The sequence below is a fragment of the Brassica rapa genome, chromosome A02 (genome assembly GCF_000309985.2).
Source record: "Brassica rapa cultivar Chiifu-401-42 chromosome A02, CAAS_Brap_v3.01, whole genome shotgun sequence".
In the NCBI taxonomy this organism is placed as follows: Eukaryota; Viridiplantae; Streptophyta; class Magnoliopsida; order Brassicales; family Brassicaceae; genus Brassica; species Brassica rapa.
The window spans coordinates 21,105,979-21,156,478 of record NC_024796.2 but is presented as its reverse complement, the minus strand read 5'-3'; the positions used below and the strand labels follow the sequence as shown (position 1 = coordinate 21,156,478).

The following is a 50,500-nucleotide window of genomic DNA, read 5'->3' as shown; positions in this document are numbered from 1 at the left end:
CAGAGAGAGGGAGAAACGGTGAAACCCAAGAGCCGCCGTAGGAGATGGAGAACGATGACGGAGGCCAACGCGATAACCGCCGCAAAAGCTTACGACAGAACAAAAATGTCGGCGTCGATGTAGGGGGAAGCGTATCTCCCCGTTGGAGTGCCCGGAATAGAACGACGTCGCCGGAGGAGGAAGCGACAGGGAGGGCCAAGCGTTTGTCTAAACAACCCGCGAATGGTAAGTTCGTGAGAGTGTTATGTTGTGGCTATATTGAAACTTCATTGGGTTTTGTATACTCAAGTATTAACCTTGTATTTTTGTTTGTCTTTAGAGAAAGACGGGTGCGACGAAATTGCAAAGCGTTTGCCGGAGAGGCTTTTCGCGACCGATCGGTTTCCGAGCGAGAGGGTAAATATGTACTCTACGGTTGATTTTCTGTTGTGGGTTCGCGACGTTCTGAGGGGAACTCCGGAGATGGAATTGTTGTTGGGATCTTGTTTTGGAGGCCTATTTCGGATCCCCGCCCGGAGGCTTTTCGCCGGAAAAGTTGTGCACAATATGATGACGAGACAAGTTGTTACGAAGAAAAAGTACGAGATGTGGCCCGTTTTTGGTGGGAAACCTTTGCGTTTCTCTCTTGTGGAGTTCGGTGAGGTTACGGGGTTGCCCTGTGGCGAGTTCGAAGATGGCTACAGGTTTGATTTACCAACACCAGGCGACGGATGAAAATTATGAGTTTTGGGGAAGGTTAATTGGAAGGAACCGCAACGCCACTGTGGAGGATCTCATGGCGATGGTGGAAAGCGACCCGCAGATGTCTAGGGAGAAGAAACTGAAGCTCTGTTTGATAGTTATTGTTGATGGTGTGTTGGTGGCGACCTTGCAGAAACCAAAGCCAACTCTGAAATATGTCAAGTTGATGCAAAACCTTGATGAGTTTTTTGACTTTCCATGGGGGAGGGAGGCATTTATGTGGACGCTTAGTACTCTGAAGCCGCCCCCTAAGGTGTTCGGTAAGCTCGAGGACCCCCTGGGTGTTTTTTGCCAAAAACTAAGGCAGCAGACAGTGAAAACTGTAGGCTTCCCTTTGGCATTGCAATTGGTAGCATTCCGTTGCGTTCCTCGTTTGGCGGCGTTTGTCGGAGGCGACGATGCTGTAACTATTATGCAGTACCCAGAGCTAGAAATGCCTCAACATGCTGGTCTTAGTGTGGTGCATATTAGGAAAGCCGAGCACGACCCTTTGGTAAGCATAATCTGTAAGTAGGATACTGTGCGTTTTATATGTTCGCTGAGTGTACATCTATTTGTTTGTGTACGTGGCTGACTGTGGTCGTATGTCCACATGTATACAAAAATGGCTAGTATATTATGTTCCTATAAACTTGATAGGCGTGTACGAGTTTTGTTATTTGTGTACTAGAAATGACTGTGGTACTGATGATTTTGTTTATGTACATGCAAACACACTTAACGATCATTCACATTTTGGGTTGAGAGTGTACATGTGTAAAAGCTAACTGCTTAATGTATTTGATTGCAGTTGATAGTAGAGCCAATGATGGAGATTAGCGGGGATCATGACGATAGGTGGGGATTATGGGATGACGAGACTTACGACAAGAAGGTGGATTACATGGTTCAGTTGTTGAAGGACGGTCATATTTTTGAGAAGGAAAACTGGTTAGGTGGTGATGCCCTCGACCCCTTGTTTGTTTACGAGGAGAAACCAAAATCCCCGAAGAGGAAGAGAAACGTGGCAGCTCAGCAGGAGTCTATCCGTAAACAACGTAGGATCAGTGGGTTTTTTAGGAGGGGCGGGTCTAATAGTGTAGACCCCAAGAAGTTTGCTGCATTGGAGGGGCGGGTCAACGAGTGTTTTGTGGAGGTAGCGAAGCTTAGGAGTGTGTGCGAGAAACAGGGTAGGACTATCAAGATTCTGAAACAGAGGCTGAAGGCTAGTATTCAGAAGAAATATCGGCGAAGTGCCATAAAGGTTAGGGGTGCTGATGATAAAAGGCAAGCTGTTAATAAAGATCCTGATGCGACTACCAGTCTAGCTCCTGAGTATAATGCTGACGTTTGTGGGGATTTAGACTTTCTGGAAGGTGGGAATCTAGATGACTTCCCGGGGCCCGACGAGCAGAGGGGGGTCGTGGAGGTATTTTTAGCTATCACTAATGTTGGTTTATTCTTCACGGTCGCTTGTTTATACAAATTAAAGGGTAGCTTGTTACAGGCGGAACATGCTGAGAATGCCCCCGTAGAAGTGACAACAGACGGAATAAGCCAAGTGGTCAGTACTTTTAAATTTGCAGGTTGTTGGGATGTTCTCTGTTCGAGGTTTACATTTTTTGAAAACCATTTACAGGAGCAGGGGTGTTTGGATGATCTGGTTGGCGCTGTGATGCGGGAAGCTGGGGTGTTATCTGAACTTGGCGAAGCAAAGGTAGTACATTTCAAGCTCTGAGTATACATAATCATTGCCTTCTTAGTAGTGTTTACCCCGCCGTGTGATAACCCGCAGGGGCAGGGTGGAGTCATTTTGCTGGAATCAATTCCTGGCCCACCAAGCGTGGGGATGTCAGATGTAAGCATAGCACCAACACAGGCTGGGGTAAGCGGTGAAGACAGTGCTAAGCGTTCTGGTTTGGTAGAAGAGTTCATGGTGGTGAGCGGTGAAATTAAAGACAAGGTAATTTTTTGTCTCGGTTCCAAATTTTTTAAGCTTAGGAACGAAGTGTTCACAGTTGGCTTTGCACTGTTTGGTGCAGGTGGAGAAACCTATGGTGGTGGATAAAGTGGTGGCGGAGTTTCCAGTCCCCGTGCCCGTCATCATGGTGAGTTAACATTTGTGTATTCGTTTAGTGTACATATAAATTTGTGTATCAATACTACGTATGTACACGGTAGTCACGTTGCGTATGTACACGGTTGTCTCGATGCATATGTACACGACGACATCTCCTGTTTTTTGTCGTGCTGGCTACCGTGTACACACACGGTTATCACGATGCATATGTACACAACCAAAGCTACATTACTGGTCATACTGGCTACGTATGTACACGGTAGGGACGATGCATATGTACACGCTAATCCCGATGCATATGTACAAACCGTATACGGAGGTACCCTGAGATAAGCGGAACACCGTGTACATATGCATCGTGACTACGGTGTACATACGTAGCCAGTACGACCAATAATGTAGCTGTGCACAACACGGGTCAACCGATGTGTGAGAGTTATCGTGTGCGTGTTGTGAAAAAACGTGGACAGGTTCTAGGTCCACATCAAGAGGACCTAATGTGTACATGTGTAGTGGTTGATAAATGGACGAGTGGTATGTACGAGTGTACGACGAGTGTGCTCGTATGTAGGTTGTATATAGGTGCAAACTTTGGTATGACAACGAATAGGTGGACGAAGAGCTTCATAGTACATGAAGATGTGGTAGTATGTACGAGTTTGGGAGATTCAGATGGGGTTGTATGTACGAGTTTGGGAGATTTGTTGGTGAGCGGAGGATATACATGATTTTGCAGAAGTGGTCAGTGTACGAAACGTAGTGTGTAACAGATGATGTACATGATTTTAGTACATGCAGTTGGGGGCAGCAACCTTATGAAGTCATGTTTGCTAAGAGAATTTAAAAGTGTTGATTGCAAATAACATAAGTCAAGCAGTGAAGCGTCTTCAACAAAAGCAACTCAAGCAATCCGAAAAGCAATATCCAAAAATACAACCCAATTATAGGGGAAAAAGCGCTTGACATGGTGAAGGCGCTATCCAAAAGATCAAGTATGTGGATATAGGATTCACTAGAGATTAGATGGGCAGTTTGCATCTAACCCGGTTGTGCCCCGTCACACCGCAGCGGCCGCATTTGTTAAGTTTTGTTTTTTTGGGAACCTATTCAAAAAGAACAATGACGGTTTAAGCAAGTTGACGTTGTTCAAAATCAGTTTGTAAAAAAAATTTTGCTGACCTGGATTTCACCAGTAGAGGGGATGCGTCCGTCCCTCGGACGGCCTGAAGGACGGCAGGTATTAGGAGGCTGTAGATTGAGAGAAGCAATAGCAGGAGGGATAGGGATCTCTCCAAAAGGGGCCTCCGGGTAGATGACACCAGCGTAAGTGTCTTTCCATGTATGGGTTCTGTAGCAATCTCCGACGAGTTGGACATGGGGGAGACCGACTGAGTCAGCAACAAGCAATGCATGTCCGCAAGGTATTTTGAGTTTCTGGAAAACTTGGCAAGAGCAGACTTTGGTGTCTAGAGCCACCGTGTTCAGACCGGAAGCTGTTAGTAGTACGCCTTTGTATTTTCCAGAGAGATGTGTGCCATCAATTATGAGAACGGGGCGAATCTTACGGAAACCCTGTATTGAAGCGCCAAAGGAGAGGAATGCGTAGAGGAAACGGGAGTCACCAAAATCGTCAAGTTCAGTTTCAATGGCTGTGATGGTCCCGGGGTTGGTCTGTTTCAACCTTTCAAAGTATGCAGCAAGGTTAAGATAGGAGTCCTCTGCATTACCAACAGTGATGTCGATAGGTTTTTCTTTGGCACGGTGACATTTCATGTACGAGGCAGAGACACGCAAGTCCTCCAGCACAAGTTGTTGTAGCTGATCAGCTTTTGGGCCGTCATTTGGTTCACCGTAACGGGAACGGTAGACATGAGCAATGACATTAGAGGTGGCCTTCGTCTTGTATTGATCACGCAGGTCCAAAGGGCATGTATGATCCAGCTTCGCCTTCTTTATAGTGTAATAACCACATGTAGAGAGTTCTTTGGCATATATGCGCCAATCACAGTGGGTGTCGTGGCAACTGAGCACAAATGAGTTCCTTGTGGTCCGGGTTTGCCTAAAGTGAAAGCGCTTCTTGATAGCATAGATAGCTAAGGAAATTTGACAGTCTTGCTTGGTGGCGTATAGCTTTCCCACTGTGGACTCTGTATCGTTCTCGTCTAGGTTAAGATCCGGTACATCATCAGCCTCGTAAGAAACGTCGTCATAGAGAGGGGGGATATCAAATTCCTCATCACTAATCTCAGATAGCGGCCTAGTCTCCCGGTGGGGTGGGGTCTGAGGGATGGGCGGGTGCGGGTGACCGTGTTCTGGTTGTGGTGTACGCGGAGACGTTTCACCTCTCCTTGTTTGCGTGTACGGTGTTCTAGGATGTACACCCACATGCGGCGTGTACGGAGTGCCAGTTGGCGTACGCGTGTACGGAGTATCGGAATGTCCACGGGAGTAAGGAGTGTGGGGTTGATCTTTTTGCGCACGCGTGTACGTCGGGTTAGATTGTCCAGGCGGGCGCTCCTTCTGGTGTACACCTAGAAAATCAAGGTCTCTCTTCCAATATGTATCATCTTCGCCGGATAAACGGACGGTATGGTCAAATACGCTGCCGGTAGTTGATTGATAGGTTTCAGGGGCGGTTTTTGGAACATGTAACCCTGCCATGACCTCAGCTGCATCGGAACCGCCCAGGTTTTCCCCTATCAAAGGTTCCCAAAATTCATGGTCAAAACCACTAAGCGGGACTGTCTCGAGAGGGTCTGAAGTTTCAGGCTCGGTATCATCTTCGTCGTCTAGTTGCCAATCTTCGGGGATGTTGTCGGGGTCCTCATTGAACATTTGTTCTAGCATTTCATCTCCGCATGAAAGTGTTTCGTCTTGGATTGAGACACGGGTTCTTTTAGAGGGACCTGGGGGTGGAGATGTACCATCAGAATAGGGGGGAATGTTTTCGTTAGTTGGGTGGAGGGGGGTTTCTTCAAGGAGTTCGTCTTCATCAAAAAGAGAAAAGCTGGGGATTTTGGAGGAGGTGGATGAAAGAGGGCGAAAAGGGTTGAAGTTTGGCTTTATGGGTTGGTTGGATGTTACTAAAGGGTGAGGATTTTCAGCAACTTGACTTTGTTGCGGTTGCTCACCTTTTGCATCAAAAGTGACGAACAAGTTCATGGTTGGGTTTATAGCTAGGTGGTGGACTAAATATGATATGGCCCCGTCGTTGGTCATGATAATCGGTGGAGTGGTGAGCCCTGTCGCAAGCTCCTTACTGTTAGGAGGCCAATAACTCAGAGTAGACGGCAGAGCTGGGACGGTGAACGTGTAGAACTCCTTGGCGACATTATCTCGAAGCTCAGACAACGATACTCCAGGGTGAATGGGCACGATCCTGGACATCTTCTTCTTGTCGATTACAAACTCCCAGAGCTCACCAGCGGAGGTCCATTCACCGGGGATAACCATGCAGTGGTCAGCCATGGAGAACGGAGGATGAAAACGGTTTCTGCTTTGTGAAAGGACGGGAATGAAAAACAAAGAGGGGAGAGATTAGATTGACTTTTTCATGACCATGTAATCTAAACCGTAGATGTGTAAAGTGAAAAAGCAAATCAGAGGGCTGAAAAAAAAACAGATATCAGTCTTGTCAAGAAAAAGCAGAATAAATCTGGACCATCTAGGAGGTGTGGGGATCAACGGCTGGGGGAATCTCCCGCTAATAACAAAATCTAGTTAAGTTGTGGGTTGGTTAGCACATAACTAGGTAGTTGGTCCAAAAGGAAGCTGTTAGTGGAAACTGTGTTGGTATAAGAAACTGTCTTTATGTGATATTAAAAAGTCAAAACTGCCTTTTGGTGTAATTGTTTCCCAAAATAATGCATAATTATTTTTATTCTCATTGATTTCTGAATAACTACATTATATTTTTATTTTCTTGATCAATAATATATTTGAAACATAAAGTAATACAATAAATCAAGAACAATATAGGAAAATAGGAAAGTATGAGCCTGATGACGAAAATCATGAAAATAAGAAAAAGTACGTCATACTCCAAATAGAAAGATTGACTTCATGGATGAATTATCCTCAACACTACTTAAGACTTAATATAACTTAGAAACTTTCAATTATTTTATATTTGAAAATGACGATATAAACATACAATTTTTTTTTATATCACTATTGCCAAATATCAAATAATTTAATATTTTGAAGTTATAATAAGTTGTAAATCGTGTTGAAAATTATTAATTTAAGATGTATAAATTAATTTTATAATAGATTAATGTATTAAAAATATAAATTAGTTTTAAATGCTTACAAATCAATCTAAAACAATGTATAAATGGATAATAAATAACTTAAAAACCCTTTAATGACTTTTAGTGATAAAAACCCTCAATTATTTTTGAATCGTAAAAAAAACCCTCAACTAAGTTTTCAACATTATAAACCCTCAACTTATAAACCGTTAACATATGTCACCCTCCGTCACGGTTTTTTAGACGGAGGGTAACATATGTTAACGGAACTAAAGTTGAGGGTTTATTTCACAGATTTTTAGTTGAGGGTTTTTCTTACGATTCATTTTTAGTTGAGGGGTTTAATTACTAAAAACCCCATTATATATGTATAAAAAAACCCCAGAAAATATAATAAAAACTATCTAAAATCTTCTGTCACTGATCCTAGATCCATCCGATATCTTTGCCCCATTCAGTCTTCTCTTCCTATCCACAGCTAATGACATATATCGCTTCTTTGATCAGTGAACTCGTGTTCGTCGCCTCTGGTAACCCTCGCTTTTCCATCAACGTCCATGCAATGAACACAGGGGACATCCCAAATCTCTTCTCGAAGTTTTTCTGCGACATGAGAGACGATTTATCGTGCTCGTACCCTTCGAGCCTTCTTCGATGTCTTCCAGATAGAAAATTGCTTCCGTTGTCGATCGTTTTCCCCAGCACTTCAAATCAAATCACACAGAAGCTAGTCTCAAATTTTTTCTCTTAGTTTTATATGTATGCATAAATGACGAATAATATATATGTGTATGTATACCACTTCCGGTGGAAGAAAAGGCTCGGCCATTTTGACGTCGTTGCTGCTTACTATTGTAGTCTCCATTTTCCTACAATAGCCAGAAAATATTCAGAATCTTGATTCGAGATGGGGGAAGACAGCCAATGACCAAGTAGAGGAGATCCTATATTTTATTTTATGTTTGGAAAGAGTCATAAACAAGTAGCATTGTCTTTTCTTTTGAATCAAATTTAACATTTTTCAAAAAAAAAAAAGAAGATAGTTAATGAAGACTAAACATCGAACAGTCATAAGTTACCGATCCATAGGCAAAATTCTGGTGAATGGAGGAAGCATCCTTTCGATTCTTGATATCCAATTCACCATCTGAATCAACCGGACCATTGTTTTCTTCGTCTTCATCTTCTTGGAGAGCCTTTTAAAAAAAAATAAATAACAAACGTAAGTGGCAAGTTAGGTAAGGATTTGTTAGACCAAAACAGAGGTCTAGTTAAGTTTACCTTTGTTGGGTTTGTAGGGAGTGTTGCATTGAGGGCAACAATTTTCACCGTTGCGACGCTCGCACTCATAACAAGGTTTGCAAACGAGGAATGCACACACGTGGCACGCCACGAATGTCTGGCCATTGTCCCCGTCTTTGACCTCATAGCTACAGATTCTACAGATCTTTGACGAGAAGGAGGAATGACGATGCTGCATCAGCAAAAAAGTTATTTTGAGGTTTCTACGCAAACCCATATGAAAGAATAAAACGCAGGAAACAAGTGTCCATATTTGTTACTCTTATTACCTTATCGTCGAAGCTGGTCATGGTGTTTGGTTCCATGGTGACGCAAGCTAAGCTCGAAAGCAGAGCAGGAGAGATAGAGGAATGTATGAGACTATGTGTTTTGATACTTGCCGGTAAGATAAGGCAATTCTTAGAAATTGCTGTGGAGGAAACTAAGGTTGTACCAAACTGTAAGGTGAGGTTTGTGTCATACGAAAGCTTCAAGAGACAGCAAAATATTTGGTGGAAGGAGACACTTCAGTTTAGTTAGAGTTTATTTTATATATATATTTTTGTTTTGTTTGAGATTCCAACTTCTTCTTCCTCTTAATTCTTTAGAGTTTGTATAACTTAGCTTAGCTTTCAAGTTATTATGTTTCTAGCTCAAGTCTTGCTAACTACTTTTTTTTTGTCTTGCTGAATACTTGGTATCTGAAATTCACGGAATCATTCTTGAATGGACAAGACTTGGGTTCACCCCCTGTAGTGAATTCTCTAATTCACCTCAACTTTCTAAACCAATTAAAATATGAGTCATTCTTGGGTTCACCCCCTAGGGTGAACCGAGGTTCACCAACCAATAGGATTTCATTATTTCAAATTTGATATCTTTTAAAAAAGGAAACAAAATATTCTCAAATTATATTATGTTTTAAAATAAAAAAGTAAAAAAAGATAATAATTACAGAAAAAAGAATTAAAAAAAAATATTTTTAATGTTCTCAACAAAAAACAAAACACTAAACACTAAATCCTAATCCCTAAATCCTAATCCCTAAACCCTAAATCCTAAACCCTAAACCCTTGGGTAAACCCTAAACCCTTGGGTAAACCCTAAACCTTTGGATAAATCCTAAACTCTAAATAAAAAACACTAAAACACTAAACCCTAAACGCTTGAATGTTTTAGTGTATAGTGATTTTGATTTAGAGTTTAAGATTTATCCTAGAGTTTAGGATTTATCCTAGAGTTTAGGATTTATCCTAGAGTTTAGGGTTTATCCAAGGGTTTAGGGTTTATGATTAAGGGTTTAGGGATTAGAATTTAGGGTTTAATGTTATGCTGATGATGTAGGGTTTATTTTTAATGTTTATGATTAAGGGTTTAGGGATTTTTTTTTGTAATTATTACTATTTTTTTTTATCTTTTAATTTTAAAAACATAATATAATTTGACAATATTTTGTTTCTTTTTTTAAAAGATATCGAATATAAAATAAAACAATTCTATTGGTTGGTGAACCTAGAGGTTCACCCTAGGGGGTGGACCTAAGAATAAGTCTTAAAATATGAGTCATTCTTGGGTTCACTCCTTAGGGTGAACCTCTAGGTTCACCAACCAATAGGATTTCATTATTTCAAATTCGATATCTTTTAAAAAAGGAAACAAAATATTCTCAAATTATATTATGTTTTAAAAATAAAAAAAAGATAATAGTTACAGAAAAAAGAATTAAAAAAAAAATATTTTTAATGTTCTCAACAAAATACTAAACCCTAAATCCTAATCCCTAAACCCTAAATCCTAAACCCTAAACCCTTGGATAAACCCTAAACCCTTGGGTAAATCCTAAACCCTTGGGTAAATCCTAAACCCTTGGGTAAACCCTAAACCCTTGGGTAAACCCTAAACCCTTGGATAAATCCTAAACTCTAAATAAAAAATACAAAAACCCTAAACGCTTGAATGTTTTAGTGTATAGTGAATATAAAATAAAAGAATCCCCTAGGGAGTGGACCTAAGAATAAGTCTTAAAATATCATGCAGGATTAAGTAAAAACAAAAGAGAAATACTTGGGTTCACCCCCGAGGGTGAACCTCTAGGTTCACCAACCAATAGTGTTTGAGTATTTGATATTTGATATCTTTTAAAAAAGGAAACAAAATTGAATTTCCAAATTAGATTATATTTTTAAAATAAAATACATAAAAAAAGTTACAAAAAATAAATTAATTAATATTGTTAAGTTTTCAGCAAAAAAGGAAACAAAATTGAATTTCCAAATTAGATTATATTTAAAATTAAACCCTATATCCTAAATCCTAAACCCTATACCCTAAATCCTAAACCCTAAACGTTAAACCTTAAACTTTGGATAAACTCTAAACGTTGAAAAATCTTAAACCGTAAATCATACATTAAAAACTAAATTTTAATAACACTAAACCCTAAATCCTAATCACTAAACTCTAAACCCTTGGGTAAACTCTGAACCCTTGGATAAATCATAAACTCTAGGGTTTAATTTTAAATATTTTTGATTTAGAGTTTATGATTTATTCAAGGGTTCAGGGTTTATCCAAGGGTTCAGAGTTTATCCAAGGGTTTAGAGTTTAGTGATTAGGGTTTAGGGTTTAGTGTTATTAAGATTTAGTTTTTAATATAAGATTTAGGGTTTAAAATTTTCTAATGGTTTACGGTTTATCCAAGATTTAAGGTTTATAATTTAGGGTTTGGAGTTTAGGATTTAGGGTATTGGATTTAGTATTTTGCTAAAGGTTTAACAATATTTATTTATTTTTATTTTGTAACTATTTTTATGTATTTTTATTGTTTTATTTGAAAAATATAATCTTATTTGGAAATTCAATTTTGTTTCCTTTTTTAAAAGATATCAAATATCAAATACTCAAACATTATTGGTTGGTGAATCTAGAGGTTCACCCTAGGGGGTGAACCCAAGAATTTCTCAAAACAAAATTAGAAAAAAAAAAAGAAAAACAATTGAAAAAATAAAAGACGTCGGCTTCTTCTTCTTCATCCACGCATAAAAGATATGAAGCTTCATTTGTCAAGCTTTGAGTCTCTTATTATGTGCTTTCAAATACAATTCTATACCTTAAATCCAAATTCTATACCCTAAACTCAAACCCTAAACCATAAACCCAAACCCAAACCCGAACCAAACTGTAAACCCTAAACTCAAACTCAATTGTAAACTCTAAACCCAAACCTAATACATTTAAATAAAGTTTAGAGTTTACGATTTAGGTTTAAGATTTAGGGTTTAGAAATTGATGCAGATTATTGTTTATCTATCTCATAAGAGAACATGATTTGATTGGATTTCGAGAAGATAAAGTCGAAATTAGATTTGAAAGCACAGAATTGGAAACTTAAACTTGACAAATAAAGCTTCATATCTTCTCTGTGAGGATGAAGAAGAAAGAGGTAGAGGCAATAGAGATCACGTTCTCTTCTTTGACAACGACGTCTTTTATATTTTTTCACATATTTTCTTTGTTTTTTTTCTTTAATTTTATTTTCTTTTTAACTAATACTACATGGTATTTTAATTGGTGTAGAGAGTTGAAGTGAATTTAAGAGTTTACCATAGGGGGTGAACCCAAGTTTTATTCAATCTCTCTATTAGATGATAATAGAGAGAGGGAGGATTTATTCAACAAAAGCCCAAAGTCAATTTCACAAAGGTCCAAAATGGTAATACAAAAAATAAACAGTGAATTCAACAGAAACAAAGATGATCATGGTTCATATATCACTCCTCATAAGCATTTGAGTTGGTTACATAAACCAGGTGCACAAAAAAAAAAGAGTTGGTTATAATAACCAGAAATGGGAAAACAAAAAGATGATACCATCAAACGACTCAAGAATCAGATCTGAAACTCTGATCCTATTTTATTTGGTTAGATCAGTAATATATGATTTGATCAAGCGATATAGTAGATGGAGTTAGGGAGCTTGAAGGTTCTCTTGGGAACTGGACAGCCTGCGAAGCTGTTCCATTGTGCACCCATAACTCCCCAAACTTTGTATCCAAGACTTGTAAGCCATGTCCTTACATCTGCCTTGTATTGGGTCACACTCTTCTTCTCTTCCTCTTCTCCCCTGCAATTTTTAGGTTTGACAATTTTATTATATCCAGATCAAACTATAATACTTTAGAGAGCTCAAAATGTTGGTTGCTCATATATTTATATGGATTAGGACATATAACCTAGCTAGTGGTTTGTACTAGTGTTGTTCTAAGACAACTGTTGAGACTTGAGACTCGAAGGAACAGAGGAACAATATATACCTGAGGAGGAGGTTAGACCAGCCGTGGTAACCGGCTTCAATAAGGTTCTCGACGGTGGCGGACCTGAGGTACTCTTTGCGAGAAGAAACCAAAAAGATCTTGAAACCTCTCTCTCTGATTTCATGGAACAGCTTCACCATGTTTGGAACCGCTGGTGCCTTTCCCCAACTTTGCCATTCCTCAAACTTGGTCGTGTTTAGTTGCTCACCACTGATTCAAATCAATGTAAATTATAATCCCAAAATGTAATTATTTATATGAAGCTAATATATTGTAACTAACTCATATTACTTTTCACTGGAAACCAACCAAATTTAAGACAAAATTAATGTAACCGAGCTGAGAAAAAATATATATATATATATATGGGTTAAATATAAATTACTGATATTTAACTAATACTCCCTCCGTTCCTTAAAATTACATATTCTAGAAAACAAATTTGTTTCAAAAAGATCCATCTTTTATATTTTCAATGCATGTTTTATTAACTAATTGCAAATTTCAAAAAAAAACTTAATTGCACTAGTTAAATTTTTATTGGCTTAAAATTATGGAAAAAAATAAACATAAAAAAAACTATACAAATTTAATGTGTTTTATTAAGATATGTGAAAAATCTAGAATATATAACTTCAAGAAACAGAGGAAGTATTATATAAATGTAAAAATATTAAAAATAAAAATCATTATCTCCACCAAAAAAAACTAAAATTGTGATAATTCGAACCAAACCTAATCAACATGGTTAACTCAATTTCTTACCCGAAGCAGCCGTTGCTCTTGTGGTAAGGAATGGTGGAGAGAAGAGTGTCATCAATGTCAAAGATCCAAGCATCCATGCCATCACATTTCTTCTTCTCGCAACAAGTTTTTCCGAGGTAGAGGATAGCTTCATCAACGGCTCTCTCCACGTCATCCTCGTACTGAGATGATGTCATGTACTTTTGGACAAACCACACGCACTCCTGTGGCACCACCGTGAAGTCTCTGATGTTGTGAAGCTCCACGTTGATTCTCCAGCTCTCGCAGTATCCGGTTAGGTTTGGATCTTTCAGTGTGGCGACCCCCTTTTGGCTGGTGGTGGTTTTGGTAGACTTGAGTCCTTTGAACTGGTTTAGGATGTTCCAGTCACGAGCTGAGACCATTCCGATGAAAAGGAATGCGAGTGTTAGCGAGAGCACCAAGGATCTAGCCATACTGTCGATGATGGAATCGAAAGATGAAGAAGATTACTTGTGTTTGGAGATCTCTCTGTAATATGGTAATGTGTATAAATAGATGTAGAAGTATAGATGTCAACATTACAAGAAAAAAAGAAGTTGATAATTGTTTTTAGATTTAGCACTGATTTGTCTTAAATGATGTTACCGTGACATTTTCAAATCGAACTTCTTACTTAATTTTCTTATGTAAAGATGATTTTAACTTTTCGTTACACTATGTCAGTTTGTGTATATTCGAGTCAGTTTCATTTTATCAATAAAAACAAAAGAAAGAGTTAGAATACATTATAGTTATACATTTTGTGTCCAAGTGTTGTTCAATATCTACAGTCTTACAGATTAAATTTATCATGTTGATGTGATCATATACATTAAATTATTTTTTGGGATGAATGTAAACGACAGAACATTTTTACATAGATAATATAATCGCTATACATATAATATTAGTGGAAGGAAAGTGGGCACCATGTCTTGATGTGAAATAGGCAACTTGAAGAAAATAAAGTGAAAAACATCTATTCCAGCTCATGCAATTTAATATAATCAACGTCGTGGTCGTCTGAATAAATGTGTTCTTACTAATATATTTTCAGGATATAATCGAAAAGGTTGCACCTATACGTAATCAACTGATCCGAACTCCGAACACAAAACGCAATATTCGCACTGCTGTTGTATCGTAATCGGGATATAAATCCGATGGTACGTATGTAAGTTGCAAACAGACGAAAAATGAGCATACCTATACAGATAATAAACCGACCAAAGTTGTAGAGCATGAGGTCCATGACCATTATAAGTAAATGTCTCACCATTATACGTACTTGGTCCCACATTTTTATCGTAGTATGTTGTTTGATTTTTTTTTTTTTTTGAGAAAGGGCTGTTTTTAAATAATTTGATACAAGCTGGAACCATTTAGATTTAAATCGTGATTAGTGCTGTCATGATCTGAGAAGAACTATATGCATCTTTTAATATATTAATTAATAGTATTCAAAACAAGTTCACATGATGAACTATTATTTTGCACTAGAAGATTTGTTAATGATCCTGGTGTCTAATTTGGAATTTTATGTTGTGAAGTTTACAGATCGAATGATTATTACGTTGAACTTTTATGAAAGACGTGTTACACTCTACATTTTCTTTTCAAAATTTTAAAATTGTCTTCACAAATTTTCTTTAAAAAAATTGTAATAGATTTCTAGTTATACAGTTTTATGTTATCCTAATTTAAAACTACACCGTACTCGGTATAAATGCGTTGAAGTCTCTTAATATGTCAAGAAGATCGATGAAAAGGGTTCGGAGAACATCTAGTGCTAAATTTACCTACAGTATACGTTGATTGTCTTATTCTTTTTTACACGAACAAACACCTATTACATTATTCAAACATGAAGGGGTCTATATAACCAGAACAGAACAACCAATAAAACCAACTATTGTTTAACCATATTTTGGTTGTATAAACGAGTCTATATTGCTAAAAGCCTAATCCTCACACGTGCAGTCGTGTCGGATATAGTTATAATTGGTATGTAACTTTTCATTTTACACTATTTGATTTCTTATCCATGTTTTTTCAAAAGTTTTTTTTTAATAACCAGGAGCTGTCCGGACCTTTGGCCAAATAATCTTCCCAGGTTTGGGACTCGGCGGCGCTAATACTAATTATGGCGCAAAGCATCCTTCCCACGGTGCACTGAACCCAAGAATACAAGAACACCGACACTTGCGCTTAACCAACTGAACTGGCACATACGTGGTATTTTTTTCCAAGTTGTAATATAGTGTAGCATATTTGATCGAGTATGGTCATGCTGATAGTCGGATTGAATATTCGTTGATAGTAGTTTTTTATCACAACAATCTTTATATATCTTAATCTTTTTCGAACAGATTAAGGCGAACATCTGCACAAGCTTTTTGTGTATGCTGAACAAGTCTCATAGGTATATCTTACACGTCCTTAATTAAGCTAATCACTGAAATCAAGTTTGTAAATAGCTGTAGAATTCATGTGTAATTGTTGACCTAACCCTTTTATTTGTTCTCATTATTACAATATCTCACACGTTCTCATTTATTTATTTTTCTATTTAATATGATCCTCCTTCATCGAGAGATTAATTAGTTTGTACAAGATAAAATTCTTGACAAGTCATTCAGTTCTTGATCAGTCTGGATTCACATACTTTATATAGGCGACAAGAATGCTTTTCTTGAACTACTGTTTTTCAACTTTCTGTTCAAAGTTATCAAAAATGTAAGAGATGGATTGCATCCATCCACGCAAAACTTATAAAATAGAAGATTTGGTACGACAAGCCGGCAAAGGACATCAGCTCCGCTAAGCGGTCCCCAGTTAGGACTGCTTTATTTGATTTCACAAAGCAAGCACGCCAGCTCAGCTCAAAAGCCTGAGTGCTTGGCTCAGTTGCTCGGCCTGATCAAGACCAAGCCCATTAGGGAAAGAAGACTTAGGGTGAAGGTAAAGTGATGTTATCTATATAAGGAGGAGGACTAACGAGAAGGGGATCCCGAAAATTTACACTCAGACTTGGTGGCTAGAAACTAGGGTTTTACTCACTGTATTCTTGCCAACTTGTACTTTCTTAGCCAGATTTCCGAGCACCGACTTTCTTTTATGTTCACTCTTTCCAATCTCTAACCATTTACTCTTTTCCGATATAATAAAACGCCTTTGAACTAACTAACCGACGAGTTATGTCCTACTGTACGAGTCCCGACCAAACTCAGATCAAACAGTGTGTGCCCACCGTGGAGCAGAATGAAGTAACGTTAACAACGATCATGACTCACGGAAAGTCGAGTTCTGGTGAGGAGCCGGAACCCACCCCAGTGGTAGCAGCACCGACCGTGTCTGACTTCATGGATACCATCACGGCACGCTTCTCTCAACAGAAAGAGGCGCAAAAGCGAAGAAACTATATTTCATAAGACAAACCTATTTGCATAATGATACAAGAACAAACTTCGTATATTTCATCCCGGACAAGAAATGAAAGAATTTTTATCTAAACATGAAAAGATCGGAAAAACGTTCCTGTGGAAGGTGTTTACGATAAATGACGAATCTGATGAAACAATGTTCCGTTAAACGAAAGATCAGAAAGTTTACACAGAAGACCTCATAGGAAAGTTTGTGAGATAATCTTCCGAAAAACAACTTTCAGGAAATTTTTGGAAAACTTGTGTAAACAAACTAAATAGTTCCAAAAGCCTATGGAAGGAATAAGAATCGAAGAAAGGCATCACCACCCCTCATGAACTCAGTGTCACCCAACAGCCTTCTCTCACTCCTCCATCTCACCACACTGCTTCTATCTCTCAACCATCTTGCCACACAGCTTCTCTCTCTATATGTCGCCACACAGCACTCTCTACGCACCTCCATGTTGCCACACACCTTCTCTCACTCCTCCATGTCTCCACACAGCTTTCCTCTCTCCTCCATGTCGCCACAAATCTTATCTCACTCCTCCATGTCGCCACACAGCTTCTCTCGCTCCTCCATGTCGCTACACATGGTCCTCACTCTCTCTCTAAGTCGCCAAGCATCTATCTCCTTGGATCCATGTCGCCAACACTATCTCTCCTTGGTCAATGTTGTCAAACAGGCTTCCTCATTGCCCAATAAGGACCTCACCATGTTATCCTTTGGATTTTGATCGAAATGTATTTCAATTCGTAGCAATCAGAGTTTAGGTTGAGATTTTACAAAGAAAACAAGCATGATGTTGTTTTCTCGTAAAAGATTAAGTTAAATGTCAAGACGATACTGATTAATTTAGCACCATCGTATCCTTGACTAAATGAATTGATTTTTATCAGTTCATAAGACCAACGACAGAAGAAACATACATCGGACGAATCGACGTTTTCCGAGAAAAACCGTAAAAATGCATAAGTCGTCCAAAATGGTCTAAAACACGTCAAAACCCCTTTATGGTTTAAAAAGAGAACATGCCAATTTGCAATGACGGTTTACTCGACTTGGATAAATAAAAATGGAAGAAGATGATAAATGTGAAGTTCCAAGATAAACATGGACTTTGAGAATATAAGGAAATATCTCCGCAAAAGGATAAACTCGAAGCAAGGGCGGAGAAGGAAACATGGCAGACTTTGGAGGCGTATATAAGAACATCCAGGGCAGAGAAGAGAGGGTACGATTCTACGCTTTTAGAGCTCTGTGCACTTATAAACTTTAGGCATTATTCTCGACATGCTTACTTTTCTATGGTTTTCACTCGATTACAAGATGAACTCGCAAAGGAAATTTGATCTCTTGTTCTAACTCTGAACTATGTTCTGCTTGATCCTTGAAAGGGGTATGTAGGCAGGCCTTTCATAAGGTTCAGTCCAAAATCTATACAACATTTTTTGCATCTTTCTTTTGTCTTTTTCTAGACGAGCTGCGGCTAACATAGGTCTTCTAGACATAGGTGGTTATGCTAGTGAACTTATTTAGGTTTTGTTGCCTATGTTATTTGATTTCCATTGTAATCCCGTTTTCAGACAAACTTCATGTATGTTTTCTTCTCTGGAAACCTCATACGCGAGTTTGAAGAAAAGATCTACTCTTTTATAAATTCATTTTCATGTCTTCTTTATTTTCCGCATTTATTTGGTCACTTATCGTTGGCTCTCATCGAGAATTCGAACCTTAAGGAAAGCTAAGCTTTCTTCCGCTAACAAATTTGACAGTGCAAAATTCAGTTCCCACATTTTGGCGCTAAAAGAAGGAGGGTCGGATTACTTCTACTCACGGATTACTTAGAGCATTTTTATGTTGTGATGATGTTACACTTAGGCTGATACATCAACAAACCATGTTTTCCTCCCACAAATCATAATTCTTGTACTCTCTTGTCGCCAAAATACAACCAAACTTGTCTTGATAAACATGACACGTCGCCTAACTCCTTTAGCTAGGAAGGCTATCGATACCAAATTGTAGTATAACATGTTGCATAACAACAGTCAAAGAAATACCTCATGAATCATGATGTCCAAATGCTTTCAGCTTCTAGACCACAAGATCCTTCTTCAATGTATGAAGATCTCATTCAAATACGAGATAACTTATGAGAAAAAAATGCTCCACCTAAGATGGGTACTTCTTATTCACTAAGATTCAATTCAGCAGAAAACTCCACGTATTACATAAAACACAAATCTTCTTAAAACACATGAATTTTCGCTACTTCCGTCTTGTCAAAAGCTTACACTTCTTAAAACAATACATTGGACACTTCTCAGTATACACTCAACCTCACAATAGCTAAACATTCATTGGATCCACTCTAAAAGATAGCAATGAAAACTGAGTGTTATACCCTTTCAACAGAACATTTTCAGACCACAACAAAAGCACAATCGTCGTTGCATTCCCTCTAAAATAGCAATGAAAAACTGAGTGTTGCACTTCTGTTCAACAAAATATTTTCAGACCACAACAAAATCACAATTATCATTGTATTCCCTTTGAAAATAGCAACCTTCAAATTCTATATAACCCACCAATTGTAGATTGTCATATTTACAAGAACTGATAGCTAACACCCTGAGATAAAACCTGCAGCAAGAAACCCCATCCAACACTCAAAAACCACTCAAATTTCCATAACTTTCTTTCTTTGACAAAACATAAAACATGTCCTACTCTGTAACCATTATGCATACTCATTTAAACTGATCCAAGAATATCTTTATTGATACTTTTAAAGCCATAAAAACACTCATCAAATCCAAGGTCTTAACGTCCCTGAATTTTATGAGTTTTCGGGCTGGAAGAAATATAGCTAAAACACCACTTGCAACTGACTTCTACAAACTGATTCAACAAAAGAATACCTTGAAAAACCATCACTGAATCTTGGTAAATCCAATGCAAAACCATTACAAAATCACTATTGTCCAACAAGCTTCCAATCCCAATATCTGATTTGTAGAACTTTAGCAAACTTGAAACTTCAATACAAAGCATCACAACACCTTGTGACTGCAGCAGAATCAAACATTAAGTCTCCCAAAACCTGAGTCTTGAAGTTAGTGATGAGTCTTTCCATCAATATTCTTATTTCAACTCTTTGAAATTTTGGAAGATGAAGATATCTGATTTTGGACTCTGTGTCTTAGTCTACCAAAAACAATGATCTCGAGCTAAAATCATTAAAAAAAAGCTGCGGATGAAGTATTATTGTTCATTCGTGGAAGGTCTACTTTAAACGAGGTATGCTATATCATTTAGACCGTAGTTCAGGCTTCTACTAAAAATTGTCCCACATCTTTTCAGTTTAGTGAAAAAATCCCATAATTCCTTTACGCACATGTGGTTTACATATCTCTATAATATTATTTGAAAATTCAGTTTCTTATGTATCGCTCTCACGTTAACTCTCACGATGATTGATTACATTGGTACCCTTAATGAATTAAAAATATTGCATTTAAAATACTATTATTATTTTTATTTTGTTTCCTTTTTAAAATTTTCTAAAAACATTTACATATATATATATATATAATATGAATTAAATTTTTTGATTACACTGGTACCCTTAATGAATTAAGAAAAAACGAATTGAGAAACGAAAAATAAATGTATATATAATATGATTTCATAAAAAATGGAAAGTTCACAAAATAGTAATATTAAATTTAAAAAATATTTTTAAATAACATAAATATACTTTTGAAGTAATAAAATACTTTCTTTATATCTATACTTTTTTAGATGAAAAATATAAATTTGATATTAGAAAAAGAAATATTATTTATTTTAAAACATAATTTTAAACAATACAAAAAGATTCAAAGTAATAGAAACATTTTTATATATCTATCTATTTTCTTAGATGATTACATAAATTAATTAAGTAACATAAACTGATATATGTTTAATTGACTAAAAATAGTTTATATTTAGTATTACTGAAATGCTTTATTTATATTTCATATATTTAGTCGACTATAATATTGTTCAATTACAGCAAAAAAAAATCTATAAATTATATTTTACTTATATAATATTATTTTCAAATACAATCACAATTTTGTTTACTGTTTATTTTTAAGAGATATTATAAAAAATTTAAAAATAAACATTGTTTGATCAAATAGTTACAAAATAGTTTAATGAGGTAGATATATTATATTTTATCATTATTACAGTTATTTGTTTTCTTAATATTAAATTTCTTTTTAAATTTTATGTTTTTATGTTTGTGGAACTTAATATAACCATAATCAAAATATCAAAGCAAATCTGAATCCTCATTTTTAAGATTAGTTAAAATAAATTTCAGTTTCTGTTCAATAAACAAAGGCATATAGTTATTTAGAATTTATAAAAATATTTAAATTATTATAAATATTGATATGTATTCATGAGCTTGCAAAAATGTATCAGCTAATTATGCTTGTAACTTCTTATTGATCATATCTTTATTTTCTAATATATATATTTTTTTAAAACATCAGCATATAATTTGATAAATATTATGAACTGCCATTTAAAAGATAAATAAAATTGATATGATTTGACTTAACTATAATAAAAATAATTATACTTTATTTTGAATTTGAAAGAGTATATGTAACTCAATATATACTCACAACGTGAGTGACTCGAGTAATCCAACTTATATCTAAAATCATAGATTTAACTACGATAAGAAAATATAGTTTTATAAGAATTGTAATTTATTTTATAAATATAAATCATAGGATAACTCAAAACATATTAAAAATGAAAATAAAATATTAACCAACTGTTACAATTTATTTTTTTTGTAAAATTTATATATATGCACGAGACTTCAGAATATTATCGTTATATTAATTCATGTAATTTGGAATCAGACACTTTAGTTTATTTTTTATTCTATTCTAAGCACAATATATCTTAAATTATACATAATCTTCATAATATATATTTACATATCTAAGACAACAACCACCTAGATATAAATAAGAAATTAATTAAAATTTTAATATATTTAGAATAAAACATATTGTTGTTGAATTCAGAGATACAATCCAATTTATCCAAATGAAAACTAAATCGACTATAACAACAACAAAATCGATTAGATATAACATATATAAAATCATATGTATAATTAAAGTAATATAATATTATTAATATAAATGATGCATACAAATTATAAATTAATTTAAAATTATAAATTAATTTAAAAATAAAAATAAATTGCAATCAATTATTATAGTATATTTAGTTTAAAAATATTTATACCCGTGTATGAGCACGGAAAAATTACCTAGTATATATATATATTTATCATGTCTGCAGATAGTTGTTGCAATCGAGAAGGAGGTTCTCTCTTTGATATAAGATTTGTCCAAATGTGGATATTTACTCCGGACTAATAATATACATGTTATTCTTTGAATCTCATATTCAATGTTCATCACTTCCTCTCATCCAAATATGGAGTATCTAAACAGGTAATGAGATTTTCACCCGAATTTTAAATGGTCTTATTTGCTATACCTTGGCTGGATACTTACCGCATTGGAAAGAGATTGGATAAGCCTGAAACCAAGATCATGAGATCACGATAAGTTGGTTTATTTCCAAAAAACTCACATTTTTACAGATAAATGTGTTTGTTTTGAGCAGTTTGAAACATGGATGGCTCATGGATATGGGTTGCATGCATGCAGATGTACATTAATGTGTGATAAGGCATTACACACCGGTGAAAGAGAGACATGGTATATGAATCGAAGGAGGCATATAAATTGGGTGAATTCAAGTACAACACACCTTAAAGAACAAAAGGGATTGGTCAAAAGTCAAAACCAAAGAACGCCTTTATTCTTGACTTTGAATCTACTCTAAATTAAGTTTTATTTTTTGTTAAAAAATGTTAACTGGTGGAGAGAGAGTTATGTAAAGATTTCAATAAGCCACTAGATTATGACCCGTGCGGACGCACGGGTGTTTTTTTATAACTTTATATTGTTCTTAATATGAATATGCTATCATACTATAGGAATGAAATTTATTTATATTGTTAGTGCGACTATGCATGTTAAGAAAGAAATCTTAACAAAATATTAAGAATAGTGTTTTTAACACTTGAAAGGAATATGTTAAAATTAGAAATTTAAATTTACAACAATACTTTATAAACCTCTTACATTAGAAGTTTAATAGGAGTAGTCTTATATTTATAATAATATAACTGGCTTAGGGCCTGACTCGTTCAAACACAACTGTTGCGGTTGTGAGAATTTACGAATGCGGATGGTTGCGGTTTCTAGCGGTTTTAAGAGATTTATATGACTGGTTATGCGGTTATAAATTGGTGCGAGATACATATGACTGGTTAATTACCAAACACATCAGGGGTTAACTAATAAATTAACAATATTTAAATTTTATGTAATTATAAAAATATCAAAAATCATAATAATATATTAAGCATAAAAATTATATTTAGAAAATTATAGTTTTTTTTCTATCAACTTATATAAACTCATATTGACTCTGTGAACTAAACTGGTAGATCTTGATCCATGTGAACGACGAAAGACGATTGCTTCCTGACATTGCGTGCTAGGCTATCCGCCTTTGAACGACGAAAGACGGTTGCTTCCTATAGTTTTAAATTTTTAAAAATTATAGAAAATATTTTTATTTTAAAATTTTATAATATTAGTTAAAATATAATAGATATAATTTAGTATTTTTATAATTCAATTTCAAATTTTTAATTAATTATTTTATTTTTTGTATTTATATTGTTTTTAAAAAAAAAATTATCATTCCGCAACCGCCCCCAACCGCAAACGCTAGTTGGAACCACCTTTTGAATTTATGAGGTTTAAAGCAGTTTGAAATAGTTTAGAACGGTTTGATTGATTGTTGCAAAATGCCAATAACCGCTAGCAACCGCAAAACTGCGTTTGCAGATGATAGCGGGAAAACCAGTCACATCCTTAGTTCCAATTAAATTGGTATGTCGAATAATGTTGTAGATGAAATGGAAATTAATAAAAAGATTAACATGTTTCCAATAATTTAGTGATAGTATATATGAAAGGAATATTCTAGTTGATCATATAAGAATATCGATTGGATTTGAAAGATTATTACGCTTGGGTTAATGTGATAGCTTGAAAACAGAGGCTGTTGTGGAGTGATTTAGATTTTTGTGTTATTTGGTGGAGCTAATTGAGTTTTGTGTCTCAAAAATATCTTTTCAATATAATATTTCTATTATAAACGGCAAAAGATCTCCACTAAAGAAAGTTGTAATCAAGTCACGTTAAATTGTAGTATTTTTAAAAAGATTGTGGAGCTAACTAATATTAAGGAGGTGGTTATACAAACCACGGATCCGGTTAGCTACGGACAATTTTAGTGTTGTAAGGCGGTTTGTTATCCAATGGCATAGATAAGTAATTATTGAGGAAAATTCAGGGTTATTTCCTATTTGTATTCCTGTTTTAATAGTTTAGATTATATTTGACCCAATCCATCTTTTTAGGTGAGATAATAAGAAATGTTAATACCCTTTATCTGCCTTCAGATCTATTAATATCCTCTAATTGTCTTCAGATCTATTAATATCATGCAGCTCCAAAATGACATTAATTTAATCATTGGAGTTTTTATTACAAGGAATCATTAAAACTGCAAACCAACATAAAGGAAAGAGTAAGGTCTTTGAGACGAGGCCAAAATTCTTAATTTGGATAGTCATTGTTGGTTTGTGTTATATAAATATTAAGTTTTGGTGATGATTTGCTTAAAAAGTTTGTTATATAATTTGGTTTGGTCTGTTTTATTTATTTTTTATTTATAATCTGCTTTCATGAACTGGTGCAGAGAATATAATTTTAAGTATGGATTGATTTTGATTCAATTTGAGTTAATTGGTTTTGGAACACAATGATTCTAATCAAAACAAAGTTTAAATCAGTTTGTAAATTTTACTATTGCTTTATACAAACCTTAAAAATAAGAAAAACAAAATAAATCATAATTAAGTTTAATTAATTTTTAATCCATCTTTCTTATCATCCTATATATGATTTCCAGAAGAAAAAAAAAACAAATTGTGAGTTCTAATTATTTGTAATTCGTTAGTCACAAGATAATACAAACCATTTTTAATTTTCTACCAATTTGATAGTTTAAAATCGATTGCAATATGTATACACAATTTATATTCATATACAAATGCAAAAAAATATACGAGAATCATTTGCAAAAAAATATACAAGAACCCAGCCGTAGCCCGGAAAAATCCCTAATATTTGGAAAGGCCTCGTTGTCAGCTTTCCAGATCATCTTTCAGATCGACAAACCTAGGTACGGTTAAGAGGTTATGGCTATTTTAGTTTTGGATATCAAATCTGAAAATCATAAACCTAGTCTTCTAATTCGGAAACCATAAGTATAATTTAGGAAACTTTTTGATTTATAAAGTTTCCATTTTGAAATTTCCAATTTTACGAAAGTTTCTATTTCATGAGTTGTTCCAATTATGAAATTTACTATTTTAGAAAATTTCCATTTTTGGAAACTTTATTTTAGGAAACATGGAATCAAAACATTTACGGGGTTATTGGAACTAGAATTTGGAAAGAGTTTAGTGATTTTAAAAGTTGAAAGATTTTTAAAAGTTTTGTAGATTTAACAAATATTCTCCACATTGCTATCAAATATTTTGTATTGATTTCGGGAGATTGTTATTGAGTATCATGGATTTGCACAATATATATTTTTCAAAAAGTTTCTCTTTCTAAGGTAATATACAAAAATCTTTCTAGAAATTTCCTAAAAAGAATCTCGATGAGACACAATATTTCTCGTTCATTATATAAGACACAAATTTTCTCGTCCAGCTACATAAATGTACTCTACTTCTTCTTACCATTCGTTTATAGGCTATTTGTATATTCTGTTGCATAAGATATATTATTATTCTCTGTGTTGCTTCATGCTTATGGACTTCTGCTTGACTTCTCTTTATGGTTACATTCAGAAAGCATTGAAGGAAGAACCAGAACACTTTCAATCTTTATATCACATGTATCCAAGCTCATTTCTCAAGCTGTGTGAACTTATTAGGGTGAAAACATGTGTGCGAGATACCCGTAATATATGCGTTGAAGAGATGGTGCTACATTTCTCCTAACTATTTGCCAGAGTTCAAAATATTGTTTCACAATAGACACGTTCAAGAGATCAGTATTTGCCACTAGTGAGAACTTTCATAAGGTTCTAAAATCACTGAATACTTTAGCGCCAGACCCGATGGCGAAGCCTGGAGTGACAACATGTGCAAAGATAAGAGAGAGCACAAGGTTTTATCCTTACTTCAAGGTACATAGTTCTGATTTTGTCTACGTATTATTAATAAAAAAAATTCAATATGTTTTTTATTTGACATCTTAATTTTTCTTATCATTACAAGATTGCATCGGAGCAATAGATGGCACTCATATATTTGCAATGGTGCCAAAATTTGATGTTCCAAGCTATCTTAATCGTAAAGGATTTGTATCACAAAATGTTTTTGCGACTTGCAATTTTGATCTAAAATTCAGGTATATTATTCATGAGTGGGAAGGTTCAGCTCATGATTCAAAATTTTAAGTGATGCTCTAACAAGAAGCACTTGCAAACTAGAAGATCCAGAAGGTATGGGTGACAAATTTAAGTTCATATTATGAAAATATTATATGTATATACAACTGATCTTGCGATGTTTAAATTATGCAGGAAATTTTTATTTAGCAGATTGTGGGCTTGCCAACCGTCGAATTTTTTTAGCTCCATTTAGAAGTACTCGTTATCATCTACAAGAATTTATGGGCGAAGGTCGTGATCCCAGCAACCATAACGAGTTATTAAATTTGTGTCATGCGTCTTTAAGAAATGTGATCGAAAGAATATTTGGTATCTTTAAATCTCGGTTTCTAATTTTTAAATCTGTGCCCCCCTTTCTCTTTTAAGACACAAGCGGAGTTAAGAAGAAGAATACAGCGGTGATGGTGAGACATATTATTTATATTTATATTATGGGTTGGTGTGTTCACGTAGACAAATACATTTTATGGCATTAGTTCTTTGTGTACTTTGGTGTGTTCCCGTTCTTTGAGTTTGGTTTCTTCACCATTATTGAGTTTGTTTGGTGTATTTTGATATTTTTGAAACAACATTCTAGTTATTGAATCAAGCGTTTGTTATGATGTGAGTTTGGTTTCTTCGCTATTATTGAGTTTGGTTTGGTGTGTTCACGTAGATAAATAGGCAGTACGTATGTTTTATTATTACAAAGATTTCAAAAATCTTATGAGTATAGATGATATTTTCAAAATACATTCTTATGATGCATCACCCTTCTGATAGAGCAGCATGGAAGCATTTTAAAGAGGTATCTTGTAATTTTTCTATTGAAAGTCAAAATAGTTATCTAGGGTAGAAACAAAAGATTTAATCCAGTTGGTATGAATGGTGAATTCCACTCGGTCTGGCAGGTAATCGTTACTCCTTATAACTTACTTCTCGGTATCTGTAAAAATAATATTTATTTTTATCGGTATTAGTTTCAGGACTGAGACATCCAATGAAGAGAACTGATATCTATTTGCAGACATATATTGAATAATTTCAGAAATAAAGTCAGTGGAGGGATATGTCAGATTAGGTCTTGTGAGCTGTGGGCTAGATGGTATGGTTGCTAAGCCAAGGCTAACTACATGGAAGTGCCTTTAAAGTTGCTATTGATCTGATGTGGCTTGTAACATTGCAGAGGTAAAGGTGGTGGTTCTAACGAATGGTGAGTCTCTATATTTTCAAACCTCTTCCACAAATTTGTTATATGTTTTGCTTGAGGACAAGCAAGAGGATAATTCTGGAGGAGTTGATAGGTCTCAATATTTACCTATTTTATGCCATAAATTAGGCCATGTTTAGAGTCTTTATTATGTACTTTGAATCTGTTTTAGGTCATTTACAGGTTCAGGTGTGTTTTGAAGCACTTTGGAGATTATGGAGCAAAATAGAGTTTAAAGAAAAAAAAAGAATCTGTAGCTGTGCAGAGAGGAGAGTCAAGATACAATGTGAACGTCGACCAATGTTTCCATGGGATCGACGGTAGTGTGAAGTGGAGAGACCAATGATATTTTCAAGAATTGCATTTTTCTCATAAGTTTCCCTATTTGCAAAGAAGCTCATGGACGTGTTAAACCGATTTATTTTTATTATGCCACCACTGTTTGAGACTACGCTTACTTTTGGAACAGAAGGATTAGAATTGGAGAGAGAGATCTGAACTCCTTCAAAAAGAAGATTTTTAACTCCCTTTATTACTCTTGTCTATTCTATTTCATGCAATTTATTCAGATATGTATGATGTTCTCTATGCATATGTCTGAGTAATCCTTTGTTAGATTTAGGGTTCCTCAAGGGGTATCAAATGAATTATTAATCTGATAGAACTTCTAGGAAAATAAATCAGTTCTTCATCTTGTTGATCTTAATGCTATGTTTAGGACAGATCGTCTTTAACCTAGATTCTAGGATAATTGGGATATGCGAGAGCATGGTCATTTACTTGAACTGAAACTAGATGAACTAAATGACTAAGCACAGCGGGAGTTTGTTTAGGCGTTTGGTGAACATATCAGCCTGGGTTTAATGCTTGTTTGAATTATTTGTATTCGCAGCGAGAGTTGGGATCTTAGAGTTTAAGCATTAGAAGATCAGTACAGTGGGAGCTGATTGATCACTACATGAGTCTGAATTCGAGAACGGTTTTATGATTTTTTCCTTGTCAATCTATGAGTTTACATTTCTATTGTACCTGCGAGTTTCCCTAAGTTTAGCTTCCATCATCCTGATAACTACAATCAATTTAATTCTCATTCCTGCTTACTGTTTTAATCATTACTATCTAGCTTAACTGAGACAACTAAAATCTATTGTGAAATCATAGAGTCCTTGTGGATTCGATCCCAAGTCCTGCAATCAATCTCTTATCTGAGAGAATTTCTCTATGGTAATTTGAGCATATCACAATGTAAAATTCTAAATCAAGGATGGATCTGCCTACTTTGTGCAGAAGGAAAGAGTTACATATTAAAGCAAATGGATTGATGCCGGTCCTGATATTTCGGTTTTCTAAGGAAGGAAAAATAATAATTTTTGCAATGGCTGAAGAATGATATAAAAAATTTGGATAGGTACGCTTGAAATGTTGGTAGATGTATTGATGAGATTAATTTGAAGCTTTTAGTCATGAAAAGTCATGATTGTGATATCATCATCCAATGATTTTTCTCATTTGCGTTTAGGAAACTACTTCCCAAAAATGTCCACATTACAATTTTAGTAATTAATTTTATAGTAGTTAATCTTAATTATTATTTTATATATGTTATTATCGACTAATTACTATTAATTTTTGTAGAAATAGCACTCTTATTTCGGATATCTCTACAAAGATACCAAAGAGCGAAGATGTTCTCATTCAAAATTAAAGAAAACATTGCGGTAAAGTTTTGCCTAAAGGGGTTTGAGAAACATCTGAAGTTTCGCTTGTTGCGTTAAAAGATGATATACATAACCAAGTTTTTGCACGAAGTAAAATGTTATTCATTGAATCGTTCGTTTTAGAAGATGATGCGGATTAAGATTTGATGTCAGTTGTTCCGCCCAATGATAAATATGTTTCAGAAGATGACTTAGAAGTATTGTACTGATTCTAATTCTCAATCTGATTCAAGTTCCAAGTTAATTTTTCGTAAGTTGTTAAGTTTTAATAAATTAATGTAATAGAAATTAAAATATAAGATCTTGAGTTGCAATAAATTTTTATTATACATATGGTTTTAAGAAGATATACCATAATCAAAACATTAAATTCATCTAAACTCTAAACCACAAAGACATATTTTTCTCTCCATATATTTTTTATATCTACAAAAAATTGTAATCTACATAAATACATTTTTCTTAACCCTATCTAAACCCTATATAAACCATAAAGAATCCACAAACCCTAAATATACCCTATCAAAACCCTAAAGAAACCCAACCATAAAAATTGTTTTGGCTTCAACCCATTTACAAAATTTCAGTTTTGGCTCCAAAATCCATTCCCCAAAATTATTCACTTTTCCTCCTAAAACCTATCTCCCAGATTGGCCCAAAACCCATTTTCCCACAGACTCTAATTTCACTAAGTGTCAAACAATTATATTTTCTCTATAATCTCTCGTCTCTCTCATTACTTCTGGGTCTCCATATGAATCTCTTCTCGTCTCGTCTCCCTCGTCGCTCTCCTTTCTTTAACAAACCTCATCTTGTCTATCTCTATGCATCTCGTTCTCTCTTCACGACGCTCCTCTTTGTTCATTTCTTCCTCGTCAACCACTTAAACGTTCATGACTCCTTCCACCAAAATCTTTGACTGTCGTTAACCTTGGACCCCAGGATTGAATCTCCCTTGTAAGTAATGTTTTACATTGGGTTTTGCATGTTTGGTTAGTGTTAGGAGATTTTTGTGTAGGATCTTTGTGAGTACTACGGAACGATAGATAAGCCTGGCATTTAGTATTGATTTGCAAGTATTAAGATTGAAGGAGACGTTTTATTATATCAAAGCGCTCGAACTACAATAGATTGGTGTATAAACTCTAGTTTTAGTCGCCTAGTTCTAATCTCTAAGTATCAAAGTGTAGATCTCTTGTTCTACTGTTTGGGCTCCCCTTATATAATCGTCTTGAGGTCGGCCCGAGTCGGTTTGAGTAGGTTTAACTCTTTCATATTTGGAAATATGGAAAGTTCTCCATATCGGACGTTTTCCATTTTCCGGAGGAAGGGGTGGTCCCTGGGACCGGTCCTGGAATATTTTCTAGCGGGGATCCAGAGCGTTCCCTAGCGGGGATCGGGGCATCTTCTAGCGGGGACCCGGACGCCGGTGTCCTGCCTGGGGTCTGGAAAAATTCAATATCTGAGTATTTTTTCCAAACAGCTACGATTTCGATTCACCTTTGGTTGCATGTTTACTTCGGTTTTTTTATTTATTTAAGGTAAGGGTTTTGATTTATTTGGGGGTTCGGTTTCTATTTGGGTTATGGTTAGATTTAAACATTGATTTGGCGTTAGGGTTTCATTCGGTTTATGATATCGATTTTCATTTTATTAAGGGTTGTGGTGTTGCTTAATTTTGGGGTTCTAGTTTCAGTTCACTTTGGGCTTTCCATTTAATTTTGTTTGATGTAACTCTCCCAACTAATATAATCTTTCCTCTATAGTCTTTATATATATGCAATAGGGGAAAATCACGTCAATGCATTCAACTCCTTTTTTTCTTCTATTAATTTTTATAAACTTTTTGAATATATTGCCAGAAAATATTCGTATGACATGGCTTACCTTACTAACAACTAACAACATTCATGGGATTACTTCATGATATGGCTTACCTTACTTACACGGGATTACAGGGAAGCTAACACCTAGGATGTTCCCACTGAAAGTAGAAGTTTATCTAGAACTGTCGAAAAATTACTAAAAAACCATCATATATCCCTTATATATATATATCGATTTAAACAAGATCTGAAAGATCGAGAGAAGGAAGATAGAGGAAAGCTATGACAAATTGACACCAAAACTATTGTGGCAATTTTGTGGAAAATACTACGAAAAGTATTGCATCATATTAATAGGTTACGAAAGATAATGTGACAATTTTGTGGGAAAATGTAAGAAAAATATTATTGACAATTTCATAGAAAATTGCTACGAAAAAATTGTGGCTATTTCTTGGCAAATTACTGTGAAAATATTTGTGGCTATTCCGTAGCAACTTGCCTTACAAATTTTCGTGGCAAAACGTCACAATTTTTTCCATGATTTCATCGTCGTAGTGGCTTTTTACTACGATTTTTCCATTGTTTTGTTTTGTTACGCATTTCGTGTTTAATTTGTCATATATTCACGAATTTTGGCTTATAGCCAACGTTTTACTAGTGTCTTTCTCACCGACAAGCTTCCTCCACCGCACGGCTTGGATGGAGCTTCCTCCACCGCACGGCTTGCATGGAGCTTCCTCCACCGCACGGCTTGCATGGAGCTTCCTCCACCGCACGGCTTGGATGGAGATACCTCCACTGATGTGGATCTATAAGCAAAAAACGCAGCAAAAACCTGAGGATACAACCCGTGAAGCCATACACCGCAGAGAGCCGCACGATCAGGGCTACTCCACCATCGCCGCTAGATCTGACACCAAAGAATGAAAAACGGCAAGAATCTCCATAGGAAACTGAGCCAAAAGACGAAAAAAAATGAAAAGGCAAGGCTCTATCACGTCATCGGCGGAGAACCCTCGCAGGAGAGGCAAGGAGAAGAAAAATATTGGTGTCCGCAAGGTTAGAGAGAAACGAGAGATGAGAGAGAAGTTAAGATAAAATTTGTCATCTGATGTGTTAAGCATTTTTGGTTAAATTTTTATTAATATTATTAAGCATTTTGATAAAGGTTTTTCGAAAGTGATAGTTATCCATACCTATATATATTTTTTGCTTCACCGTTGTCCGTTGGTCTATAAAAGGTGGGTAAAAAAAAAAAAGTTAGGCTTTGTGATGTGGAGCTGACACTAACCAAGTATTAAACAGATCTCTAGCATTAACTACAAATAATTATAAAGTACAAAAACAATACCACTAAAGACAGAGATTTTAGCATTTGTTTGCATTTTGTAGTCGTCATGTTAGATTTTCAGTGTAAATAATAGTTTGTTTTGCAGTTAAGCTTTTACAGCGAACTTTATGAACACCTTAACTTACAATAAAAGTTACAACTAATCGAATATTCAGAATTTCTCATCCTCTTCTTTCGACTCCCTCTGATGCTTTCAGTACTATCTTTATCATTTTGTTATACTACGAAGCTAAATCTCAATAAATAACCTAAAAGTGCGTTTTATCAGTGCGTAGAAAAGTGCTAACTTGCATATGAAAACATCACTTTAAAGTTTTTTTTGTAACTTAATATATATCCAAGTTCCAATTCTATATAATACATATGTCATTGTGTTGGTCCTTTATTTATTAAACTAGGTGATGACCCGCGCCTTACGCGGAGTGAATAAACTAAAATATCGAAGTTATATTTTTATATTTTAGTTGTCCAAAAAAAATATTGTTATATTTTATTAAAATTATATTGGTTCTGGAGTACATAGAAATTGTAGAAGAAATAAAAATAAATTGAAGTAAATAATATGAGGTTAAAAAAGTAAATAATATGAATTTTCTAATTTAGTAGACTGATTAGGACTCGAAATTGTAAAAGAGACCAACTATTAAACCTTAATAACCATTATGAGTTGAAATATATGGTTTGGGTTTACTCTTCGTCACTTGAGATATCCATATTTTGTGAACTAAACTCAATCACAATACCTAAGAAGATTAGAAGCTGAATCCAGTGACTCAAGTCTCGGGAAATTCAAACTGATGGATTGTAAATTGACAAAGGCCCTATCAACAAATCTCCATACTTAAAAGAAGTCCATATTAAATGATATTTGACTTTAAACTTAACCGGAAATAATTAAATAAATTTCTAAATTTAATGTTTATCACCATTTATGTTAATTTCGTAATAAAAAATTTTGTTGCAAAAGTTAAGGGATTGAAAGAAATTTAGTATGTCATTCCTTTTTTCTTTTATTTTGCAATCACTCAAGATTAGGTTTAACTTTTTTATATAGAACGTTTTGATTTTACAATATAATCGAGTTCATATTGTCCAGGAATAACATAAATATCACATATCCCATAAAATACAAAAAATAATTAATCAAAATTAATTGTTGATTTTGATTTGATAACAAAATTGGTAAGCTGAGTATATCATTGTGTTGGAAAATCAATGCGCTTCCCTTAAGTGTATGAGTAACCAACCTTTACTTGATATAAGACATTAGCTGTATAATTCAAAATTTCATCATAAACTTAAATTACCCACCAACCGTTGATGCCGCAAAATAATTGATGGAAAGAAAATCAATTACTTTTAATTCTGAATATTCTAAATTTGAAGCCACGAAAATATTTAAGTTTAATCAAAATGAAAATAAATATGTTATACCAAATAAATAATAGAATTCAAATGAAAATAAACATGTTATACCCAAACATAATTCACAGGTTTAACCAAGTATAGTAAATATTTTCTATATGTTTAACAAAAAAAAATATAACTGATGTGACCATCGCTAAAAGTATATCAATTAGTATATTTATTCATGACCAATAATATTAGTATATCAATTAGTATATTTATTATATTCTATGAAAAAAACATGTAAAATATATAATGTGTAGATATATGTATACTAAATGATATATGTATAACACGTAGATATATAAAACATATAATGTCACTACACTACATATACTATTATCCTGAACAAAAACAAATGTCATTTATCGAGTCTTACGAAACAACATGAAATTGAATATAAATAAAAAAAAAAAGTAAATATGAAAAACTTTTAATCTGACATATATATCAAAAACTACTTCAACGTCAGATTATAGTGCCAATAGTTCTGAACAATCGACTTATTTTTGAATAGTAAATCATGAATTTTATTTATTCATGATGAAACTATTGCTAAGGTTACGGAAATTATTTGTTCTTGAACATTGGTAAGAGTATATCATATAAAAAAGGTACCAAGAGGTTATACAGCCAAACAAATGACGTTACAGTCCGTTTATGTATAAAATTAATTTGGTTAACTAAAGTTAATACATTTATTCCTTTGATTATCATCCCACAAGTCTTGTAATATATTATAAGGGAAGTCTTGTAACAAATATGTCCAATGGTATTATATTGTAAATATTCTAGTAAACTATGACTATTTTAATAAATGAGTTGAGAAGGGCTATAAAGTTGCCACATCAGTAATGGCATTTCTGTTAGTAACACATGATGTAAAGGTTAGTTATTAAAAGTGTTTGTCAAATAATAAGAAAGGGATGTTTGTGTTTTATGTTCAATGGGTCGTTTAAAAAATTGTAGGCCATGGTTTGCCCATAGATGTTTCGTTTAGCCACTGAAACAGAAAATTAAAGTGCAAACTACGTCACGGGGCAGTCTATTAAAGTGGTAATAGATTAGAGAGAACATAGATTTAAAAAAAAAAAAAAAAAAAAAAATTTGTTAAAAAAAAAAAAAAAAAAAAAGATTTGAATTAATTATTTTTATAATAATCACTTTTTCATATTGCTATTAGACAAAAGATTGGGATATATGGTGGAGGATGATGCACTTTGGACTATTCTTTGACTATATATTATACACTTTTAGACCACGAATTATACATCCACACGTAGCAAGCCCCATAACCTCTATCTTTCTCTCTTCCTTTCTGTCAACTTTAGCTCTTTAAATATTTCTCTCATTCTTTGCTTCTTCGTTACATTAAACATTTTCTCACTCTCTCAAACCACACAAAGAGACAAACAGAGAGTAAACTAACTTAAAGCTATGAACAAGCAAGGTTTCAAGAGAGTTCAGTTTAGGAGATGGGGAAAGCGAATCGGAAGCTCAACGACAGCTTCAGCGACGCTACGAAACTCAGAGGAAAGAAGAACGATTGTGGCGTTTGCGTTCTCATGTTGTGGAAAACCTCCTCGCGTTCTCCTGAAGCAGTTTGTTTGGAGGTTGAAATCACGTTTAAGGTGGTCGCGGAAGAGTGGTAGTAATAATATCCAGTGTAGCTATGATCTCCGGAGCTATCATCTGAATTTCGATGACGGTTGGTCTTTTTAAACAAATTGTTATTATTATCTTTTGAGGCTTTTTTCTTTTCATATTACGTATATACTTAAAGTATCAATCTTATATAAAAAAGCATTTCAATAATATTCGTGTACGTTCTTTTTTCATATGCTTAATTTTGTTTCTTACGAAAAGCTTTGTATATATTTGTTGAACAAAATGCTTATCAAATATATAAACAAAATCGTATATCTTAAAAAAATTATCAAAGCTTCTGAGACTAAATATCAACCAACCCGATATGTCAACCTCCATTATCACCAAGACGCTTGGATACAATCAGATCACTGCATAAACCGAGGATGCAATCAGATACTCTCTGTGATTATGTTGTGTTGTTCCTTTATGAGATGTTTTTGTTCTATGTTAAAATGGTCGTTTAAAAACCTTGATTTGCCTATAGATGATTTTGTTTACCTACTAAAACATAAAACTAAAGTGCAAAAACATGTCACGGTGGTAGTCTATTAAAGTGGTAATAGATTATACTTTTTATAATACTAATTTTTTAACAACAAATTTGTCGGCAATTAACTTCTTCATATTAGTACAAAAAAATTGGATTAAGGTGGAGGATGATGCACTTTGGACTATTCTTAAAGTATACGTGCCCCAACAAAACACAACACAAGTGTGAAGTACTTACACTCTGCCTAATCATACCTTCACTAATAAATTTCTAATTTACATATATGAACTACAAAGTCATCGATTAGGCAAAAAAAACTACAAATTCGTCGATACTCCTACATTCACACACATGGTGGTATTTGAACCGTTAAAAGTCCCGATATGGATATTGGATTATAAAGTAGTTAAAATGACGCTTTGCTTTTTAAGAAATAAATCATATAAAAATGTTCAAACCTTGTTTGTTCATGTGCAATTTAAATTTTTACAAGTTTTTATGTTTAGGTACGGTGTGTAAAGATAGGCATGAATCTTCATACTTGTGTTTAGTTGGGGAAAGGATTGGCCGTTCGCCAGTTTATATATTATAAACACGTTATAAACCGCATAATCTATCAACTTTAGCTCTTTAAATATTTCTATCATTTTTTACTTCGTTACATTTACATTTTCTCACTCTCACAAATCGCACAGAGAGAGACGCAGAGAGTAAACTAATAAGTTAAAAGCTATGAGCAAACAAGGTTTGAAGAGACTTCAGTTTCAGAGATTGGGAAAGCGAATTGAAAGCTCAACGACGGCTTCAGCGAGGCTAGGAAATTCAGAGGAAAGAACGATCGTTGCGTTTGCGTGCTCATGTTGTGGAAAACCTCCCCGCGGTCTCGTGGAACAGTTTGTTTGGAGGTTGAAAAAGCGTTTTCGGTGGTCGTGGAAGAGTGGTAGTAATAATATTCAGAGTAGCTATGATCTCCGAAGCTATCATCTGAATTTTGACAAGGGTTGGTCTCGTCAACGGTGATTTTGATCAAACCGAAATTATTATTGTCTTTTGAGCCTTTTTATTTTCATTTTTTTGTATATAGTTAAAGTTCCAATCTTATATAAAATACCTTTTGATAAATTTCTTATGAAAAATATCAATGCTTCTAAGACTAAATCTCTAGTTATTAGAGAAAATAATCTCATGCTTCCTTTAAGGGTTGCCAAAATTTTGGAATTAGAAAGATATATGACCCAACCCTATTGTTTTAGTATGAATAATTGAAATTCGTATCATAATATTTTATTAAAATTTTAATTTTATTTTTTTGTTATAACTGTATAGTTTACATTTCAATATAAATTTATGAATAGAATGTACAACTTTATTTTGTGATATACATTTTTGTTTGTGAAAAATAATTTAAAATATATACTACAAAGCTTTATGGAGTAAGAGCAAACAAATATATGACTTTAAAAATTATGAAATTATCTGCAAAAATGGTAGAAGAAGTAAATGAAGAAGAAGACCATACATGTTGACTATAACATTATTTTGTTCAGAAAAACCATAAATGTTTGAAAATATGATTAATGTTAAGAATATTTATCATTAACGATGTAGAAACAAACTTTTACGCATATAAAAATGAAAGCAAACATATGTGCGGTTGCGCGCGTTAAAGTTAAGTAACATTAAATATTTAACCCAAATGTTATACTATTTTTTATTGAATGTATTTTCGAAAAGTGGTAGTAGTAGGTATTTCTAAAAATTGTAGAAATAATGAGTGTAGTAATTTACAAATGAAAAGGTACTAGAGAGGTGTTAATTTTAATATCCACTATTATAACTTTACAACTAGTGTCTAAAAACGTGTAAAAAATCATAAAACATACAACTTCAAGAGAAAGATGGTGTGCAATTTTTTACACCAAAATATGGTATAACTAACTGAACTTAATTTTGTTATTTCCTACCTGTTTTTTTTTAAGTTAAGATTTTCTGAAAATTGAATATGAAAATAACTACTTTCGAAATTACAATTTTTATCAGATGAAAATCTTGAAATCAAAGTAGAAATCATCACTGTCATGAATTTCCAAAAGTTATAATACAACAACACACTAATACAAATCTACAATAGCTCTTCTGTCATCATCACAATTTTAATGGGCCTGCTCCTATCAACATGAAACGCATCGTTTTGAGTCGTTCATGTACCGTTATGTTGTTGGGGGATTCAAGGAAGAAGGATGCTCTCTGTAATGAAAGAGCTTACGATATCATCGAGTTCTTCAACTCGGGACTCTAAACGATGATACCCTAACTTGGGATCTAACGCCGCCAGAATTGAATGGAAAGATCGAAACTTGGAATCAGACAATGGCTTTAACAGGTAACTCGTTTGCTCATAGCTTGGCATCTTGATGCTGTATGTTTACTAAAGTTTTTGGCTTTTTGTGGTGATATGCCAGGTATGTCCCAACATACCGTGTGTTTTGGAAGTGAGTTTCATGTTCTACGTTTGTTGTTGTTGGAGCAGAGTCCTGGTGTTGTGACCTTCCTACTATAATGGATGATTGGATGGGTACTAAAAAAACGTTACTTCCTCTAAATGCAAGTTGAATCCAACCGTTGTTTCTTCATCTGGCGATCGAGAAAGTCCTCTTGAGACCTCACAACAGAGACTCGGTGGGTAAAACCGTTTCAGAACAGCTTGCGGTTTAAAGCGGTGAAAACTGTACATATCTCAAAATGAGAGGATGATGCAGCACAATTTAAAGTATCATTATGTGATGTAAATAACCTCTGATCATGTTTTGAATTTAGATCTTTCTTACCTTCACAGCCATATATATACAGAAAAGATAAGCTTTCCACAAGTAATCTCCTGGGAGGTCTACCTTTAAGTTGAGATCACTTATTTTCTAAATTATGCATATGTAGAGACAGAGAGACATGTTCTATAATGACAAACCAAAGCCATAACCATACATAGACAGAGAGGATTTTAGATGGTCAAACCAAAGCCAGAGCTATTAGAACCTAAGTTACGATATACACTAGAGCTTGTTTGCCTTGATGAATAGACAACAACAGAGAGTTTTTGGAAAAGTTGGCAATTCATTCACAAAAACAGTTTGGGACACCAAACATCATCAAAAAAAAAAAAACAACACTGCGAGCTCTTATGCTCTCTTCTTTGCCTTCTTGCTTTCTGCACCACCACAGAACTAATGTTAGTTGCAAGAAAAGTAAAAGTCAAGAGTTCATGTATAGAAACTGATAGAAAACTTGCAACAGCCAAAACCAAGGAACGAGGCTATTAATTAAAAAAAATGTTTTGATGAGATTACTCACTGCTTATCCGCTTAACATTCCGACAGAACTCGCTACCACATTGACAATGGAACGGAAGCGTGGGATAAACATGATCGTTGAACTCGACGCCATAATCCTGCAGGTTAAGTCTAACACTTCTTAGACCGAAGCACAACAACAAAAACCCTAACTATGAAATTTTCTAAAAGAAACAAATCTGTATAGAAGCAGTTGAAGAAACTTCTAACACACCCATGTTAGTTCTTCCAGAGCCTCGATGTCTCTTGTTGTGAAGAACGCGAGCTGGAAAAAATAAACACACAGATTAGCTTCCCGTTATATAGAGACTTATGCAAGCAAGGGATTAGATAATAAAGCAGGGTTAGTTTCATTACATGATAGTAGTTAAAGTCCATATTCTCCACATGCACTGGGATGTCAATCAAATTTGCATCTGAGCATCTGAACATACGCATATACATAACATATAAAGGTTATAAAGTAATGAAATGAGGGAAAAACAATTTATAAGTCACCAAATGAGAGCTTTTAAAGCTAAGCTAAAATGGCCAAAACCAAAGGAATCAAACTCATTTTAAGAGATTGTGATCGTAGAAGCTATTTTTAATTTTACCTGTGATTGATAAACCTGGAAATATTTCCATAATGCATTCCATCAAGGCAAAGAGCTTTGTCGACACCTGAAGCTTCTTCAGAACCCCAGTGTGCATCCAATATTACCGGAAAGGTAAGCTTCTCCGAGCTACGCTTGATCAACTCCGAAATGGTCAATATTTCTCCAGCAAACTCACAGACAAATGCTCCTTTAGGCAGCTTTTCTAGAGTCCTGAGTCCCCAACCTCTCCCATTGGGCGTGAAAAACACCTGATTCAAAGAATTAAAGAAATCCTTATGTCCAGGTTTAAAAGAAACTCTCAACCAGAACAGAGATGTGATATTAAAAAGTGAACTTTGGCAAAATAATTAAGGCAAGAACCTGCAGCTTGTTATGAATGCCATGTTGGACAACTCTGTTGCCACATTTGTTGATACAGCCACAATTGATCCAACATTCTTTAATGGCCTTCCTCTTTAGATGCCCCTTGCACGGTTCCAGAATCTCTATGTTTTTAGCCTTCTCCAACGGACATTCTTTGCAAAATTGCAACACATGTTTCTGCGGGTCACGTGCCTCAGAGACACACTCTTCCAGGAAATCATTCTGCAGGAGGCCATCTTTTGTGTATGACGTGAGGCCACTAAGTGCAGTTGCACAACTGCATGCCACTGAAGGAGCCAAGCAATCTCCACAGCAAGAGGAGCAGCGTTGGTCATCATCCCTCATGTTCCCAACTGAAAACTTCACTGCAGCATCTAGATAGACGTAGCTTTGGGGTATGTATCGAAAGGGTGGAGGAACCTTGCTGTTGACTTCATTCACCCAGGGAATCTCAAGAGTTTCTTTTCCAAGAGTGACATCATTAATGCTGCTTATCAATCTAAAATCCTCCGCAGAGATCTGGCACTCTGGAACTACTACTAAACCCTTGGACTCACCAGCTTCTCCCTTTTCTTCAACATTCGTCGGCAAGCTTTCTGGCGGCTGGTTGGCTGCGTTTTTTGATAGTTCGAGGAAGCAAGTAACGATGTCGCCCATAAAACGACCAACAGAGAAGTCAGGGTCGAGTATTTTGTAAGAACGGAGACACTTATCCTCCATTGCTCTTCGCAGTTCCTCCATAGTGGGTACACGTAGATTGGATCCTCCAGTTGCAGGGGCAAAACTCAGATTAATCTTCACTTCACCCGTCTCAGAAGAAGCTAATTCAAGTGTTGAAGATTCTTCCAGGGTTGTAGCCAGCCTCTGCTCACTATATCTCTTAATACTTGTACGAGGATCGTCACCATGTCCATTTGTTTCTAAGGAATTCAGAGAAACACACCAAGAGACGTTACATATCAGTTTTTGAACAACAGAATAAGCAATGCAAGGAAGAGTAAGCTAACCAGCATCAGCGTTATTTTCGGTTGGTTGAGGATGAAATGGTAATGAGATAGTAGTGTCTTCGTCATGAGTTGTGTGCTCTTCTAAACTGGGACTTCCCAAGTCCCCGGAAGCAGAGACTCCTTCACCTCTGCGTCGCAGCCTCTTTAAAGGGGGTTCAAGCTCATCTTCATCTTCCTCGAGAGACTGATAATAAAACATGAAAGAAACTGAATAAATGCAAGAACTTGAAGAAAATTTATTCTATCAAAACTGGCATACTTCAAGCGCCTTCTTCTTTCCTCTGTCAACTTCCACAGCCTGAAAATTTTAATCAACAACAAAGCTAAGAATGACAACAGAGCAAAAAACAGAAAAGAAAGAACATACGCTGCTTTCAGCTTCATCTCCCTTCTTCTCCTTTCCTTTTACTTCTTCAGTGGCCTACATATGTTTATATCAAGGACATAACAAAGCTAAGTGATATAAATACATAAATAAATAAAAATAATAGTGGATCAATGTGACAAGAAAGGTAGAGATACATGAGACTCTTGGCTGTCGAAGATAGCATCAGCGAGAGCCCTGTAGTTGTCCTCGGCTATCAACTCCCAGTTCTTGTCGTAAAGGGTGAGAAGGTTCTTCAAGACCGGCTTCACTTGCGCATCCGTTATTCCAAGATCATTCATAGCTTTGAACGCTCTTTTGACATGCGTATTTGGTGCCATGCTTTTTATGCTAACAAAGCTCTGCAACGGTTAAGCAAAACACAGACACTCAAGCAGATCAACATATTACAAAACCTAGCAAACGCGATTAGCAGCGAAACGCTGAGGAAAGGGCATGCGATCACAAACGCACTACGAAACCCTAAAAAAAAAAAGGTTATAATCTCTTCTAGAAAACTGGAAGAGCTTACCAAAGAGCCTACGAAATCCAACGACAACGCCGGAGAGCCAATGTCGGCGTCGACAGGAGAGTATTGAGTCGGCGCGTGAGAACACGCGAGGACTGTACGACAGGTGCTTCTCCACTTGCTCGTACTGCTAAATCTTGGACTCTTGAGACTTTCTGTTCCTGATGACGTCTGTTGAAAATCCCCTCCCCTTTATTCTGATTCTCCTCTTGATGGGCCGGGCTAATAATTGGGCTAACTCGGCCTAGATAAAAATGACCGTCGCGAATCCTTAACAACGATTCAGTGTTTAATTAGAAAACGGTTTCAATCATCCGTCTGCACTCTGCAGTAGCGTTTTTTCTTTATTTGTAAAACAAATTTTAAAAGTCTCCAAATTGGTAAAAGAATGGGATATTGATAGTCCGATATTATTTGTGTGTTAATTTGAGAAAATCTAACTGAAAACTCTTTGTAGTTAAGGAATGTGTTAGTTTTTGGTTTTTAGTTTTTAGATTTTGATTTTTAATTGTCGGTTTAAATTTTGCCGTAGATTTTAATTTTTGAAAAAACTTTAATGGTGATTTTAGATTTTAGATTTTGAATTTTAGAATGTAAATAGTAAAAACATAAAAAAAAATAGGAAATCATAAATTATATATCTGGCATAGTTATATTACTCATTTAAAACTATTTATTACACCTCCAAAAATATACATTTACCTTCAATCATATATAACCTACATATCCAAAAATAACTTACTTTTTGAAAATAAAAAAAATTGCCCTTTTATTTTATTTTATTTAGATATTTAGTTGTATTTATATATTTATAGAGTGATAGTATAATTGTTATTTACATCTTTAATAAAACATGTTTTGGTTATTTTTCTATTTGTGTGATCTGTTGTTTTAAAAAAAATTATAAGTCTTTATGAAATACTTTACCTAAAATATATTATAGTTTCTTTTTAAAAAATAATATTTATTATTATTAACCATATTTCAATAAAAAATATTTGCTATTATGTAGATCCAGTTTAATTTAATTTCCATATAAAATTCAAATTTAGAAATAAAACAAAAATTATGTAAATAGTATTGTTACACAATAATGTTTTCAAAATAAATTTTATTAAATAATAACAAATTTCTAAAATGTTATAGCAATATTTTTTTGATCAAATAGTAATAATATTATAAACTACATAAACATAGCTATTGTAAAGTTAGATAATATATAACACTAAATTACATTAATTTTTTGTGGTCATATCTAAATTACATTACCTATTGATAAATTTTGTTATACAAACTAAAATATTTTAGTATAAAAATAAAAAAAACCCGCACGGATATGCGGATCAAGATCTAGTTCAATTTTATTTTAAGAGAAGAAAAGTCAACTATTTTCTTAACAAAATTTTGATTTACATACGAACCTGGATTTGGCCGGTTCATTCGATCGTCGGTTTTCAGATTTTTAACGGTTTAATACGGGTTTTAAACCGGTTCAGCTTTAACTGGGTTTTCCTATTAACCTAACTCGAACTGGTCTCCGGTTCATGGTTTAACCTTGTCCGACTGGTGGTCTGATCTGGGTTTAAAAACATTGGTCTGCAGTAAAGTTTTTTCTTTATTTGTAAAACAAATTTTAGAAGTCTCCAAATTCGAAAAAATGGGATATTGATAGTCCGATATTATTTGTGTGTTAATTTGAGAAAATCTAACTGAAAACTCTTTGTAGTTAAGGAATGTGTTTGTTTGAAACTTTTTATGGTGAATATGTACAATTGCAAGAAAAAAAAAGTCATTTTCCGGTGATGCTTGTTTTCCTAATTTTTAGATTTTGGTTTTTGGTTTTGGCTTTTAGTTTTTAGATTTTAGTTTTTAATTGTCGGTTTAAATTTTACCGTAGATTTTAGTTTTTGAAAAAACTTGAATGGTGATTTTAGATTTTAGTTTTTAATTTTTTCAATCAAACTAGATATTTTTTCCCGGGCTACGCCTGGGGTTTTCCCCTATATTGTAATTTTATTTAGTTTATTATGGAGTTTGGATTTGACTAAATATTTTATACTTAGACTGAATATGCTATATAAATTATTAAAAAAAATTTGCAATTATTTGTATTGATTTTGTTTACTAAATTTTAAAATTATTAAAAATTATCTGTTTTATTTCAATATCAAAATACATATATGTTGGTAACCAAATTGAATTAAAAAAATTAGTTCAAATTCAATTATTCGTTTATCTTGTTTATTTGAATTATATGAAAATATGGTCAAAATTAGCATATAATTCGAACATTTTTTAATGTTAAAATCAACCAATATATATTTTAAAATTTTAATATTGATTATTTATTATTTTGTGTACATTAAAAGAATCCTTAAATTATGTCAAATACTTTTGTTTCCATGCAGCAAAACAACATATTAAAAAAGTAAAATTATAATAATATTTTCTAAGAGCTATTTGTATGTTTTCCATAAGAAAATCAAAAGAATGTAGTTGATTTTTTTAAGAAGATTGACAATTTATGTTTTTTAATCGACGTTCACTGATTGCATTCAATCATGCTCACTAATAGAATTTCCGGTTCTAACAATTAGTCTTGGGGCTGTAGAGAGGGGGGTTCACAGCGTGCCATGTATAAACCTCAATATTACTCATATAATCCATATGGTTCATCATATCGAAATATCATATTATTATCTATTTTACCTTGCAACAAAAAAATCAGTGTTTCTGTACGTAGAGACTCTCTAGTAGAGAGTGAACCATCTATAAGTATTACGTTTGGTTCTTAAATACGCTTTACAAAGTTCTGAAAAACTCTCATTTGTTCTTTTCTTTCTGTAAACATCAAAATGTTTCCTTGTTGAGCATGTACAACGTCATTTCTTGCTGCTTAAGTAACAATGGATCCTCTTTGTCCAGCAGACACAAGATTCAGATAATTCTTGACATTGAACTAGTACATGTAGATATAATGATACTAGAGTCGGTCCGCCCTACAGACGGAATATTATTTAATTTTATATTCACTAAATGCTCGAGTTGATATTTGTTTTTAGATTCAAGAATTTGGTTATTTGTTCTGTGTTACTTATTAGTATGTGGTGGTATAGTTGATATTTTTTTCTGCTCAGCCACCAGCATGCTGATGACATCTCTTGATACTTAATGATACTTGCATCAAAATGTTTTAAAAAAGCTTTTGTTTTTTGTATTCCCTTCGCCTCCCATTGTCGTATTGTAAACACCTTTATTTGACACGCAAACTAAATAGGGATTTTTGCCAAAATTAACCCACAACTTGATTTTAACCCCAAACATATACCAAAACTTGAATCAAATGCAAAACTAACCTAAAACTCTTGTGAAATTACAGTTCAGCCCCTTGTGACCAAACAAAAAAACAGAAGCTATTTTTACGAATATAGCCCTAGTAAGTCGTCTGAGTCCTCTGAGATGTTGGAAATCGTCTGGACAACTTCAAAGTAAGTCTTCTGGTGTAGCTGATCTTAAAAATAATTTATAATTTTTTTAAAAAATATTTTGATAAGCGAAAAATTAAAATCATGTAATTATAAACAGTTTTAAGTGATATAAATTAAAATATAACAAAATTGGATTGTTTTCAACATAGATGAGTGTAGGTAGTGAATCATGGTATTCATTGGTCTAGGGTTTGAGAACATATGTTATAGTATTGTATGTATTCTTAGGGTTAGATTTTGGAAAGCTTGAATGTTTTTTTGAAAAATTAATTTTTTACCTATATGTGTTTATTTTTGTATATATTAAACACTTTTGAAGTTTAATTTGATTTTATGAAGTGTTTAGTTAGTTAATTAAGTTTAGGGGTTATGTTTAGGGTCTAGACGACTTACATTTCAATCGTCTGGTGAAGAAATTAAAACAGACGACTTACATGTAAGTCGTCCAAATATTTCCGCCTAAAATTTAAAAAAAATTATTTTCCCGCTTAAATAATTTAAACCAGACGACTTACAAGTAAGTCGTCTGGTTTAAATTATTTAAGCGGGAAAATAATTTTTTTTTAGTCGTCTGGGAAGTCTTTTATTTTAGTTTCCCGCTAAAAATATTAAACTCTTCTGGACGACTTACAAGTAAGTCGTCTAGTAAGTCGTCTACTAAGTCGTATGAATCAAAAATATTTAACCTAATTGGATTTTTTGTCTCCCTATATAAAAAAAATTTACACATTCTCTTTCCTCCTCTCCAATGACTGCAACAAAAATGTAATGTTCATCATTCTAAAACTCTTCAACCTCTCTCTAATCTCTTTGACTTGAAAACACCAAACTTTATATGAATTTTTCAGTTTTGTCTCATGTATTTCTTACTAATCTATCTCTTTTGCAGGTTTTTAATCAGATGGTACTCATCTTCCACTAATTTAAAGATAGATCTATTAATTTTAGATATGTATTTTTGTGTGTTCTATAAAGGTAGATTTATCTAATATTCCACTCATTTTCTCAGTTTTTAAGTCATTTGAACGTTTTTGGATATGCATGTTTTTGAGATATGGATTTGATATGCAGGTTTTTCAGATCTGGAAGACTTCTGAGACGACTTACATGTTAGTCGTCTAAAAATATAATGCACTAGACAACTTCCAGAAAGTCTTCCAGACTACTTCCATTTCAGTCGTCTGGACTTCCTGAAAGTCGTCTGGACTTCCTGGAAGTGGTCTGGACTTCCTAGAAGTCTTATGACAAAGTCTTCTTCCATATCAAGTGGAGTCCAAGCTTGTCTTTGTAGAGGAATGATCTATATTAGTTTTGTTTATGATATGTTTTGTAAATTGCATGTCTACTCTTTTAGTTGTGAATTTTTTGTAAAATCAGTAATAATTTTTCCCAAGATGTAATACATGTACTAACAATGTGTTTACACATTTACAAATCAATGAAATAATAGACTTCAATAGCCTTTTTCTTATCTTTGGATCTCTCATATGCAATAATAAACTCCAATGGCCTTTTTCTCATCTTAATAAACAAGAATGTTGGTAGCTTCATATTGATACAACATTTTAAGAAGCATTTTAACCCTTCTTACAACTCATAACAATAATCATCATTAGTGTCTATAACAATAATACTTAAGAGATGAAAACAAACAATAGTAACTAGTCAAGGCATATCATATTTTTTATTTGAAAAACTTAGTCAAATTTAGTAAAACTAAGGGAGAGAACATATTTTGTAAATATTAGTTTTACATATCTTGAAGTTACTTATCACTCTTAAAAATACAAGTTATTCAAAAACTAGCGTCAAAGACTTAAAAACTAGTGGAAAGTCTTCTCGGATCAGTTAGAAACTTTAACTAACGTGAATGTTGGTAACCTCATAAATATCACCAATTAAGTTATAAATTTCATTCAGTAGCCCAAATATTCATTAATAAACATGAATTAACAAGAAAATGTTAAAAAGTCTTTATAGATTTAGAGAAAATGCAAGTTTATTAAACATTGACGCAGACGACATCCACGGAGGTCATCTAGTAGACTTCCAGAGAAAATGTCTATTTAGGTCGACGCGGACGACTTCAATCTAAGTATTCCAGACGACTAAAATATAAATCGTCTGGTCAACGTAGAGGTTATTTTTGCAATTGACTTTGAAATCTGTTATTTGAGACGACTGGAAAATAAGTCGTCTACTTTTGTTTGGTTAAAAAGAAAACTCCAAAAAAGCTAGACGACTTACATTTCAGTCGTCATATGTTAGTTTTGCATTTGACTAGATTATTTCAGAAGTTTGACTTTCCTGGACGACTTACATTTCAGTCGTCTCGTGAAAATTAAACTATCAATATTTTTTTAAAACTAGACGACCTACAATTAAGTCGTCATAGGTTAGTTTTGCAATTGAAAAAAAAAACTTCAATATTTAATTATATATAGACGACTTACAATTCAGTCGTCTGTCAGACGACTTACTTGTAAGTCGTCCAGGATTTACGAGGTTTGACCAGTATCTCAGAATAAAATCTTGGACGACTTACATGTAAGTCGTCGGGTGGATGACTGAATTGTAAGTCGTCTGGGTATAAATAAATATTGAAGTTTTTTTTTTCAATTGAAAAACTAACCTACAACGACTTAATTGTAAGTCGTTTAGTGTTAATAAAATATTGATATTTCAATTTTCACCAGACGACTGAAATGTAAGTCGTCCGGGAAAGTCAAACTTCTGAAATAATCCAGTCAAATACAAAACTAACCTATGATCAGTGAAATGTAAGTCGTCTAGGTTCTTTGGAGATTTTTTTGTAACCAAACAAAAATCAGACGACTTAACTTTCAGTCGTCTCAGAAAACATATTTCAAAGTCAATTGCAAAAAAAACCTCTGCGTTGACCAGACGACTTCCTGGTAAGTCGTCTACAGCCATACAACTTACCTGTAAGTTGTCTGGACGAACAGATCTGGAAAAAAACTTGATTTCATACCTTAAATTGGTGAGATAACTTCCTTAGCACACATAAGGCTTCTCCAAGAACACAAAATCTTAAACGAAAGTGACCCACCCATAATCGTTAGCTTCTTTGACTCTATGAACCATAAAAAATGTAGAATCAAAATCTTGGGTTTTTTAAGCTTAATGTGGAGAGAAAGTGAGAGAGATGATTGGTTGTTCATGGTGGTTAGGGTATTGATGACAATGAAAATCTTGTAATTACTTGAAGATGATGAGGGTGAGAGAGTAAAAATGTCATTTTTGAAAACAAAAAATTAAAAAAAAGTTGATGGCATTTTCGTGAATTATATGAACTTGTGGGATGAATAGGGCATAACTAATTTCCAAAAAAAAAAAAAAGTTAGTTTTGTGTTTGACTTTGAGTTGTAGGTCAATTTTGCAAAAAGCCCAACTAAATATAATGAAACCATAAATATGAAGAAACTGTGAGAACACATTTCTCCTTTTGTGTCAGCATTTTTTTTTCCGAGTATTCTTGCTTTGGTATTGTATCAAATTAACTAATTGTCCAACTCATAATTATAGATGTACAAATGTAGATTTGTGATAAAGTTTGATGACAATATTGTTTTTTTAATTCTTATTCATTGTGGAGTGTGCATGTGTCAGAACGAGGCCTATATCAACTTTTATGATTTTTGCGTATGGATTTTAAATATTCTTTTGCATAATGCATACTTGCTCTACAACATTTGCTTGTAGACTAAAAAATATATGTTTTCTATATTTTTAAAAGAGAAAATATTTAGTCTACAATATAACATGGAGATATGTATTGTCATTGACTATATATAGAAGTTGGGTGTTATTTTTAAATGATATATGTAGAGGTTTTTCAACCATTACATTAGTGGCATAAAACATTTATAACATTTGAAACTGCAAATACCTTCTTTTAAAAGCAAAACTAATAAAAGAGTGTCCAACAAATGTATTTTGATATATACTATATGCATCAAGTTATAAAAGTTGGAAACATTGCAAAACTGTTTGGACCAAAGCTTTTAACTTCATGATTAAAAACATACACGATCTTCATCTCGACGTCAGTTCTCCACCAAAATTATGTGCTAAACACAACTATGTCAACGTTTGGCCAGTGCCTACCCTATTTACTGATGGAGTCTTTCCTCATAATCTGATCTGATACTATATGAACAGTATCATTATCTCAATTCGATTGTAGAAGAAAAGGTGACTAATAGAACTCAATCATTGCCTTGTAATCCTACATAGAATTGATTGATCAGTATCCTAGCAGGAAATTTATGCAGAGATACTTCAATGGATGCCCAAATATGAAAAGTTACCTTGAGAGATAAGAGGGTGAAGGAACCAAACATGTCTTTGGATTTTAAACTTTCTGGGATTTGTGAACTAAGAAACAAAAAAGGAGACATACATTCTTCGGTTTCCAGGAATCACTGACGAACATCATCTTCTTCCCTCTTAAACTCCGCATCACCATCTTTGCATCACACCTAACACACCACAGAGAAAATCAAGGAAGCATAAGACAAACTCATGAGGGAAATTCCAAGAATCATAGTCACTATGGAGACGACATTGCTAAGAACTTTTTTTTCAGCATCTTAAGCAGGCTATATA

At 34.1% G+C, this 50,500-nt stretch overlaps 5 protein-coding genes across 6 annotated transcripts; 2 read left to right on the top strand and 3 right to left on the bottom strand.

Annotated features, from left to right (window-relative positions):
• Positions 1–7,359: 7,359 nt before the first annotated feature.
• LOC103848855 (cellulose synthase A catalytic subunit 4 [UDP-forming]) lies at positions 7,360–9,319 on the bottom strand. Its single transcript, XM_009125681.3, has 5 exons — positions 8,625–9,319; positions 8,335–8,527; positions 8,133–8,249; positions 7,853–7,922; positions 7,360–7,757 (listed from the first exon to the last, which is right to left on the bottom strand). Exons 2-5 carry the CDS (start codon positions 8,479–8,481, stop codon positions 7,522–7,524), a joined length of 570 nt encoding a protein of 189 aa, XP_009123929.1. The 5' UTR covers positions 8,482–8,527; positions 8,625–9,319; the 3' UTR covers positions 7,360–7,521.
• Positions 9,320–12,044: 2,725 nt separating this feature from the next.
• Positions 12,045–16,245, bottom strand: LOC103848854 (acid phosphatase 1). The gene is made up of 3 exons (XM_009125680.3): positions 13,413–16,245; positions 12,648–12,857; positions 12,045–12,457 (listed from the first exon to the last, which is right to left on the bottom strand). Exons 1-3 carry the CDS (start codon positions 13,844–13,846, stop codon positions 12,280–12,282), a joined length of 822 nt encoding a protein of 273 aa, XP_009123928.2. The 5' UTR covers positions 13,847–16,245; the 3' UTR covers positions 12,045–12,279.
• A 7,329-nt stretch (positions 16,246–23,574) lies between these two features.
• LOC103848852 lies at positions 23,575–35,872 on the top strand. The gene has a single exon (XM_033284745.1). It carries the CDS (start codon positions 35,472–35,474, stop codon positions 35,754–35,756), a length of 285 nt encoding a protein of 94 aa, XP_033140636.1. The 5' UTR covers positions 23,575–35,471; the 3' UTR covers positions 35,757–35,872.
• Positions 35,873–36,434: 562 nt separating this feature from the next.
• On the top strand, positions 36,435–39,260 carry LOC103848851. The gene has a single exon (XM_033284744.1). The coding sequence runs from the start codon at positions 36,907–36,909 to the stop codon at positions 37,192–37,194; it is 288 nt and encodes a 95-aa protein (XP_033140635.1). The 5' UTR covers positions 36,435–36,906; the 3' UTR covers positions 37,195–39,260.
• Positions 39,120–42,566, bottom strand: LOC103848850 (probable inactive histone-lysine N-methyltransferase SUVR2). 2 transcript variants are annotated; one of them, XM_009125677.3, is made up of 11 exons: positions 42,387–42,565; positions 42,013–42,216; positions 41,858–41,911; positions 41,750–41,788; positions 41,491–41,674; positions 40,481–41,403; positions 40,118–40,368; positions 39,879–39,945; positions 39,736–39,786; positions 39,523–39,619; positions 39,120–39,379 (listed from the first exon to the last, which is right to left on the bottom strand). In XM_009125677.3, the coding sequence occupies exons 2-11, from the start codon at positions 42,193–42,195 to the stop codon at positions 39,351–39,353; spliced, it is 1,878 nt and encodes a 625-aa protein (XP_009123925.1). In that variant the 5' UTR covers positions 42,196–42,216; positions 42,387–42,565; the 3' UTR covers positions 39,120–39,350. The 2 variants fall into 2 exon arrangements, with proteins under 2 accessions (XP_009123925.1, XP_033140596.1); XM_033284705.1 differs by lacking the exon at positions 41,750–41,788 and having other exon boundaries at positions 42,387–42,566.
• Positions 42,567–50,500: the final 7,934 nt, after the last annotated feature.

Coding starts and splice junctions, on each gene's coding strand:
- LOC103848855 (XM_009125681.3), bottom strand. CDS start 8,481: ATGAGGTCAAAGACGGGGACAATGGCCAGACATTCGTGGCGTGCCACG. Junction 8,250..8,334: donor TCCCTACAAACCCAACAAAG/GTAAACTTAACT, acceptor TTTTTTTAAAAG/GCTCTCCAAGAAGATGAAGA. Junction 7,923..8,132: donor AGAATTTTGCCTATGGATCG/GTAACTTATGAC, acceptor TGGCTATTGTAG/GAAAATGGAGACTACAATAG.
- LOC103848854 (XM_009125680.3), bottom strand. CDS start 13,846: ATGGCTAGATCCTTGGTGCTCTCGCTAACACTCGCATTCCTTTTCATC. Junction 12,858..13,412: donor AAGAGCAACGGCTGCTTCGG/GTAAGAAATTGA, acceptor GATTTGAATCAG/TGGTGAGCAACTAAACACGA. Junction 12,458..12,647: donor TGGTCTAACCTCCTCCTCAG/GTATATATTGTT, acceptor TAAAAATTGCAG/GGGAGAAGAGGAAGAGAAGA.
- LOC103848851 (XM_033284744.1), top strand. CDS start 36,907: ATGAGCAAACAAGGTTTGAAGAGACTTCAGTTTCAGAGATTGGGAAAG.
- LOC103848852 (XM_033284745.1), top strand. CDS start 35,472: ATGAACAAGCAAGGTTTCAAGAGAGTTCAGTTTAGGAGATGGGGAAAG.
- LOC103848850 (XM_009125677.3), bottom strand. CDS start 42,195: ATGGCACCAAATACGCATGTCAAAAGAGCGTTCAAAGCTATGAATGAT. Junction 41,675..41,749: donor GAAAGAAGAAGGCGCTTGAA/GTATGCCAGTTT, acceptor TTTTATTATCAG/TCTCTCGAGGAAGATGAAGA. Junction 39,620..39,735: donor CTCTGGAAGAACTAACATGG/GTGTGTTAGAAG, acceptor CTTAACCTGCAG/GATTATGGCGTCGAGTTCAA.